Source organism: Rhamphochromis sp. 'chilingali', assembly GCF_963969265.1.
Source record: "Rhamphochromis sp. 'chilingali' genome assembly, chromosome: 12".
Taxonomy (NCBI): domain Eukaryota; kingdom Metazoa; phylum Chordata; class Actinopteri; order Cichliformes; family Cichlidae; genus Rhamphochromis; species Rhamphochromis sp. 'chilingali'.
This window is the reverse complement of record NC_137939.1, coordinates 28667261-28739349: the sequence shown is the minus strand read 5'-3', so window position 1 is coordinate 28739349 and position 72089 is coordinate 28667261. Positions and strand designations below refer to the sequence as shown.

Sequence of the window (72089 nt, the reverse complement as noted above, 5' to 3'; positions counted from 1 at the left end):
AGACATTTTAGAAATGATTCTCACATGAAATGATTTATTTGACTGACTTGCAGTGAGAACAGTACTTCCAAATTGCACCAATATGTTTGTTGGTACCTCTGCTATAGTCTGCAGCACTTTAAACATCTCTGGTTGTTTTAAAACTTGTCATTTTGCTTGATTTTAGATGTTATTAATCCACTCCAGTGTTGCAGCTGAACAGATGATCTGTTTTCAGTTTCTTTGCAATTAAAAACCTCTGTCTTTTTCTTGATGTTGCTCTTGCAAACTGAGTAAAGAGGTAATGCTATTTTTTTAAGTAAAAAATATTTTCTTTAAAAGAGGTTGGAGAAATGTATGAAAGTCAAGAAGCTCAAGATATTATATATGCCAGAGTCTAATAAAACGGAGAAATATGATTTTGAAGTTTGTACAATGTTTTCTTTTTTATCAGTCAGCCTTTAAACCTTTAAACCTGCCAATCGAGTGGTTTAAAAACCTGTTAACAGTCTGTTAGTTCTGAAAGCGTCCATGTTCGCTGATACATGTGACTGATAAATGAATTCTGCTTTATGTGTGTGACTCTAGTAACAACCCCACATGCCTGTTTTTATTGATAAAAAATAAAATCTTTGCCACAACAGTGTTCACTTCATATTCAAAATGTGAAATATTATATAAGTTGTATACTGATGCTTTAAGATCCAATCTTAAGCAGTAAATAAGAACATATTGAGGGTTACTAGATATAGAATAGTAGATATAGAATAATAGAATAGTAAAGAATAGTTCATTGCCTGGGCCACTTTTTTTTAACATGAATAAATAACTCTAACTTTTGAAGTTCTCTGAACTAATGAGGTTTTACAGTGATGAGCAGATAATCCATAGGTAAGTTTAAATTAACTATTCATTAGCTTTCTAACAGCCTGATATTCTGAGGCTTTGTAATATAAACACTGTAATAAAGGTTGCGAGCTTGAGTGCTACAGAACATCAGAGCTGATAATAAATTACGCCTGTAGTGTTCCCCCAACACAGGACGGCTCTGTTTAAAAAGTCCCAACCTCTGATCAATCAAGACTTTATTCGCCACATGCAGGTTGCCCTGCAGTGAAATGGGACACCCCCCCCCCCCCCCCCCCCCCCCCCCCCCCCACACACACACACAACATATATCACATGGGGTTACAGGTCGGAGATCGGTAGCGTTACAGAAAAAAACACTGAAATATACACTACAATGGGAAAGTACAAGAGGAAAAAAAGAGACCTCTACTTGTGCTGGGCTCCTGGGAGGACAGCATGAGAACAGGAAACGAAAAAACTCCTCTGCACAAAAAGAAGCACATGAATGTCCACAGCACAACATTATGGAAGACGTGACAAGCCACAGGGTTGGGTAGGGGGTGAGGAATAGTTCGAAGCAACGCAGCAGCCATCCTGCCCAGCGCTACCATTCCAGCGCGGGCTCAGACCCGCCATGTTCCCCAAGAGGGAGCAAGCATCGAAGGCGTTTGGAAAGGCAGGGGGATGAGTGTGTCTGCGATCCTGTGGGACTTGAACAGTAAGTAGTATAGAGCCTGATGGAGCCCAACATTTACTACCTCTGTTGTCCAGTCGTCTACCCTGACTCGTCTGTTAAGAAAAGAAAAAGCCAGTAACACCTGTGCACTTGGTAATTAACTGGGCCCAGTTTAGTGGCCTGAACAGCAGGCCCTGAGGTTCTGTAACTTTTAAAAGGCTCCAGTAACCTGTAGGAGCTATTTAAACTGAGGATGAATATTCAGGGTTTGCTGTTTCACAAATGATTAAAAGGAGAATGTCTACAATTTAGACTTTGGTGGATATTACAGGATATTTTATTAAAGCAGTTTGGCATGAGCAGAGCAGAAGCAGAGTCAAATAATAATAAATAATAAGCTGTTTGCATCATGGTGTTTCATATCCATGTTTTTAATCACAAGCTGGAGAATAATACTCAGACGAGACCCAGACACGGACAATGTCAAGGACTGGAGACTAGTTCGTGACATCGGTCATTCGACCATGGTTCTTCTTAGAAAGAAAATAACGACAACAACAGTGTTTAAGGGTTTCAGCACCTTTGTGTTTTTTGCATTTGACAGTGTTGTGATGGCTGCCTTTACAGCAAAACAGCACTCCTGCTTCCCAAGCTCTTCAAATAGCTGCACAAGCTGTCAAATTGTATTGTTTTGGTTTCAAAGAGACATGAAGCGTTCTTTCCAAAGTCTCACCTGCATCACCCCATTGTGTTCAGAGTGAAGGTAGGGCAGGTAGGTGATCTTTCCGATCCTTTTTGGATTTCCAGTGAGCAGTGGATAGGCAGCAGGTGAGTAGTAGCAGATTGCAGACCAGCTTCAGACAATCTGAGGAAGTAACAGGTTAGCGTGGGGAGTGATCCAAAGCACTGGTGACAGGAGACACAAGGAGCAAAACACTTAGCACAGAAAGTTACGAGGAGTTTAAAGCAAGCATAGAGGCCGATTTAGCAGTACAGAACATCTGACGACCTGGCGAACGTCTGAGGAGGTCCTAAATACATCCAGGGTGACTGCTGCAGATGACCAGGACTATGACAGATGTCACTTTGAGACAGATGCCCTCGATCCGTGTGACAATGATTGAAAAGATTTTAAGGTGCCAAATCTATAAAGTTCTAATCTCAACAGGTTTGTCCAATAAGAAAAGATAGTTTCATAAGAAACTAAATTCACTTCCAGCGCTATTTTATTGAACAGGAAGCGTTTTCACAGGGTTACACATCCATAAGATAGGGGGTGTTTGCCGTGTGATGGAGTGATACTGTGGTTTAGTCTCAGGTCATACTGCTCATTGAACAAAAAACACACAAATCAGGTGTTAAAATGCTAAACCTTGGGTTTTACCTCCACTGAGAAGTGAGGAGCAGCAGTTTTGAAAACTGAGCTGAATGTTAGCGGGAACGAACATCTCCAAAAACGTTGGAGCAGTTTTACACATGGAGTCTGTCTTGTTAGACTGACCAGAAGATTAGATCATTAATTTCTAGACTAGAAAATATTCATTAATATGAATTAATAATTAATTAAATGTTTAATAATAAAATTAACTGATATTTATTTAATTATTTATATATACTTTAATTGATGCCATATTTAATTAATACTTCATGATGTATTTATTTAATTCATTTTGGCACACATGGCCCTCTGTATTTGTCAGCCTGGCTAAAGCTCTGAAAACAAAGCCGGGGTTATTCCCATCTTATCTTTTTCAAGATATGTATTTACGAGTTACACCAGGGAGTCAAGTACTTGTGATTTGTGGATTTCTTTGTTAGTATCCAGATGTATGTAACACTAATAACACAACAGCTGACCTCTGAGAGCAGAGTTGAGGTGGCTGCTCTGCACTGTGTTGGCACATGAAGAAGATAACACTGGAGGGATTACATCCATACACTCAGTTACAGCACTTTCAAAAAGACATCTCCTATAATGTATTCCCCGCTGCAGTGTAATTCATTATTGTAAATTTAAAGTTATTAAGAAGTGATTATGCAAAAGACGGTTTTCAGGAAACACTGTTAAATATTCAGTTTCTATCAGAACGAGAGCCAGAGTGTGATCGGAGAGGTGGGTGGGCTAATTTACACTTTGAGAGAGGCCAAGTGAGTCACAGTATGTTCAACACTGAGGCTGTCATTTTCAGCATCTACGTGTAACTATTTTATCTGAACTGTTCACTAAATTAGATAAAAGACAGATGGAAGAGTAAAAGAGTTCCTCTGTGTCCACTGTGAGTGTCCATCATTGAACAGCGCGGCGGCTGACCACACCAGCTGTCTGCCACTTACAGTGTAGTTTTGACCTTAATAGGTCACATGACAGGGTGAGGCAAGGTCTCACAGTGTTTTCACCTGAAACCTCAGGTGATCATTACAGACGCCTTTTTCACTCCTTGGCTCAAGTGACGAGGCTCGTGATTAATAGTGGGCCAACAATCCTCTTAAGAGACAACCCCCACTAGGGTTTTTTTTTTTTTATTTAATTTGTATTTACATTTTTTTAATCATCTATAAGAAGATGTACATTGAAAAAAATGTGTGAATAATTTCATTTTTTAACTTATTAAATGCATCTAAGACTAAATCAGTCAGTGAATGTATTACAGCTCTGAGACTTCAGCCCTAGGATGTCAACATCATGATAGTGCTGCTTTGCTGGGACCTCAGCAGCTCATTAAGATCCACTTAGTGCTGACGTCACTAAGCTGCTTACTGCTGCAGGTGAATGGAGGAAGGAACTGAAAAAGATTTGTTTACACTGATGTAGGACTCAAGTCTAGCAGGCAACATCATGAGCACTGTTTTATTGTAGATAGTAAATTACCTGACTGATTACTGACAATCCGGATTTTGGATTTTGTGGGCTGCCATGGAGTGCAGTGGCAAGGTAACTGCTGCTTGATTCATACAGGATGAAGACTTTGTTTGTTGAAAAAAGAAATAGGTCAGGAATACAATTAAAAGGCTCCAGTGTTTAATCCATTATGTGGCAGCACGTTTTCACAGCAGACACCATGTCATAGTGAGTGAAACAATAACTTCAGATATAAAAATTAGGATGTTTTAATGGTGTGTTTGACCTAAATTCAGCAGCACAGTCAGGACTTCTACTCCTTTTCTTACAGCTGTAAGCAGTGCTTCCATTTTCTTATTACACCGTGAGATAGTAGCAACAGAAGATAAATTTAGTCTTTGTCTTACAAATGTTTTGCATAAACACTGTTTTACAACAAGTGATTCAAAATTTATGTAAAATAATAAAGTTTGATCAGTCTTAAACTGTCAGTAAAGAAGTAAAATTGATGCATTAATATGTGGATTAGTAGTTTTTTAAGATGGTCTGCGTTTAAGGATTTAAGTACTTTTATACAGCATGCCATGCAATTTTGTGTAAAGTTGTGTTACACATCATAGGATCTGTGTACATTCGTACTATATATGCTGATGTATTTGACTGTACAGCAGAAGCAGCACTCCTGACATGACAGGGATTAGACTTTAATTTTATTACAGGCTTAGCTATAATAATAGTTAGCTTAGAAGCTATAGCCCTGCAAATGAAAGAGCAAGCACACAAATAAATATAAACTATATAAAACAAACTTTATTATAATTACTATTATTATTAATTTCTTTCCTTCACCCTGTCACATACACAATGATACAATGCTTTCATCTACACTGATAACACTTTGAAAACAAGTCAAGAAACACAGGATGTCATATTGTTAAATGGAAGGTAAAAGTATCAGCCTACAGATGGATGAGATCAGTGAAAACAAATCAAAGTGAAAAGAACAGGGCACCACTGAAGTCACTGGTTGGTGGGAGACATTACTGGCCTTCTGGTGGTCATTTTGTAGGACTATGGCAGCACTCACCCAGTTCCTGCTTGCAGAAAGAGGCAGATACCAGTACTGCTGATGGGTTTTTACCTTCTATGAACATGTCCAGCTCCCCTGTATGCTCTTGAGTCTGTTCAGGGAGACACAGCAAACCTTGTTTGCCTTGTTTGTACCATCCTGGAGGAGGTGAACTGCCTGTTCAACCTCTGTGGGGTCCAGGTTTCCTCATGCTACCAGTGGTTGCACTGACCCTAGGCAAATGTAAAACTAATCAAAAATAGTCAGAGAATATGAAGAGGGACAGATGTATTCATATTTTGGGAGTTGTCTCAGTGCTGCCCCTCTAGTGCACCTGTTGTTAATTTCATTAAAACCAAAGTAGCTGAACCTGATTAACCACCCCCTCTGCTACTTAACTAACCAGATCAATAGATATATTTACACATGCCAATCGATGCATCAGGGATTAATCCATCAACGATAAACATCCTGCATCCATCCATTCAAAGTTTACACAATATTTCAATTAGAACTACAGTGCAATTCTTCTGCATTTCTTCTAATAATCCAAAATAACCTCTTTGTTCACCTAAAAAGTCTTGAAGCCATGTCTGAGTGTCAGCATCTAACTGCAATACTTCAGTCCTCCATGAAACACTTCTGTCACTCTGATGTGCTCTCTGGGGTTTGATCAGCTCACTAAGTTTGTCCATTTTGTTAAATATACACCTCACATTCCTGATGATGCTTGCTGAAACAGCTCGATTGAAATCTCATTGTTTGCTATGAAGTTCCTCCAGGATTACGATCCTCATTCTGGGTACCACAACAGTCAGAGCAATCAGCTGTTGCTGATTTCTGTTTCCAAGAGAGTACGGGAAAACGAGTAGCAGCCTGGTAAAACCTGACTTAACCAGTCAAGGTAGTGCAGGTTTTCTTCTAAATGGAAGATTGATGCTTTGATCCCTTGCTCCTGGGCAAGATACTGTACACCATGTTTCCACAATCCATCCATCAGTGAGTGTGTGAATCTTAGACAAAGCAAAGGCATATATTGAAAATGCTGTGCTGATGCATGAACGAGTTTTGCAGCTAGAGAAATAAAGTGCTACATAACTACAAAATATCAAAAGAAAATGTAACTTTTGCATGAATCAAAATGATCGAGAGAAATGAATGTTATCAAGTGATAAAGTTAATAGAATAAAAAATAGCTTCAAGAGAGCTCCAAATTTGATCTTTTTACCCACACACAGTTTTAGGAGGGTTGTAACATGATTAAAAAGGGATTTTTCCTCTTCCAACAGTAATTATCAATCTTCTCTTTCTGTCTTATAACAATAGGTGACGCCCCAGCTGATGATCACAGTAGGGACAGCTGTGATTGGCTCGCTTCAGTTTGGCTACAATACTGGCGTCATCAATGCTCCTCAAAATGTGAGAGTTTCATTGTCTGAATGAAGAATGTAAAGGAGGAAAAAATATACATATTTGAAAATGTGTGAGAACAAATGGAATTAGAATAGCGATACAGTAGTTAGTTTCACTGATGAAGATCAACTCTTTTTTTTTCAGTTAAGGTTTTGAAGCTGAATCCATGTGGTATATTTACTGTTTTCACATGTATTAATTTATGTGGCTTAAACATTCCCATCTCAAACAAACGCGTCAGTGTTAAATGCTGTTAACACATAGTGAAAAGCTCCGATGACTTAAAAGAACATTTTTATGAAATCACAATGCCAGTTGCACTCCACACGATGACTTCAACAGGGTTAGCAGTTGTCCTCTGAGACCCACCACCCTGCAAGTAGATAGCCAGTGGTCACTCCAGCCTCTGCAACTCCGCTGCCTTTAAGCTGTGGCATATCATAGGCCCTGGCCTGCACAGAGAGACAAAATAACACCTCCACTATATAATTCATAGCACAAAACCCATCCATCCCAAATATATCCGGTTTCATCACATTACATACCTGCACAGAGAGACAAAATAACACAGCAGTGTTTGTAGTGTGGGCTATAAGTAGACCAGTGTATCAGTGCAATCAATTACACCTGCCTAGTAGTCCAACCACATTACAGCCATTGGCTCACCAGAAATGTGACACACACACACACACACACACACACTCCCAACCCAGTGCAACTTCACACAATAATATGGAGATGAATTAAAACAGGCACATTAGTGTACCATGCTACACTCTGGGTCTCTCCTGAATGACTGAACTTCTCACCTTATCTCTAACGCTGATTGCAGAAAACTAATTTTTACTGTGTTTATCTGCAATCCGATTCTATCGGTCATTACCCAGAGCTTGATGCCATCTGTGAGAGTAGGGACATAGAGTGACCGGTAAATTGACAGCTTTACTCAGCGCTCTTCATCTCAACAGACCAGAAAAGCACTCAAATCTGCAGTGGTGTGGAATCTCATTACCTCCCCCCTTACATGTGACCAAGAACCAGAAATACTTAAACTTCTCCACATGAGCCAACAACTTCCCGACCCTGAGTGGGCATTCTACCCTTTTCCTGCTGAGAACCATGGAGTCACATTTGGAGGTGCTGATTCTCTTTCCCGCTGCTTCAAGCCACTACCTGGTTAAGGCAAGAGAACCATGTCATCTACAAAAAGCAGCCACAAGATCCTGTAGAAGGCGTCTACCAAAGTAGAAGCCTGCTGCCACTTGGCTCCACCTACAAATTCTACCCATAAAAATTCTGAACAAAGTGGTGACAAAGACTCACTGTAAACAAGTCAGACTGAATTCAATCCCAATCATATAGCACCAAAACACAACAGTTGCCCCAAGGTGCTTCATATTGTAAGGTGAAGACCCTACATTAATACAGAGAAAACTGCAATGGTCAGTAAACCCACTTTGAGCAAGCACTTGGCAACAGTGGGAAGGAAAAACGCTCTCTAACAGGAAGAATTCTACAACTGTGCAAGAGAGACAGATAATAAATATAACTAAGGATTAAATGAAGAAGAAGAAGTATTCCTTCCATACCACTGATTTTACTGTACCACTGATCCTCGGTTGAAGTCCGCGGTGCCTATACTATACAGTGTGAGTAGAGCACCCCTCCTGAGTTACCTGACATTTAGCCAGAACTGCTTTAACCTCCTAGAACCCTGCGTCCACATATTTGGACATCACATTTTGGGTTATTTAGACCAAAATACTCAATTTTGCTCTACAATGGCCTGATATCCACTTGCAAGGACATTATACTGCCACTGTTCTATCGAAATTTTAAACGAATATCCTCATTTGTGGCTCTCATTTTTCTTAGAAACAAAAATCAGGTAAAAAAAAAAAAATCTGGTAATTCTTTGTTTTTACATTTATCGGGCCCCAATATGCCCAAATATCAAAAAGAAATTAAAAATGCATGCTGTGGAAGACTTTGGGTCTTAGGAGGTTAAGGCTGAAGAAAAATCATCTTTAAATTGTCACTGGGTCCCAGTGTTTGTGAGTTTCTTTGTATTTTGTTATTCATTTGTGTTCTTCATTTCAGCTTATCTAGCTAAATTCTGCCACACCTAGGTTACAGTTCATGGTTTTTCAGGTTCCCCTTGTGGCTCACCCCTGTGTTTTAGTCTCCCTTATTGGTTAGTGTATCTAATCTGTCATGTCATGTCTGCGTCTTTTTATGGTTCCTGTTTTACTTTGAGGGGGTCTTGGGGTCCATGTTCATTGTTTTAGTTTCACTTCCACTGTGGCATCATTAGGTTCATTCTTGTCAGCTGTTTTTCCATGTGCCTCCATTTCCCCTAATAACCTTATGTGTGTGTTTAAGTCCTCTGTCTTCCTTTGTTCTGTATCTGTGTTCTGCGTTACCTCCATCATGTCACAGTTCTCATAGTCATTATCTTGTTTCAGTCATAGTAAAAGTCATGGTTTTCCCAGTGTGTGTTTAGATTTTCCCTCATTTTGTTTGTTGTGTTTTATGTTTGTGAGTTTCAACCCCAAAATAAAGGCTCGCTTTTTGTTCAAGTTTAGTTTTGGCTCCTCGTCTGCGTCTGCACCTAGTCCTCCTCACACACTCCACACGGTCTGCCTTTGCAGGCCGTGACATGAATGTAGCTACATACATGCGCATGAGGTATCATGTTCACCAAGTTAGAATGGTATCAGAAGGATAATGACTGACTGTATTACTCTTACATATGACCTGTTGATGAAAGTTCTGGAGAGAAAGTTAAAGACCACCCAAGTCATGAAGTCTGAAAGAGTTGGAAATATTAGACTCTGGAAATTAAATGACAACGCAGTGTATCCAATATTTGTCTTCGTATTTCACCCTGAGCGTAAAGTATTAAATCACCAAGGGTCACTAAGCAAAAGTTGGGATTAAAGTGCTGTTGTGTACATAAGAGCTACTTCACTTTACTTTAATCTGTCTTTATGTGTCTTACAATAAGACTGTTACTGCGTACTGTTTTATGTTTTAGATCATTGAGAGCTTCTACAATGAGACATGGAGCAGCAGGTTTTCAGAGCCCATCCCTCAGACCACTCTAACAGCTCTGTGGTCTCTCTCTGTGGCCATCTTCTCTGTGGGAGGGATGTTTGGCTCCTTTTCTGTCGGTCTCTTTGTTAACCGCTTTGGCAGGTATGACTCTCTCCGTTGCTAACAAGATCTATATACATCCATATTTTTTTTAAAATTAAATTTAAAAATTAAATTTTTTTAAAAGTTTTCTTATTAAAGAGCATTTATGGTAAATTATTTTTTAAAGGAGGAACTCCATGCTCATGGCCAATGTGCTTGCATTCATTTCTGCAATATTTATGGGATTCTCCAAATTGGCTGCTTCCTTTGAGATGCTCGTTATTGGACGTTTAATTGTGGGTGTCTATTCTGGCCTGTCCACTGGTTTTGTGCCCATGTACATTGAGGAAATCTCACCCACATCTCTCCGGGGAGCATTAGGAACGCTGCATCAGCTTGGTGTAGTGATCGGCATTCTCATGGCACAGGTGAGAGCCTTACATTTTTAACCACAAATACTCCCACCATTTACCAGTTTGAGTAACAGTTGATTAATAATGCGTATAATCACTTTCATAAGTTCCTAGATAATGACATATTTTTTGTGATTTTTGCCTCTGTACACTCTGCACACCACCACAGGAGAGTCCAGTGTTACAGGGCTATACTCTGCTCACATTCAGCTAAATGCTGTAAAAATATTCATTATCCACGTGCATTGTTTCGCAGTGTAGACCGCAAAAGCCACCCAAGTGTTATTCAAGGCAAAGAAACTGTATTCGCTATGACCAAGAGAGTCACCTGATTTCAATCCAATAGATTGTGCTTTCTAGTTAATGAAGACAAAATGAAGGCACAGATGCCAACAAACAAGGCAGCTGCAGTGAAGGCCTGGCAACGCATTGACAACACTGCAGTTTCTACAGGATAAGACACAACTATACTGTAGATAATTTTAGTAACTTCCAGGTAAACAGTAGAACAGCACCACCAAGGTTGGAGATGGGACAATACTGGAAGAGCATATGGGAGAAGGACGCAACACATAGCAGCAATGCTCAGTGGCTAGTGGATCTAAGAGAAGACCACAGCAACCTCCCTGAACAGGGTCCAGTAACCATCACACTGGCAGACACCCAAGATTCTCCAATATGAAGAGTCAGACAGCACCAGGCCCCGACATAGTTCGCGCCTACTGGCTGAAGAAGCTGACTGCACTCCACAAGCGTCTGGCTGCAGAAATGAACCAGCTGCTAGTGGATGAGAGACACCCAGAATGGCTAACCGAAGGCCGGACAGTCCTGATCCTCAAATACCCCCAGAAGAAACCAGTCCCATCCAATTACCAGCCAATAATCTGCCTCAGTACCACATGGGGGTTCTTGTCAGGCATCATAGTGGCTAAGCTGGATAGGCACATGGGTCAATACATTAGCAGGGCAGAGAAAGGAATTGGTAAGAATACCAGAGGCACAAAATACCAGCTACTGGTAGACCGAGCAGTCAGCCAAGACTGCAAGACTGACCAACCTATGCACTGCCAGGATTGATTACAAGAAGCCCTATGACTCGATGCCCCATACCTGGATCCTGGAACTATACAAGATCAACAGGACCCTAAAAGCCTTCATCAGGAACTCAGTGGACAAGCAGAAGAAGACAGCTGTAGTGATAGACGTAGAGATACCAAATGACAGCAAGATTAAGAAGAAGGAACACAAGAAGCTTGAGAAGTACCAAGGGCTCAGAGAAGAGCTGGAGAAGATGTGGTCCCAGTGGTAATCAGAGCACTACATGCAGTCACTCCCGAGCTCGGCGAGTGGCTCCAGCAGATCCCAGGAACAACACTGGAGATCTCTATCCAGAAGAGCACAGACCCAGAAACAGCTAAGATACTGTGCAGGACCCTCAAGCTCCCCGGCCTCTCGTAGAGGACCCGAGTTTGAAGGATAGACCGCCCGCAGGGACGAGAGGGGAATTTAATTTTTAAAAAATATATAAATGCTGACACTTCAAGCATTTGATGTCGTTACTAATTTACTGTTGTGTATATTCCAAGTCTGAAAGGGGCTTTCAAATAAGGAGTCTATTGTATACATTGTTTAGATTTTTGGGCTTGAATCCATCATGGGGAATGCATCCCTATGGCCCCTCCTACTGGGTTTTACTCTGCTACCATCTGTGCTGCAATGTGTCCTGTTGCCTCTCTGTCCTGAGAGCCCCCGATACCTCCTCATCAACTGCAACGAGGAGAACAAAGCCTGCGGCGGTAAGATGAACACACTGTCATGAGAGACGACGAAAAAATCAAATGCAATCAAACAGGAACATTTGGGGATTATAGATTACAGTACAAAGAGGCAGGCATGTTCTCAAATGTCCTGACTCCCAATGTCTAAAACTAAAAATTGCTATTCATTAGAATAAACACAGAAGAATACACACATAGACACTCAAATACACAATAGAGACTCATTGTAAACAACACCTATATCTCAAGTTACACAAATAAATCTTCTTTTATCCACACAATTTCTGCCAAAACCATCTAATATACTGCTAGACAGTTGTAACATAACATCATAGAAATAACTACTGTCTTCCAGTCCTAATTAAACTACGGGGTACTGATGACGTGAGTGAGGAAATGGAGGAGATGAAGGAGGAGAGCCAGCAGATGATGAAGGAAAAGAAGGTGACCATCCCTGAACTTTTCCGCTCCCCCATGTACCGCCAGCCCATCTTTGTTGCCATCATGCTGCAGCTGTCACAGCAACTGTCTGGTATCAATGCTGTAAGTCAAATGAGCAAAAGAGAACTTGTGCATTCTATTGTAGTGAATGCCATCGAGTATAAAACAAAGGGTATAAGATAAAATGTTTTACATCTCTTAAGCTACATAGATTACAAATGACCTAAACAATAACTTTAACGACCATTAAGTAATGAGATCCTATTTAGTAACATGAACTACTGCTACTACTACTGTACTACTACTACTACTAAAATGATTAGTCATAACTCATGTTCTTGAAATCATTAACAGTGCATTCGAGTTGAAGTGCAAGGTGTAGAGAAGAAATTCATGCACAGAAAGATATAAAGTTCAAGTATCGCACCTGTGTCTTGTGTCTGTCATCTTCTGTAGGTGTTCTACTACTCAACTATGATCTTTGAGCGAGCAGGCGTGTCCCAGCCTGTCTATGCAACTATCGGCACAGGAGTGGTCAACACTGCATTCACAGTTGTTTCTGTAAGTTGCAAAAGAACAAGTTGAAACAAAAAAATAAGCTCTATGTATATATACATATATAAATCCTATATATATCCTAGGAACAGCTAAAATACTGCACAAGCTCCCAGGCCTCTGGTAGAGGACCCAGGCCTTAAGGATAGACTGCCTACAGGGACGAGAGGGGAATTTTATATTCCAGAATGAGAGAATCTCGGTCGGAGGGTAGGCGGCTAACAGAGGTGTGCAACAGTATCATTAGAAAACAGGTCCTGTATGAATAAGATACATAACTGTACATAACTGAGGATCTATAAACTGCCAAACAAAATACCAGAGGTCAAAAGAATAAATAGCCTGTCCTCCAAAGACCTATCCAGGGTACAGTCCCAGCTGCATGGGAACAATAGTACAAGAGCAGACCCATGAAGAGCTAATACTGAGCAATGTTGGAAAAACACACAGGAGGAAGGAATTCTCGTGGAAGACCTAAACCAATACCAGGTGGATAGCTGGGAAAAATGATTAAGGAAGAGAAAAGATTTTGGTATACCGCGGTGTTCTTTTTAGCCTCCAGAGCTGTAAACTGGCTACATTTATTAAATGTATCATTTATACTAAGGAAGGCTGAGTACCTAAACATGTAACACACTGAGCAGGAAAGTGCAGCCAGCTAGTTGGTTATGAACTAAGCTAAGCTGACAAATCCCTAAAGTCACAGTGAATGAATACTGTGAATATTAGATAGATTCAACAGAGAGTGTGCTTTGAATAAGGCACATGAAGATTAAACTATAATAATAACAATAATAATAAAAATACATGTTATTTAAAGGCGCCATCCTCCTGCAAGTCCACCACCCGCAGGAGGCGCCATAGGGGGTCGTGTGCATTGTGTGGTGGGCAGCGGCCAGGAGTGGAGGCCCTGGTGGACTGATCCAAGACTGGCATTTGGGACATGGAATGTCACCTCTCTGGTGGGGAAGGAGCCTGAGTTAGTCCATGAGGTTGAATGTTCCTGGCTAGATATAGTCAGGCTCACCTCAACGCATGGCTTGGGCTCTGGAACCAGTCCCCTGGTATTTTAATATCTCCTTGGCTTACTGCCTGTATGTTGGGGTTCCTCCCGGTGGATGAGAGGGTTTGTTCCCTGCACCTTTGGGTCGGGGAACAGGTCCTGACTGTCATCTGCGCTTATGCGCTGAGTGGCAGCTCAGAGTACCCAGCCTTTTTAGAGTCCCTGGGTGGGGTGCTGGAAGATGCTCCGCCTGTTGTCCTAATGGGGGACTTCAATGCTCACGTGGGTAACGACAGCGAGAACTGGAGGGGCGTGATCTGAACCCAAGTGATGTTTTGTTATTGCACTTCTGTGCAAACCACAGTTTGGCCATAACGAACACCATGTTCGAACATAAGAGTGTCCAAAGTGCACGTGGCACCAGGACGCTCTAGGCTGCAGGTTGATGATCGATTCTGTAATCATATCACCAGAGCTGCGGCCATATGTTCTCGACACTCGGGTAAAGAGAGGGGCTGATCTGTCAACTGAACACCACCTGGTGGTGAGTTGGATTAGACGACGGGGGAGAACACTGGACAGACCCGGTGCACCTAAACGTATAGTGAGGGTGTGCTGTGAACGCCTAGCAGGCTGTGCTAACTGTGCTGTGGCCGCAAGGTGGTTGGTGCCTGTCGTTGTAACCCCTGAACCAAATGGTGGACACCAGAGGTGAAGGGAGCCACGAGGCTGACGAAGGAGTCCTATTGGGCTTGGCTAGCCCAATAGGACAAGTGGAATGTGGCTCCGGCAGTGGCTGAAGCAAATACTCAGGTGTGGGAGGAGTTCGAAGAGGCCATGGAAAAAGACTTTCAGACTGCCTCGAAGAGATCCTGGCAAACCGTCAGGCGACTCAGGAGGCTGTATGCGGTACTGCGTATAGTGCTGGTGGAGCGCTACTGACTTCGACTGCGAAAATTGTTGGGCGGTGGAAGGACCTCCTCAATCCCACTGACATGTCTTACAAGGAGGAAGCAGAGTCTGGGGATGAGGGAGGTGACCTGCCAATTTTGGGGGGTGAGGTCACTGAGGCAGTTAAACAACTCCTTAGTGGCAGAGCCCCTGGTGTGCATGAGGTCCGCCCTGAGTTCCTGAAGGCTCTGAATGTTGTAGGGCTGTCCTGGCTGACACGCCCCTGCAATGTTGTGTAGAGGTCAGGGGCAGTACCCCTGGACTGCAGACCGGGGTGGTGGTCCCCATTTTTAAGAAGGGAAGAAGGGAACTGGAGATCAACAGATGGATTGGTGCTGCGGCTGCAGTGATGCAGATGCTGTACCGGTCTGTTGTGGTGAAGAGAGAGCTGAGCGTAAAAGCGAAGCCCTCAATTTACCGGTCGATCTACGCCCCTACCCTCACCTATGGTCAGGAGCTGTGGGTAGTGACCGAAAGAATGATATCGCGGATACAAGCAGCGGAAATGAGCTTATTCTGAAGGGTGGCTGACTTCTCCCTTAGGGATAGGGTGAGAAGTTCAGTCACCAGAGAGGGGCCCAGAGTAGAGCCGCTGCTCCTCCACATTGAAAGAAGCCAGTTGAGGTGGTTCAGGCATCTGACAAGGATGCCTCCTGGGCAATGTTTCCTCTAATTTAACTAACTCCCTGAGCGGTCCCTTGGACCACTGTGAGCAACATTAGACGTGTGCACTGTGGACACGCCGCATCGAATCCATCCAAGTTACATGGTTTATTAAAATAATCAAATTACAGCATTTACATTTATGTTAGACTACTTTTAATTAACTGCTTTAGTCCACTTACAATGAGAATTAAAAAAAAATCTTGTTCATGACCTGTGTAGTATGTTAACACTATTACAAGTAAAAATAACTTGAACTCCAATTTTGAAAACAAAACTTTCTTTCTTTCTTTCTTTCTTTCTTTCTTTCTTTCTTTCTTTCTTTCTTTTTTTATAAAGCTCTGACTTGTATTATGAGTCTGTGGTCTGGGAGAGAGTCCTGTAGCTCTCTGTCTGCAAAATACAGTATATTCAATTCAATTCAATTTTATTTATATAGCGCCAAATCACAACAAACGTCGCCTCAAGGCGCTTCATAGATACAGATATAATGAGCAATGCTGGGCAATTAATTATATAGTTACTTCTTCAAAAAAGTAACTGAGTTATGCAAACAACAAAGTTTTTTGCAGCAGTTTACCTAAAAATGCAGCCAAGGCGTTTTTTTAAAATAAACATTTTAAACTATTTACAGAACAATCAGCTGTTCTGCATCAAATTTGATGCCACACAAATTATTTGTGTCACTCCAAAAATAATTTCTGTCCACTATGAGATAAAGGAGAACATCAAAAGCCTGATACCTGCAGGCCTGACAACAGGAGATGTATCACTCCTGTAACACCTGTAACATTCAGTAGTCGCCGTATTGTTCTGACACACACAACAAAACTATTTACTACACTACACACTAACTGCACAAGATTTTCCCTAAATGTCGCAAATCTCTCACATCTCAAAACACCGCAGTCACTCCTAAAACTTCCCCCTCCCTAAACAACTATGTGCCATGTTGCCATAACATTTTCTGATTGGTCGACATGGTACATTTTACGACCAATAGGAAAGGGTGGGGGTTTTTCTTGGATTTGGCTTTGACCGTTTCTTCCCGCAGTAAATATAAACAATGATAGTATTCAGGAAGAAAACCAAACATTGCATATATTTTTATCTTTGGTTTTACGTGGCCTATCAACACAATTTAAAAACTGGTATAAAGTCAACACATTTTCCGTCAATTGTTCTGTCTGTCCTGCTCACATCTCCAATAGTTGTACACGTTGTCATTTACGTGGCTTCACTCCACATCAGCCACGCCGCTTTGCTAGCTAAAGCACCGGTGTCGGCACATAAGGACGCTGTCATAGACGAAGTTGATTAGCTGCCTATATACGAATGTGAATCGCATAATTGGCTGGACTATGGGATAAGGTGACATCGTTCTAATCCCATACTGGAGCAGCCAGTCACTCACTGACTAACACTGCAAAACAGAATTGTTAAAGTATTCATTTTAATTTCAATTCAGGTTAGATTTTCTGTGCGCAGAGACCGTGCCACCAGTGCGCAATTATGCATGCGCGCAGCTTAGAGGGAACATTGCTCCTGGGCGCCTCCTGGGTGCGGTGTTCCAGGCATGTCTCACCGGGACGGGACCCGGTGCACACCCAAGACACACTGGAGAGATTATATCTCTCGGCTGGCCAGGGAACACCTTAGTGCAGCGGTCCCCAACCTTTTTTGCGCCACGGACCGGTTTATGCCCGACAATATTTTCATGGACCGGCCTTTAAGGTGTCGCGGATAAATACAACAAAATAAAACTAGTACCGGTACCGAAAAAAAAGAAAATTTATTCATAACACACGTGAAAAGACCCAGGAAAACAGAGTAAATGATAAAAACGATAACAAAATAACGCTGAAAACCGATAAAAACCCTGAAAACTATACATTTCATACCTGAGCCTCAACTCTCGCGGCCCGGTACCAAACGACTCACGGACCGGTACCGGTCTGAGGCCCGGGGGTTGGGGACCGCTGCCTTAGTGTTCCACCGGACAAGCTAGAGGAGGTGGCTGGGGTTGAGGGAGGTCTGGGCTTCTCTACTTAGGCTGCTGCCCCGCTACCAAGCCCCGGATAAGTGGAAGAAGATTAATGGATGGATGGATGGATGGATTGATGGATGGATAATATGAAATAAGATGTTATCTAAAAGTTTCAATGAAATGGGCTACACAGATAAACAACACAAAACACCACTGTGCATTGCAACAGGAACAGGAAGTGACACTGTGTCGCAGAGAGAGCCAACACCAAGTGAAACTACCCAATGAATAAGAGAAAGGAAATCTGATTTTATTAAATGAAATATGGCATCACAGAAGTTCTGGCACAATCTTGTGCTTTTAATGTGTAACATTATAACATATAATGGAGTCATTATATGCTGGAGTCAGTGTCCGATGACCTCGAGTCACTGAGCGCAGCACAGGCATGACATGTCCTATCTGTGGTTTGGTGAATTAAGGTTTGCGTGAAGCCCAAGTCCACTTGTGGCTCTCGTGAACCCCCTTGGCATCTTACTAGAACGCTATATATTCCTCTCAGCAACACAGAATACTGGACTGAACGTAGCATCTCAAGCTGGTGCTGGTTCACCACCACCTGCTCTGCTGCATAGAGGCTAGCTCTGCTACCATCTTTGCCAGTGCCTGGACTGGCTGCGTGGGTTGTGGGTACATCATGTTGCACTGAGTTTTATGAGTTTTAAGTTTTATTCCATATATTTTGGGGGATTTTTTAAGTACTGTTGAACAGTAGATGATTATATTACTGTTTTTATGATGGTTTCCTTTGGGCATTTTAAATATTAAATTTTTTATTAATGGATTACAGTTATGATCCATTGATATTACCTCCACTGTGAATACTGGTATTATGTTTGGTTTATGTTGTCATTTTGTAACATCTGTATGTCTTGTAGTTGTTTGTGGTGGAGCGTATGGGCAGGAGACCCCTTCACCTCATTGGTCTGATGGGAATGGCCGTTTCAGCAGTTTTTCTAACCGTGGCCATGGCATTGTTGGTAAGTGTTTGTGGTCACCATTACTGAAAGCAGGCCTTTTGAATTAAAGGGTAGGAGTGCTACAATGTTACTGTAGATCAGGGGTCCCCAATCCCATACCACGAGGGCCGGTGTCCCTGCAGGTTTTAGATGTGTCCCTGATCCATCACAGCTGATTTAAAGGCTAAATTACCTCCTCAACATGTCTTGAAGTTCTCCAGAGGCCTGGTAATTAACTAACCATGTGATTCAGGTGTGTTGACCCAGGGTGAGATCTAAAACCTGCAGGGACACCGGCCCTCGTGGACTGGGATTGGGGACCCCTGCTGTAGATCAAGAGTAATAAAAATCTGACCATGTAAAAAAAATAGACCATGAAACTGATCATTTTCTGTGATATGCTTTGCTCTAAGGACCAGCTAAAGTGGATGTCTTACATTAGCATTGTGGCCATCTTCAGTTTTGTAGCCTTTTTTGAAATTGGCCCTGGCCCCATCCCATGGTTTATTGTGGCTGAACTCTTCAGCCAAGGGCCCCGTCCTGCTGCCATTGCAGTTGCTGGTTTCTCCAATTGGTCTGCCAACTTCTTAGTGGGGATGTGCTTCCAGTACATTGAGGTAAGACAGCTTTTATTTAAAATTTTGTTTGTTTGTTTTGGGGCTCCTATTTTCAGTTGTACAACTGAGTGCTTTTGCTCCATGGATTAGACAACAACAGATTCAGTTGGCTACAGGTATAATCCGGTGAACATAAAAACTCTGTAAATATGCACTCTAACAACAGAAGATCCAATCAGAATTCATAATTCAGTTTGAATTGACTGCCCTTAAAAGACAAAGAGCCAATTTTTTTTTTTTAAATAAATTTGGTATTCAAGCAATACACTCTCAGCACCGGTCTAGGAAAGTCCTGTTCTGTGAGTGTCTTGCGGACCATTTGTATTTCAATTTCTATAGCTCCAATTCATACACACACACACACACACACACACACACACACACATATATACATATATATATATATATATATATATATATATATATATATATATATATATATAAAATGTATAATGTAATTATTAGCTTGTTGTCTGCAACAACAACAGAATTGAGCCTTTCCCTTTAATCCAGCAACTCTGTGGCCCCTACGTCTTCATCATCTTCACCATCTTGCTGCTCGGCTTCTTCGTCTTCACCTACTTCAAGGTTCCAGAAACTAAGGGCTGCACTTTTGATGAGATTGCAGCGGGCTTCCGCCAGACAGCAGGTCAGGGATCTGACAAGTACTCAGCCCCGGAAGAATTCAACACCCTGAGGGGGGATGACCCTGATCTTTGAAAGTTTGTTCATGTAGGGACGACTGTTGTCCATGTTTTAGATATTTCATCCATTAATGTTAGAGCCAGTAATCCACAGTGTAGGGGCTTTCACACAGAGTTACCATGGGCTTGATCTGTAGCACAGCAAACTGTTGGTCACTAGTAAAAATGACATCCCAGTAGGCATTCAAAATGAACCAAGTGTCATTTTGTAACAGAAAAAAGCCGGGTTAAGTATATGGAATCACTATATAGAACCCTCTCCTTATTTATTACGGGAAATAGAGTTTTGAACCTTTTTTTTCTTTTTGCCCACACGTCTCTTTCAGTTTTGGAGTTAATGATATAAAACATTAGATGGACTGTTTCATGTTTGATAGGTGACAGAAAATCTTGGTTGTGTGCTTTTTTATATACATTTGATTTTGTTTAATAATTAAGACTTTAGTCAAACGTAATATGTTAGAACTACAAATGTGTTTACATGTGTGTCAAACAGAGAAAATGAAACTTAACAAAGTTTAATAATTGATTTTTTTTGTCTTTCTGAGTTATTAAATTAATACCTATAAAATGGCACTGGATGTGATGTGACATACATGAAGCTTGACTTCTGCATTGTGTGGCCTCACTGCAAATGCATGTTAGTGTTTCGTCTCCCTGTACGCTCCCGATGTTCCCACTCTGCCTGCAGAATATCTTTGGAGAGTCTCCAATGCTTTTAAATGTTTTTCCTTCAATTCAAGTAAAAAGCATAGACGAAGAATCTTGTTGAAAAGAAGTTAGTCTTCTTAGCCTTTGGTTTATATTGAAAAATGGATTTTACCCTCAACTATAATCTCTGGGAAACCTATCCAATTATTTTGGTGCCTAAATCTAACCACACACATGTTGTTCAGCTCCATGATGACAAAGCTCTAACTATTCCAAACATTAATACTTTAATTAAACATTCAAAAAATAGAAGTGCTAGATCTCCATCACTCATTTTCCAATTCAGTCTTATTTATACAGTGCCAAATCACAGCAACAGTGATCTCAAGCCATTTTGTATCCTAAGGTAAAGACCCTTTATTAATACAGCCAGATGGCCACCTCTGTTCAAGCACCTTTGCAATAGTGGAAAGAAAATCTTCCTTTAAACTAGAAGAAACCTTTAGCTGAACCAGGGTTCAGGGACAGGGTGTCTGTCTCCCGAATCCAAACTGGAAGCTCGTTCCACAGAAGAGGGGGCTGAAAGCTTAAGACTCTGCCTCCCGTTCTGCTTTCAAATATTTAAATAATATCATTAAATATACCATACTAACGTTACAGGACCAAAACTTGTGTTTCAGTTTCTCTCCTCTATGTTAAGTACATTGCTCCCTTTATTTAGAAAATAGACATAACAGTGAAAACACCACTATTCTCATGCTAACACACGTTAGCATGTTGGACACACTGAGTGTGAAAGTCAAGCATGCTGTAGAGGTATTTTACAGTTGTCAGAGAAAACACTGCAAACATCAATGCGTGTGGGAAGGAAACTATTTACTGAGACCACTAATCTACATAAACACATTAAACATCTTTTTCAGCAACATTATCTTACCCATATCGTATATTTAGACATTCAAATAATATATTTGGCCCATTTAAATGTGTTTATTTTATTATAAGTGAACAAATAGACCTCAAGCATGAACTGTGAAAATGCCTGAATATAGGCCTTTTGTGTTAACCAAAGTCAAGTCACTGTCATTTATATAACATTACGTGTATAATTACATGGTTCACATGCTGCTCCAAGGCAGAGCTGAGCTCTCTGGAGCTGCACGGCTCCCCCTGCTGGTCCTTAGAGCTTCTAGGGGCAGGGGGCCAACCACAGCAGAAGTATACCTGATGGGACCTGTAGTTCTTTTGATGGGCCTGGACACGGTGATTAGAAACACTCATACTTGTTGAACAGGTTCAGTTAATGAAATACTGGGAGTACCCGGAATGGGTAGACTGTACAATTCACATTCATCTCTCATTATGACCACAGGGTATGTATCTGTACATGTCTGCATTATACCCAACTCCTCAGCAAGTGGGCAAACGAAAACCAATTATTTTGTCCTTTTCTATCATGCTCAGCATCCTCATGCAAGGGCGATGTTGGTTTGTCTGTTTGGATTTGTTGAAAGCGTTACATTCAGTGTGTGTCACCTGTATGCAGTTTTTGATACGGGCGACACGGGCGGTTGCCCGGAGCGGCATCGTGGTGGGGGGCGGCATCACGGGCATCGGCAAAAAAAATAAATAAAAAAATGCTCGTACTCATGCTGCCCCGACGTCAGCCAGCACATATTGGGAATGGTACAGGCACCAATCGGTTTTCTATTGCCCATTTGCTGGCAGTAAGGGCGCCCTCCGTTTGCGAGGTGCCTGCTGCTTGCGGCACAGGGAGGAGAGGGCGGGGCGGCGGGGGATTCTCTGACTGGCTGGAGCAGCGTCTAATAACCAACTCGCAAAGTAAACAAAATAAAAACAAAACAACAAACACGAAAACACCAGACATCATGATACAGACTTATAATTTGCTCGGTGCGCCTGCTCGCTGCTTAAGTCAAAGTAAACTTTATTGTCATCTCCGCTACATACAGTCCAGTATATAGAGAGACAAGACGACGAGGCTCCAATTACAGCAAGAAAACAATAAATATAAGAAGAGTAAGAAAATAAATATACACTTTAGGACTCGGGGTAAAGGGATCAATAACAATTTAAAATTTATAATTTACAGTTTGATGATTTAAGGTCTCACACACAACCCGTTGAAAGGGGAGGGGGGGGGGGGGGGGGGGCTGCTTTCAAATAGAGCACATTTCATTCATAATGATGTAAATCCAAGCCCATTATGTATTCATGATTTGAATCCTGGGTTGTGTGAAATCCCAGAAATGCACCCTAGACAAAGTGAATCTGTGAACTAAGGTGTAGGTGTGTTAGGTTATGTTGTGGTGATCCTCGAGTTGGGGGATGGCTGTTCATGGAGTGTAAAATTAAAACCAATGGAAGATGGACAGGAAAAGTTCAAAGCCATCAGGTGCTCAGTTTAGAAAAAATAGAAAAGGAGGAGAAACGAGCAAAAGATACAGGTAAGCAGATGTGTCATTGGATTATGGCAGCTCATCCTGAAACAATCAGTCAGAATACTTTATTAATCCCTAAGGAAATTATGTGGGTTACAGTTGCACCAAGAAGAATTGGTAAAAATAGCAACAGTTACAGAATAAACTCCAAAAAAATACCTTATGTTACAGATTTTAATATTAATTAGTCATTGTTAATTGTTGATTTGTCCTGTTCTCATTGTATGACGAATTATGATGGCTTTTTGGTAGCTGTTTGCATACCATGCATATCTGTCTCTCTTCATATGTGTATGTTTCTCTGGTGAAATACAGTATGGTTCCGACAACAGTTTTATGTTAATGTACAATCCTTAATAAGTTGTGTGTGTGTGTGTGTGGGGGGGGGGGGGGCGCCAGAGGGAGTGTTCGCCCGGGGCGCCAAACAGGCTAGGACCGCCACTGCCTGTATGTTACTGACCAGTCAACATTTATATTTGCAATAGATTTTGAGTAATCACTAAAAATGGAACGTAGATTTAGAAACTACACTGCAAGCTAGTGCTGATTATTCTGACACCCATTCTAACATGTCATAAAAGCTTATACAGATACAAGAACCCAGAAAACTAACTTAAACTGGACTTTTAAATAAAAAAAAAAAAAAACTCACTGGAAAATACATTTTGCAAAATGATAGAAATTTTAAACTTTAATTGCTTCTTCCATTACTAATATTTTTTGCAGAAATACAAACTATACTTTAAACGTGTCTTCTGCTTGGCTCAACATGATGTAGGTGATCTGGTCAATAAGCTGTGACATGTACATTTACACGTTGAATTACTCAATATGTGGAAAATCCCCACATGCCACTTGGCTGCTGGAGTGTCATGTACTGTATGACCTGGACTTTGAACTTGACGTTAGCACTAGCACCTAATAAAGCCACTTGTCACTACAGACCAGCGTCGATGCCCAGCTCCATACCTCCCACCCACACAGTTACTGGACAAGTTACGTAAGTGAAGGAAAAGTATTTAATAAGTATTATTAATCATGTACATAAGGCAGCAGGTGCTTTAAGTGTGACTCTTGTCATGACATCAAGTTCATCATAAGGTGTAAGATTTGCACACATCTTACATATATTTGATCACTACACTAGGTTCTCACCTATAATAACACATTAATGCTCATTCTTACATGTAGGCCATCTGAACTCTTTGTAAGAGTAAAAGTGAAATGTTCACAATTCATGTTCTGAGGTCATCGTTTGGAGGTTTAGTTGTTTAGCACAAGTTTCCCTTTGAACAAATGATCAGCTCCACATACGTAAAAACAAAACAGGTTAATCTGCCTGACAGTGACATTACTCATCAGGAGCCAACATGACCGCACAATTTCATTGATCATTGTTTCCTATTCACTCAAAGGTTTGAAAAATCAATAAAAACATCTTTACAGTTTGATATTCATACTCTGTAACGTTAATGGCATTTTTTTTTTTTTTTTAAAAACTCAACTGTTCTTAGTGTTTTCTTTTTTTTTCTTAAAAAAAAAAAAAGACTTTATTCAGACAGTTTCTTCACTGTGAAGCTCTGGAGGAGCGTCGAGCAGCTCAAACATGTCATCGATGACTTGCCACAGGCAGTTCTCCAGAGGGAAGTCATTGTCCACCAAATTGACGAGGAAGTAATTGTCATGGATATATTTAATTATCATCCGAGAAGGAGACTCGTCTTCATAGAGTTTGCCCCACTGCTCAATCCACAAGGCAAACGCCTCATCCTGAGAAGATATGAGAACATCTGGGTCAACACAACATGCCAGAGCTTTTACATCACACTGCACTCTGTCTTTAAAGTTAAAGATTATACAAAAATACAGAGAAAACAAACAATCAGATAAGCCCGTATGAGCGAGCAGCTAGTGACAGTGGGAAGGAAAAACTCTCTTTTAACAGGAAGAAACCTCCAGCAGTACCAGCAGCAAGGAGGGGCGGGGCCATCTGCTGCGACCGCTTGGAGCTGGTTCCAGAGCTCCGCCTCCTACTCTACCATTAAACGCAGTCATACTTTATTATTACCCCTTTAAACCTTAAATATTTCAGTCATTTAAAAACACGACACAAGGTTTAACATTCCCCAAACTGTGGACAGAAAGAAGACAGTGTCTCACCTTCCAGTACATGAAACTAACTGGGTCCACTACAGTCGGCTGAACAATCTCCCTTCCGGCGAAGATCCCCCAAGTCACAGCATTTGGTTGCATTTCAGGGGCGTTGGTCAGGTTACGGCCCTGCATGCAAAATGTTCACCATGACCAATGTTTACACACACACACACACACAACCATGGAGTGACTGATGCTTTGTGAACAAACTTACATTCACATTAACAATGTGATAATTCACACGGGGCTCGTACTTCTTCAGTACTTTAAGAAGAGCGGTCACATTTTCACTGGAGGTGAAAAACTCCAGATAGGCCTGTCGGTTGAATAACATCCATATTAACAATAGCAGACTCTGAGTATCCCATCTGAAGGTACTGAAAATACTGTTAGTGTTTGTACCTTCTGGAAGACATAGCCCCCTGGAGGTCCCCAGCCCACAATGGGGTCTGTGGAGGGTTTGCCATTGATGTTGGGCTGAGAATTGATGGTGAGGACTCCTCGCCTGTTCACTTTCTCCAGTTCATCCTTCAGAAGGTTGGTCTCTGGGGCCAGAGGCTCGTCATTCCAAGGCAAACACATCACCTACAGCAGAAGAGAAAGCCTTAGCCTGCTGTTACTGCTGCTATATACAGAAGACTTGCTGTGGAAGAACGAGTGGCTACGTGGGGTATGGTTAAAAACAAAAACCTGTTCTCAGAGTGAGTGTCAGTGTTTCCAGTGCACTCAGGACAGGATTCATTTAAACAGAGTAACAATGGCACACCAGCCAACCACAAGGTTAGTTTTCACACTTGACTTATCTAATTTAGCTGGAACATACAGTAGACAACAGCTTTGTATACTTAAACCAAGGACAGATATAGGAAATCTGTGGTGCCACAGGCTGGGAAAGCTACGAGTGACCGAGCTCCGTGGTTCATCCTGGATACCTTGTGTCCGCAGCGATTTGGCTGAGCTGTAATGTAGCAGGTAAAGACTTCGAAGACGCTCTCCTCATTTTGTAGCTCTTCACCCCACATTTGCAGCAGTGCATCTTTAGATGATTTGCTCTTCAGGTAGAACAGGTAATAGTCATTCAACTCCCCAAAAGCTGGAGACGAGGAATTTCCCCTGAGGACGAAAACAAGACTCTGAGCTAAAGTTCAATAAAAGCTGAACGAGGTTCCAGAAAGTGATTAGATTAAAAAAAAAACAAGAAACAATAATAATACAATTTAACGCGTGTGCACATTTCATAGTGTCAATGTGAGCGCTCGAGCAGAGTAGGAAACAACCAGTCCATCTGAAGAATGAGTCACATATTTAACCTCCTAGGACCTGGCGTCCACATATGTAGGAATCACATTTTTGGTTGTCTAGACCAAAATACTAAATTTTGCTCTACAAGGGCCTGATATCCACTTACAAGGACATTATACTGCCTCTGTTCTATTGAAATTTTAAACAAGTATCCTCATATGTGGATCTCATTTCTTAGAAACAAAATCAGGTTTAAAAAAGTTAACTCTTTGTTTTTACATTCATCAGGTCCCAATCAGCCCAAATATCAAAGATAAATTAAAAATGCATGCTATGAAAGCGTTTGTGTCTTAGGAGGTTAAAGGAGAAATGCATAAACAAGCAAGCAACAGGGTCTTCTGATGGTGAGCTTTTGAGCAACAGCGAGCCTAAAACCTGCATCATACTTCCCACGTCTGCCAGGGTCCACTCAGCTCAGAGTGATGGCAGTTTTCTTGTTAACACACAGTGAATACAATGGTCATGAGGACATCAGTGTGTTTGCCGGTTTAATACCGAAAAAGAAAAACTGCAGCTACAAGAACACACATTAGAAAACTTATCACATAGAACAGCTGTTAATGTAACTCCAGTATGCACTTAACAGAGTCAAAGGCTGGAGATGAAGGATGATCCCTGTGGACAACAGCACGACTCACAACTCGTATGCAAGTTCTTACATACACTTATGCAATAATTTGCATAAATTGAGGCATTCAACAAGAACAGCCCTCATTTAATGTCTGAAATGCAACAACGAGGACATCGTGATAAATGAACCCTACCATCTGCCATTGGGGAAGTCGTCCCAGTCCTGGGTTCTGTAGATGTAGCTCTTAGGCCTGGAAGCCCAGAAGATGGGTCGAACATCTTCTACCTTCCGTTTGGGATGGGCGCTCACTGCCCAGGGCAGAGGCCGCCTGGCACAGAAACACACTGTCAGCCTCTACAGCACTCTCTCAGGGCAGGAAAAGAAATAAAGGCCTGCTCTACAAAAGACACTGCTCAGTGAAATGAAGCAAATACTTTGGTCACTACTTTGATCACACATGAGTTCTTGATGAACGAAGCATTCAAGCTGAAATACTTTACTCATGTAACACTGTAATGTAATGATAATAAAATTGTCAGTGGAGATGTAATAATCAACCTTTTAAGCAGATTCAAAATTACACCTAAATTGGAGTTAGAACTTACAGTTTGATTCAACACAGTGTTAGCATGTCAACATGTGTCACGAAAGTTGGTGTGAGGCAGTAATGTTTATGGGAATCTCCTCCCAGACTTTGAAAAAGGCATCAGTGAGCTCCTGAACAGTTAATACAACCATCGGCAGATCTGCAACTTGAGCAAATCTCACTGTGGAATCAAATTCCACCCAAGATGACTGGTATAATATCCTATTAGAGCGATTAGAACATGCTGGTAGGTATTACAGGTACTGCGCTGCAGTGGTTTGTATCATATCTATCTAATAGACTCAGATTTGTTCATGTAAATGGAGAGTCCTCTTCACACACTGAGGTTAATTATGGTGTTCCACAGGGTTCAGTGCTAGGACCAATTCTGTTTATATACATGCTTCCCTTAGGCAGTACTATCAGAAGACATAGCATACATTTTCACTGCTATGCTGATGACACCCAGCTCTATCTGTCCATGAAGCCAGATGACACACACCAATTAGTTAAACTGCAGGAATGTCTTAAAGACATAAAGACCTGGATGGCTGCTAACTTTCTGCTTCTTAATTCAGATAAAACTGAGGTTATTGTACTCGGCCCTGAAAATCTTAGAAATATGGTATCTAACCAGATTCTTACTCTGGATGGCATTACCTTGGCCTCCAGTAACACTGTGAGGAACCTTGGGAGTCATTTTTGACCAGGATATGTCCTTCAATGCACATATTAAAAAAATATGTAAGACTGCGTTCTTCCATTTGCGCAACATCTCTAAAATTAGAAATATCCTGTCTCAGAGTGACGCTGAAAAACTAGTTCATGCATTTATTAGTTCCAGGCTGGACTACTGTAATTCATTATTATCAGGAAGTCCTAAAAACTCCCTGAAAGCCTTCAGCTAATCCAAAATGCTGCAGCAAGAGTCCTGACAGGGACTAGAAAGAGAGAGCATATTTCTCCTGTATTGGCTTCCCTTCATTGGCTCCCTGTTAAATCCAGAATTGAATTCAAAATCCTGCTCCTCACATACAAGGTCTTAAATAATCAGGCCCCATCTTATCTTAATGACCTTGTAGTACCATATCACCCTATTAGAGCACTTCGCTCTGCAGAACTACTTGTTGTTCCTAGAGTATTTAAAAGTAGAATGGGAGGCAGAGCCTTCAGTTTTCAGGCCCCTCTTCTGTGGAACCAGCTTCCAGTTTGGATTCAGGAGACAGACACTATCTCTACTTTCAAGATTAGGCTTAAAACTTGCCTTTTTGCTAAAGCATATAGATAGGGAGGATTCAGGGTCACCTGGCCCAGCCCTTAGTTATGCTGCAATAGACGTAGGCTGCCGGGGATTTCCATGATGCATTGAGTGTTTCCTTTCCAGTCACCTTTCTCACTCACTATGTGTTAATAGACCTCTCTGCACTGAATCATATCTGTTATTAATCCCCGTCTGTCTTCCACAGCATGTCTTTATCCTGTCTTCCTTCTCTCACCCCAACCAATCACAGCAGATGGCCGCCCCTCCCTGAGCCTGGTTCTGCCAGAGGTTTCTTCTTGTTAAAAGGGAGTTTTTCCGTCCCACTGTCGCCAAAGTGCTTGCTCATAGGGGGTCATATGATTGTTGGGTTTTCTCTGTTGTATTATTGTAGGGTCTACCTTACAATATAAAGCGCCTTGAGGCGACTGTTGCTGTGATTTGGTGCTATATAAATAAAACTGAATTGAATTGGTGAACACTGAGGAACCCAGCATGCCATAATCATCATTTTACGTGACTGGAGGCCTCTCACATAAATCATCACTTTAAACAGATGACATCATCTTACACGGTGCAAACCCCGTCTCGGCAATTCTCAACACACCAACTCGATTTGGGAAACTCTCAGGACACAAAATTAATTTTAGTATATTATTATTATTTATTTATTATATTACAGGCCCAAACGTGTCATATCGCATAGACGAGGATCTGTCTGACAGAGGTGAAGTATGGCTGCGAGTCGAAAAGGCAAGATAGTAATGTGCTTTGGGGAGTCTATCGCCATATCCTCTCATTATACCCACATGGTCAGGGTTTGATTTCCAGTCTTTAAAGTAGTAAATGCAGCATCATTCCAGACTCCTTACAAGCACGTGTCAAACTCCAGGCCGAAATCATTTTATACAGATTTATTATTAGTGTTATGCATGGTGATATGAGGTGCTAATAACACAGAAACTACAGATCCCATAATGCAGCGCTGCAGCCTCCTTGCCGAACGCTAGGCTAACTGGGAACATTCCTGCCGTCAATCAAGTCAAACTTCTGTTATTACAAAGCTAGCCACTCACAATGGCGAAGCGAAAAGTCGATTCTGAAAGCAGAGCCTTTCAGCACCGGTGGGAGGCTGAATATATGTTTACAGACATTGCTGGTAACCCCGTGTGTCTTATTAGTGGAGCTAATATGCTGTAATTAAAGAATTTAATTTAAGACGGCACTATGACAAAAAACATCAGGATTAGCTGAAAAACCTAAATGCAGAAACTACAGAAGGTAGAAGAGCTAAAGAAGAATCTAACATTTCACCAGAGAAAAATCACAAAGTGAAGCTGTTGTGAAAGCAAGTTTTATTGTAGCAGAGGAGATAGCCAAATCAGCCCGGCCATTTATGACTCTGAAGAGCTGCATGATGAAGCTGTGCGACGTCATGTGTCCAGACAAAACGCAGATTTTGGCAAATGTGAGCCTGAGCAGAAACGTATGTCAAAGTGTAACCGACATTAGGGCTGGGCCATATTATACCGTTCACGGTAATACCGGTATAATGTTAGGCAACGATAGGAAAATGAAATATCGCGATAGAATATGAGTAAAACGCGCATGCGCAGTGCCTTTGTTTTCATACGCACATGGCCGATTGTTGAGTGAAACAGATGAACCAGAATTGGTTTGTAAAAATGGTGCAACTTCAGTGATGTGGAACTGGTTTGGTGTTTGTCCACAAAGCACATTTTTTTGCAGAACATGCAAGCGGCCGTCGGACTAAGATGCCCTTAAATCTGGGAGTAATCTGGGTCCTAAACTCCATCTTTTTCAGGTCAAACGAACACTGCAGCATCACTAAGAGTTAAAAACTGTCTAAATTCTTTCATCTTTAATAAAACGATCAGCATTGCTGCTTTACCAGGTGTAACTATGAAGTTTAACTTCCAGGCATCCATGAAAACAAAATGTATTACATTTAACGGAGTTAGAAGCTAGCGGAAGTTAGCTCGCTAGTTACCTAAGCATGATATTGCATGTTCTGACTGAGAGATTTCTGAAAAAAATCAAACGTACAGCTCTGCTATCACTTCCAACATAAATGAAGACAGGAAACTAAACAGCAGTGACGTTTGTAGGGTTACTGAAGTTGGGCTAGCTGGTATATAATGATGTGCTACGTGATCGCTAGCGACACAGCTATGTTAGCATAACATAAACAGTGAAGCTGGAGGACGAACACTAACACTTTTCCACTTATAAAAGTTAACGTTAAGGTTCCTCATGGTTAGAGACAAATGCAATCGCATGGCAGGATGCTGTAAAAGGACCAATCTTCAGTCAGGAGAACAACTGAGATAATCCATCCACAATACGAGGTTAGTCATTAATATACTGCAACAACATGGGAATAGAGCCGCTGCCAGAGAATTCAACATTAATGAATCAATGGTACAGAAGTGGAGGAAGCAAGAAGAATGAGTTTAATAAAGTTTGATTTATCTGACTGCTTTGTTTCGCTTAATGTGCCTTATAATCCCGTGCACCTTATGGTCCGAAAAATACGTACTGCACACTGCAGTTTAATGTTGCAAAGCACCTCTTTTTAACTTCAGTGGATATTATACATGGTTATGCTCAGGATATGTCAGCCCATTTCTACTGGAAATGCCTTTTGGTTAAACTTTCAGCAAGGAATTTGCATTTGCACTGTTACATTTTTATAAAGCTTTAATGTACATAAAAACCAGCTTCTTGTTTAAGTGAAAATAAATGGAAGGTTGTCTTTTTGCGCTAGTAATGTTGTGGAGTTGTATTTTGTCACGCATCAATTATATCGTCAGTTATATCGTTATCGCAAATTTTCAAATATATATCGTGATAAATATTTTTGGCCATATCGCCCTGCTCTAACCGACATGAAACTGCCCCGGGACAAACAACAGATCGAGCGCCGGTGTTGTCGTCAGGATGCGAGTAAAGATGCAGGAGAACTGTATCGGCGAGTTAACAGCATACTGCATCACACACCAGGAAAGGCTGTGTGGTAAAGTCCTAAAAATGGAGCATGTAATGATCACCGTAACGCAAACCGTAAATTTTATCTGAGCTAAAAGTTTAAATCACCGTCAATTTCAGTCTTTTATGTGGGAAATAGATTCAGAGTTTGCTGACATTCCTCATCATACAGAGGTCCGTTGGCTGAGTTGGGGAAAAGTTCTCAATAGAGTTTTTGAGCTCAGCAAGGAAATCTGTCAGTTCATGGACATGTATGATGTGGTGAAGGCATTTCAAGTGAAGCTGTCACAAATGCACCAGTGCAACCTGCCCCACTTTCCCTGTTGCCAAGTAATGTTGAACCAAGTCAGCGGACTTTGCTGATAAACTGAGCGCACTGCGCACGCCCGGCGCTTTGGTGACTTTGAAGCACAAAAAGAGAATTTTGAGCTGCTTCGCAACTCATTTACGTGGAAACTGCACCTGTGCAGATTCAGATGGAGCTGCAGTGTAATGATACACTCAAGGCAAAGTACGACACTGGATGGCCCGCACAGTTTATTAGTTCCATTCCTGAAGCAATGCCCCAGCTCCATCTACATGCGGCTCCAACCTTGTATATGCTTTCATTTATTTTTTCTGTGGTTTTTGGCAGCATGTTCATATTTCTAACTTAGAATCGGAGTTAATATTGTGTGGAGATGGTTGACGAAACTACATTTTCTTATTAAACTCGACTGAATCTCACTTTTGCTCAAAGCACTGGTGTTTGATTGACTGACCTGGGGTCTTCTATCCACAGGCCCAGCTGTCGAAGCACCTCCATGGTCGCAACTTCACGGTTCAGCGTGTAAAAGTGGACACCTGGCACCTTGCCACTATCCAGCAGCACACGGCACATCTCCACTGCTTGCTGTATCCCATAATTACGGATAGCAGCATCGTTGTCTTTGATAGGCTCGATGACTTGGGTGATCTCCTCTGGGACCTCAAGCTTGGAGAGCTTGACAAGCTGACGCAGAGACTGGTAACCCTGAACAACATGAACACACGAAAGTTGAGATCCACTCCTGTGCAGCTCTAACAGAACGTACTGTTATCCAGCAGCTTTACGTGTGGTCAGGACGCACTGCTGTCACTGTGAGACTGCTAATGCTACAATGTCTGTCTGAAACATTAGCTCCATCGAGTCGTCTTTCCCTGTGTGGAAGGCAAAAGGGAAATCTGGACCATGACGAGTACATTTAACACTCTTTAGTATCACTGCAACCAGCTACCCCTTTGACTGCTCCATGGTTCAGATGACGAAAGAGGAAAGCACAATCACAGGGAGTGTAAAGAGTAACAGAACACAACACTATCACTTCAAAGAGGAGAAAATTGCTTTGAAGATAAAGATAAGAGGATTCCTGTTCCTAGAAGAACTTAGTTACCTGAATGGGGAAGATTCCTGGTAAGATGGGACATGTGATGCCAATGGCTCTGCAATCATCCAGGAACTTGAGGAAAGTGTCGGGCCTGAAGAACAGCTGGGTGATGACAAAGTCTGCTCCAGCATCCACTTTCTCCTTCAGGTGCCTGAGATCAGCTTCATAGCTCTCTGCTTCAGGGTGGCCTGTGGGGTAGCCTGGACACACACATATTTAAATTAGCGACAATCCACTCAAACTGCATCCTGCTGACCTCGACGGTGAGAACATACCAGCGACGCAGATGTCAAAGTAGTCATCAAACTCTGAGCGGATATGTTTGACAAGGTCGATGGCATAGTTGAAACCATCCTCCTCTTTCTCCCAATCTTCTCCTATTGGGTCTGTGAAGATATTTGGCACATGCCTAAGGTTTAAAAACATGCACAGCTGGATGAGACAGGTCGCATCCTTGTACAACAAACTAGATGAGCTTTGAGCGCCGATTAAAACAAAGAGGGAGATCCATTAGTTTGTATGAATCGGGGAAAGTGCAGCTGAATCGAGGACGTGTTACGGTGAAGGAACGTCTCCACAGATTGGGAAGCATTAGCAGTGGGAATGCATCGATTTTAATTGCCAAAGAAAAACTCGTCCGTCAGCGATCAGATTGTTGACATTCAGCCATCAGCTGATTCAGATGTAGCGTGTGACATCACTCGCTGCATGTAGCATGCCTGCTAACGCAGCATTTAAGTGCTTTTATGGTTGTGACCGATGATTTTAACAAAGTGTCACAGAACATTACAAACAGGACATAAACTGTCCGCCTCTGCAGAGCACTGCTCGTGCATGCGGCGCTGTGTTAACAGTCCATTGTAATGTCTTGATGGATGTTCAGTCATCCAGGTAAAGAAATCCCAAAAGTTGATTCTGTTCATCTGGACGTTTTCAGTGGGAGAAACGTGTCGTCACTCATCCAGGTGACTTCTTCAGTCTCAGCTGACTGCAGGTTTCCAACCTTATAAACATAATGATCATTTGCCTGAACTGAAACTAGCACCACTGAAGGAACAATGGGCCGGGAGGTCAGTTCCTTAATCATAATTATGCAAATTCTCATGAGCATTGATCAGCAACCATCAGGCCAGGACTCTGCAGTCTATTTACACCTACAGGCCAGAGGACACTCTTTCAATGATGAGGATGAACACATCCTGGACAGGGAGGAATGCTGGTTTGAGGGCGGAGTCAAGGAGGCCATTTACGTGAAAAGGGAAAGACCATCTCTGAATGGAGGAGGGGGTCTAAGGGTACATCTGTCACCATCTTACAATGCTGTGATAGCTGCCATTCACCAACTCTGTGAATCATACTCATGACCACTGATCAGTGGCTGTTGATCAATGGTCATGAGAATTTGCATAATAATGATTAAGGGACTGACCTCACAGCCCATTGTTCCTTCAGTGGGCTGGTTTTAGTCATTATGCAAATGTACTGTTTATAAGATTGGGGAAACCTTCAGCTGAGACTGAAGAAGTCACCTGGATGAGTGATGAAACGTTTCTCCCACTGAAAACGTCCAGATGAACAGAATCAGTGTTTGGAGAGTCCACTGTAACCCACGCCAGTGTGGAGAACACAGTCCACTGTTACACCGAGCAACTTCACGTCACCTGACATTTGTCTTTACTACATTTTTTAAGCCATTCGAAATCATGCTGCTTGTTGATTTTCAAATATTTTTCTTGCTTGCAGTAAGACCAAAGTAAAGGAAAAAGTAGGTCTGACATTGTGTTTCTAATTCTCGTCTCAGAAGCTGAATGATCTGGAATATTTCAGAGCACAAACGCTGCAGCAGGATGTCTCCATCAGGTTTTACATTTGCAGTTTATTAGGAGTTTTTTTTTTCTTTTTTTCCCTTTTAAATAAATGGTACATCCTGAGAGATTTAGTACATCACAGGCTGTACAGAAAAATGGATGATTCCATTAATAATGCATTTAATTTACGAGTACGAGTGTTGTTGGCGTGCTGCTGTGTGAAGACATGATAAAAATACTCGACAGCCAGTGCTACCCTTCAGTGGGTACGCCTCTCTAAATCCCACATCCTCTTGTTCTCGAGTTATTGCATTCACAGGATGACAATGCCCCATCAACCTTTATGGCTGCTGAGCTGCTGCAGCCCAGGAAGTACAGCGGATCATCTAATGACTGAAAGGTTGATGGTTTGATCCCTGGCTCATACTAACCCCAAGCTGCTCTCCGGTTTATCTGTTGGAGAGTAAGTGTTAAACAGAAGAGTGCTGGTATGGCTACCATCAGCATTACCTCCTCTTAGTGCCATGATATTCTTCAGGCCCAGGTGCTTTGCTTTTGCCAAGTAGCCCGTGATTTTCTCTTTGCTTTGATTGCAGCAGGTTAGGTGGAGGATGCTCTCCAGGCCACAATAGTTGACAGCTGTGCTAGCAATCATCATGGATGAAGTTTCCTTGTCTGAACCCGGGTCGCCTGCTGGGTGCCAGGTAATGTCGATGAACAGGGGCCCACCAGAGCCCATACGGTCAAACCTGTAGAAAAAACACAAAGGCACACTCAAACCAGGGGTGGGAGTGAGGTAGTAAAGATGAACACATACATAACAACTACAATCTGGACTTGAGAGCTGGGAGCCAAACTGGGACACGTTTTCCCAGATGGGCTCAGTAAGGTGTTTTCAGTTTTGCAGATAAGATCATAGTGTGTACAGTGTTATGTTTCATGAAGCTTTTATTGTCACACATTTGAGGACGTCTGCTGTGGAAAATTCATATCAATGTTTGTACTTTTTTGGTGGATTGTTAATTAGTCTGTGTTGGTCTGCGTGTTGGGTTTATTAGTCTACCAAGAACTGGATGTGCTCCAGACAGTGAAGAACACTGTTTTGTGTCTTAGAGTTCCCTGGATACATATCAGAGAGATCACATACTTCATAACAGAACAGCTGTCAAATTGCAACCTTCTGTTGATTTTGCTCATAAAAAGGATTTTTGTGATTAAGTTAAAGAAGGCGTGAAAAGGTCCCAATCGCGAAATCGGTCAATTTTATAAGCATTAGAATAAACATCCTGAGATAGTGGATGCTGCCTGTGGACCAAAACATGAGTTAAAATAAATAAATAAATAAATAAAAGCAGGACTGACCGCCATCATGACTTTTCGGGATATGTTACTGCCAGAGTCTGTCACTTCTACTGGATCCCCCCCCCTACACACACACACTATCATCTCTCCTGTTGCTATACATAGCCCTACTAGCACACTCCTGCCTTTCCTTGTCCCTCTTCAGTTCCCATCTGCACCACCAACAGCCCCACCAGCGGTCGCTGTTAACCCAGGGACGTCTCATTCTTGATGCGTCCCGTTTAAGTTCACATACCGTGATATGAGGTTAACAGCCCCACTGGCTGTGCGTGGAGGGAAGAACTCCAACGAGAACCAGCGGTCTCCGGACTCCATCCTTCTGCGCATCTTGTCCCGCAATCTGTCCGACCGGTACGCATCCAGCACCGGCGTGGAGCACCGGGAGCTCTCCTTGGAGCTGTCCCCGCCACTGTTGCTGGCCCCGCTGGAGTCGCTCTTGCACTGGCAGGTGCCATCCCCTCGCTGAACCTGGTTCACCATGACTGTAACTTACACTGGGAAGAAGAACAGATACGGCGGTGTGTTCAGATTTAATGTTGCCTGCATGAGAAAACGTGTTAAAGCACAACTTTAGCTAAATGTTCTCCACGAAACTTTTCCACATCCCGCATATAACAGCTGTTTCGGACTTACCACTATAGCAGGCAGCACGGCACTCACACACTCCTACCTCTGACCCTTTACATCACGGGTTAATTATGGTCTGACTGAATGGTGACCGACGGCTGTGATAACGTCGATTGCTTAACAGCGACGCGAGCGGCTCGTTATAGCTCTTGCGCGCACGCGCTGCTTAAGCTAGCTGTCCGGGCTCAGCACGTGCTCAGGCTGCATTCACACGTAAACGCAGAATCGACACATCGAGTCAACCGAGTGCGCCTAACGCCATCGTGCTGGACTGATTTACACTGGTGCAATGTGCAGATAGTTTATACCACCTCCTCGGTCCTGCTGCCTTTATGCCCCTGAGCTCCCATTCGTCCACAGCCACAAAAATAAGCACTGCTACAGCTGCTGCGAACTTTACGCTAAACTGCTTCCTCTTTGGAGTTTTCCAACAGTTTGCATCCTTTACAGTTGCAATACTGCCCCCTTCTGTTCTTAGTGCTCATTCTCCAAATGGTCTGCAACACAAAGCGCTCTTCTGAATCAGAATTCTGCTACACGATTTGGTCTTTCGTGTAATTATCAGCTTTATGTTGATCTTTCCAGATTCTGCTGCCTCCTTTCGATTGATCCCATCCTCCTCCTCCTCTGACGCACAAACTCTCCACATGCCCTTCTTCACTACATCCGAACTTTCAGAGGTCTTCCTCTGTCCCTCCTGCCTGGCAGCTGTCACGTATCCTCTCTGCACGTGTCCAAACAATCTCAGCCTTGCATCTCTAACGTTGTCTCCACTGGCAGCTAAGGAGAAGAGGCTGAGGAAGAATCAGTAAGGGCCAGCTCGTCAGTTAAGGACTGAGTGAGACACGGGTGGAGTGGAGGATTTACCCAGAGGACAGGTGCATTATTACAAATGATCCCACTGCATAAACTAGAATGTGTGACACCTGACCGTGGGCTGTGTGGAAGCACACCAAACATCATTTCCTATCCCGAGCCCTCTGTCCTATGTGCTTAAACGCGCGTGTTATTTATGGTCCTGTCACATCATCAGCTGTGGCATGTAGGCTCAGACACGGAGAAGCTCATAATCGCTGTGTACTGAGAAAAGACGTACATACCTGCAGAGACGCCACAAGAACCCGAAACACACTTCCTCCTGCTGGGCTTCAATACAACACGGGAGGCCTGTGACCCTTTACTGGGATCAGTGAATCTCCTTTTATTACCACGTTAACGTCCCCACAGTGCCGTTGGGACTGCGGCCACTCCTGCTGCACCTCTCCATGGCTGATGGGCTCAGCCTATCAGGCCTGGTTGTTGCTGGTACTGCTGTCCACGGTGCAGCAGCAGCCACCCGACAGCTAAAGTGGCGCTTAATTGGACACATACAAACAAACAAATGTGTGTGTGCTTTTTTTCAGGTTCTGCCGTTAATAATCTTATAAATCGCCCTGGTGTGTTTCATTGTAATATTCTCCTCCCGAATAATATCCGTGTCTGCGCCTCTCTGTCGTAAAACTGACGCTGCGTGTCTTCTTAAACCCGAGCGGGAGTTTTTAAAAAGGCTCCCGCTGTCGTGTTAGTAACAGCAGATGACGCCATTATAGATTAGAGTCACAGGAGAGCCACAGCAGGCAACCAAGACACTTTTAAAGTGAGCCTATGAAGCTGCAGCGTTTAGTTTAAATCTGTGCCGTTCGACTCTGAAGTCTGTCGCAAATCCATCACACGGCTACCACAGACGAACAGTCGCAAAACGTTCATATTCAGTATGGCCAGTTCTGTGTACTGTCTGTTACAGAGCAGACATCAAATATCCGAGGTTGGCACTTTAAGAGGAACTGTCACTTTCTAATTTTCTACGGGAAGCAAACGCAACATTGTCCTCACGCGAGACTTGCGTTGTTGCGTTTACTTGTCATCGGAAATCCGCAACTCAAACTTACTTGGAACGTTATTTGTTATGAATACATTTTAAAAATGTAAAACGTTAGAATTCAGCTATATTCAGATATGTTCGGTTATTTTCTCCGTTTTTTGTTTTACATTGTTTATTCTACTGTATTTTCAAAGTCGTCTAAAACAACCTTTACTTTTTATGACAGCCCCTGAATACAGCATGACACAACAACGAAAATGGCGTGCTGTGGAAGATGTTTTTGTTGCCAGTGTTGTTGTAGAGAGGGAGAGACACGGACCCCAGAAGAGCTGGTAAAGAAAGACGTGATAACAAGCACAGGAAGCATCATCTGCTTATGTTGTGTTTACTTTGGGGTTCTTAGGATTTCCTCTGAGCTATTCTAAGCGCTTTATTCTGGCTGAGCTGCTCCACCCCGCTGCTCACTATGTTCTCTTGTCTTGGTTCTTTTGCAGGAAAGCGAGGAATACTTATTAATGCACATTATGAATGTATAGTCGTTAAGTCAGCTGTAATATTGCTGCTTACAGAAGAGAGAGCTTCCCGTTTTTCCGTGTGACGATATAGTCCGTGGACCAAACTCCATTTATAATTTCCTCAGATTAAGCAATCTTCTTATTTTAATCAATTTAATCTCTGCCTCATTTCATATGGTTTTAATCTTTCAGTAGGTGTGGGAAGCTATTGTGCAATGCGGCGTGTTTGTCGCGTGGAAAATAACCTCTTTCTATTTATTTCCCCACATTTTGAATGTTGTGATTACACCAAGCAAAGGCGTAGTCTTACAGGACCTCCGAGAAGTATACTGCGAAGGCAGTATGGACATAGCCCGGCTTTATTTGCGTTAGTTAAACATGTAACCTGGAGTTTGTGCATTGAATTGAACGCTGCTCTTAAGTAAAGCTGTGTAATTCTAACGGGACAGCTTGACATGAAAGCTCTGAAACTTTCAACTACATACATTTAAAAAGTAAAGGTTACTAATCGCTGTAGTTTGTAACCACAGCAGAGTAAATGGAGTTTATTGATGGACTAGGAGACCTACTGTGGAGACAATTACCTTCCAACTGTAACTGTTCTAGTTCCACAATGTAAAACAGATTTAGATCAGATTACAACCAAATATAAAAACTTTCATTGATTTTCTGTATTGACAGTTTAATATATGCAAATTCCAGCAACAGTGCTGCTTATGTCTTCATTTTGTGGTTTCACTGAGGCACAGCTTCACATGTTGCACATATAAAACATATTCCATGTCTAAGAATCTGTGAACAAACTGTTGCTTCTCGCTGGTTTTAAACCATAAGTCTGAGCATCACTTCCTACAGGAACTAAGTGTGTCCAGTGTTGGATGCTTTGGATGGTGGTGCAGGAGTCAAGTACTAATTCCACACTCATTTCTTTGTTTATTTCCTCTATTTATTTGTTATTTATTATTTTTTCCAACATGCAGGCGCACACATTTAGCTGAACTTTTAGTAGGAAGCTTAATTTGTGGTCAAATATCCTTGTGTGTATATGTAAATACATACATAATTATTATTGTTATTTGTTTGTTTGTGTGTTTGTTTGTTTACCCCCCAGACAATCCTTGGGGAAATCCCAGACGAGGAACAGATTCTACCCAGGAAAGACTATGAGGTGAGACTTGCTGGAGAAAGCCTTCAAAGAGATATTATATTATGTGTTTAGAGCAGAAATGCCAGAGCAGATTAATTTTTTTCAGTACTGGACACAATCGATGTGTGAGGCAGGAAATAGTCACACAGTGTTTTGTGTCCACAGAGCTTGGATTATGACCGCTGCATCAGTGAGCCTTATGTGGAGGTCCTGGAGGGGATGGACAACAAGGTAAGACAGGTTAAATGTGTCATCTGCTCCTGTGTGGATGACGCCTGTGCAAAGGCTGTCACCGATGCACGTTTATTGTTTTACATCACATGATGAGATCACTGATAGTAGGACTTGTGCCAGCAGCTGATCTGTTAAACTGTATGTGATCTGTATTAAAGTTGATGTTCCACAAAGCTCTGTGTTTTTAATCTTGATCAGTGTTACTAATCAGCTTTTCATATTTGATTGCACAGACACACAGAAACCACTCTATTATAAATATTGAGCTAGCTCAAATATTTTAATATTAATTTGAACAAACCTCCTTTTAAAAATGTTTCCTATTTTCTAAAAGTTGTGAATGATTCATTATCAGATTAAGGAAACATTTTCTATGCAGTGTTATGTTAGAACAGGTCACGTGGGATCTGTCCACTTTATTGGGGCAGATCTCAAAATCCAAAGAAATATGACTGTAACAGTAGTTTGAATCTAGAAGTCACGTGGATCGTTGATGGATTTAAACTTAGACAGCATCACGATCTTTTAGCCTCCATTTAATCAAAGTTTCTGTAACATGTCACGGTCACTGCAGTGATAATAACAGTGTTCCAGGAATTAGGAAACACAGCAGAGAACAGCACTCACCTACAGCTGGGAGGAGGTCAGGGATGAAAGCAGCAGGGCCGTTAGGATACTGTCAGACAGTACTGCTACACATGGCCACAAGAATATCAATGAAGACTCTGAAGAATTACTGTGAATTATTTGTCAGCATTACGTTTCCATTTATCCAGTCATAGAGATATTGATGCGACTGCCCTGGAGTGCCACTGTTATGCCACCATACCTGCAAACGTTCTAGAGCTACGTCATTGTCACCAAGCTTTATTCTTCGGCCCTACATTCGATGTATGAGGCATATACAGATGGCAGCATTTGTATACAGATCATTGAAAGTCCTGCGGGCTGTACTACGAAGCACGATTAGCATGGTTAGCTAAAGTTAGAGGGGTTTTCTGTATCACTACAGTGGCTCTCTTTTTACCTGCTAAACCACTATAGTAGCTTATGCTGAACACAGCCTGGTGACAGGGAGGTTCTGTTCCACGTCTCCATCACTTTTATTTACAGCATTTTTAATCCTGTATAGATTCAATGCTGGGGGAATACATTTAGTATGTGGAGCTTGTGAACTCTCACTAAAACCACAGAATAAAGCACAAACTGTGCGACTGGGAACGTGTGTGTATTATTCATCCAACGCAGAAATGTTTTTAGACTCTTTTTAGTCTCTTATATATGAGAGAAAAAAACTGTTTTTTATTTTCTTGTCTGCCAACAGAAAGCCAAAAAATATGAGGCGGTGCACTGGATGATGGTGTTTGCGATCGGGGTCACAGTGGGCCTGGTAAGGTGCATTCTGGGTCTTCTTTTTGTTTTGCTGGATTTCAGCTGCTCAATAAGAAACGTTGCTCTCTTTCAGCTGGGCCTGTTTGTGGATTTTTTCGTACGCCTCTTCAACAAACTAAAGTTTACTGTGGTTGGTGATTGTATCCTTTAACATGACTCTGTACGTGGAGGATGGGCAGATACCAAAGCAGCTAAATATTGGGCAGAAATGTTGTGCCTTAGAAGATCCTCGCACAGAAGGAGAGCGTTCGTAAAGTTGCACAAAATATTGCATTATTTCCTTCAGAGATTGCTGACAGCAGGTGCGCATTTTTATGCCCTTTTTCTTTTGTGTTTGTTTGAACATTGTCCAGAGTTGGTCCAAACAAATGTCAGGTCTATCTTTTTGTTCTAGAAAGAATTCAGAGTGCGTTCATATGATGCAGATGCTGTAATAATAGTGTGAAGTAATGTTTGGTTCATCCTGTGCTGTATATGTGTGTTTTCATGCCTGGGTTTGATCCCTTCGCTAGTATCTGTCATATGGTTTCTATTTACTGCCTGACTCTTCATCTAAAGAGTGTTACTGTGTGTAACCACACTTTGTTTGTTGATGTGGTGATTCTACTTTAACTGAAGCCTCCAGCTATAGAGAAGTGCAGTGACAAAGGCTGTCTGTCTTTGTCCTTGCTGGAGCTCCTGGCGTTCAACATGACCTTCGTCTTCATTGCCAGTGTACTCGTCCTCATCGAGGTAAACATCTCAGCTGCAGCTGACAAACTCAGGAAAGAACTCCTGCTTTAACAGTTAAAGTGTGCAAATTCTGCGGTCCTTGCATTTGAGACCTGTCTACCTGCATCTCTACCTGTCCAAGTTTGTTAACTGGTTGTAGCATGTTGTTTCATTCTGGTATGTTTGTGATAGTAGATTACACACTGACCTGCAGTATCGTGTTTTCAGCCTGTGGCTGCAGGATCAGGGATTCCAGAAATCAAAAGTTACTTGAACGGAGTGAAGATTCCTGGAATTGTTCGACTACGAACTTTTCTCTGCAAGGCTGCTGGAGTCCTGTTCAGTGTAGCTGGAGGTAAAGTGCGTTTGACTCCCTGACATTTACTGTACGGGGCGATCGTGGCTCAAGAGTTGGGAGTTCGCCTTGTAATCGGAAGGTTGCCGGTTCGAGCCCCGGCTCGGACAGTCTCGGTCGTTGTGTCCTTGGGCAAGACACTTCACCCGTTGCCTACTGGTGGTGGTCAGAGGGCCCGGTGGCGCCAGTGTTCGGCAGCCTCGCCTCTGTCAGTGCGCCCCAGGGTGGCTGTGGCTACAATGTAGCTTGCCATCACCAGTGTGTGAATGTGTGTGTGAATGGGTGGATGACTGGATATGTAAAGCGCTTTGGGGTCCTTAGGGACTAGTAAAGCGCTATATAAATACAGGCCATTTACCATTTACCATTTACCCAATAATAATATTATCAACAACCCAGGGTAGATGCACACACACAACCTCCTCCTCCTCCTCCCTGGCTACTACTGTTGTTTCCTTCCTGGAGGCGCAGGGTAGACTCTGTGTAGAGTTTTCATGTTCTTGGGCTTGTTTCTGAAAGTTGTGTAAAATATGGACGTCACAGATGCCCTGCGGTATTCCCTGCGTGATACTTGTTAAGCATCTACTTTTGTAACCTGCAGACACCACAGGCAGTCCTGTACTCTGACAGCAAAGCACTTTATTGGAATATTTTGTGTTGTGATCATAATGACTTCATATGGGAGGTGCAGAATTGGGAGCAAACATAGAAGAAATATCTTTGTGCTCCCGGTGGTGTTTTAGGTTAACTAAGGCAAAACAAGATCACTAATGAGGTTTTATACTTTGAGTCAAGCAGTGTCAGCTTCTGCTAACTTTAGAGCAAAATGATGTTGATGATGAATGATGAGCCAGGGTCAGAAGGCTGATGGACTGACTCTGTGTGCTCAGGTCTCTTTGTGGGGAAGGAAGGTCCAATGATCCACAGTGGAGCCATCGTGGGAGCCGGCCTTCCTCAAGTACCCCAAAGCTTATTCTAGTTTGCTTAGTTCTAGTTGTTGTTGTTGTTTTGTGAAAAATTTTGGACACTAAAAATAGCACTGGTGTTATTCTTGTGATTTGTCTGGTCGTACTTGTGGATATCAGACCTTTTCTCTCTCCATCAGTTTCAGAGCATTACTTTCAGGAAGATCAAATTTGACTTTCCCTACTTCCGCAGCGACAGGTATGTGACAGTAACGATCCTGAGTCAAACTAAAGTTGGAATATGGTGTAAATGTAAATAAAAACAGAATACTAGGATTTGCTCAGTGCTGTGTGATACACAGCAGACCTTGATATCCTGAAAACCTCAGGGACCTGCTGGGGACCTACAGATGTAAATCTTTACTGATCTGTGCTGCATAATTGCCCAAAGTTAAACCAGACTCTTAAACTGGACCCTGACACTGACTGGGAGCCAGTATAACTGCTTTTGCAAGGGTGTGACATAAGTTTATTTAGAAGCCTTGTAAGTGACGAACTTGCAGATTGTGGTCCGTGGCTCAGCTGCAGGAGGCGTGGAGCAGTGGACGCATCGTTGGAAGAAGCTGACCGACACAGCTTCATTCAAGGAGAGTCTGTTGAGAAAAAAGAACAAGGGATTAATAATCTGGATAAGATGAAACATGGGAATGATTTCTAATACAGAGCATGGTGTGAATTCACAGCTGCACTCTTGTCCTCCTTACTAATCCTCTGCAATTCCTGATTCACTGACTTTGCTCCATCCGTCCTCTCTCTTCATTCCTGAGCCCCTCACAGCACTCCTACCATCTTCTCAACACACTCTCTCCACTTGTTAGTAGATTTCAGTTGTTATTGTTAACCACACTAACCTGCTGTGCATCCTTTCCTTTCCAGCTCATTTTCTCTTTGTAGACAATCAGTACAAGTCCTTTTGTCCTTCGTTATCATCCAGCCTCGCATCCACATCCTAACCTCGCCTGTGCTCCCGGCTGCTTTGTTCATCTTTCTGCCTAGGCCACATTTTCTTTGACTATTTCCTCATCTTTCTCTTCTGACTTCTTCACTCACCTCTTTTCACTCTCAGTTTGTTTATGCAAACCACTTTGCATGTAATCATTAGTTACTACTAAGCTTTGACTCTTTTCCCCTGCTCGTCTTGGGCCCTGTCTCCTTCCCTTCACCCCCAGCTGGTCGCTGCCCCTCCCTGAGCCTGGTTCTGCTGGAGGTTTCTTCCTGTTAAACAGGAAAAACTTAACAGGAGGCCAAGTGCTTGCTCACAGGGGATCTTCTGAGTGTTGCGTTATTATACTTTCTTTACTGTACAATATAAAATGCTTTGAAGCAACTGTTTTTGTGATTTGGCACTAAATAAAACAGCATTCAACACCACCCCTTTAATTTCCAGCTTCAGGCTCATGATCCTGTATGACGCTGTCTTCACCTTCGCATTATTTATGTGTCCTCTCTTAAAGATTATCCCTACTCTGGTATAACAGAGACTCTCCAATATTATCGACCAGCTCTCTCTCTGTACTATACAAAGTCTATTTTTAGTTGTTCAAAGAGTTTGAATAATCTCCAAAGCAACGAATTTTCTTGTAATTTGTAGTTTACACAATGTTCCAACTTTTTGGCACAAACACTGTTACTGCCTCCTAGCAGTGTAGTATGTGTGACATGTGACTGACAGTTTTCTTACCTGTTCTTTAGGGACAAGCGAGACTTTGTGTCAGCTGGTGCTGCTGCTGGAGTAGCTGCTGCCTTTGGTGCGCCAATCGGTGGCACCCTCTTCAGTCTGGAGGAGGGCTCGTCATTCTGGAACCAAGCCCTTACATGGAAAGTGGTAGGTCACCCTTTATAGTTACTTCACCACAATTTCTTTGATAAAGATGCACGGATACCTCTTTGGATATCATATTTAGGAGTTACACTGAAATGCTATAAAATAAAAATTCATTCTATTCTTCTATTTCTATTTTACCTGCTTCATTTGTCATCAAATAACAAGAAAACAAGCTTTACTTGCTCGTCAGTCAATTGTAAAATTGAGCTCTGAAAATGTGCAAAAACGTCTTTAAACCTAAACAGTTGATGGTTTTGACCTAAAGCTGAAAGTTTGCACGACAGATTAATGTTTGCTTTGGATCAGAAGTACACCAAGAGGATAAAAGTACATGAAATTTGATCCTGTCATTTTTCCCTTATTTGCAACAACAATCCATCTGCTTTATAGATATAGCCAGGTAGACCAGGACACAGTGCACCATCCAATCTCTCTGACCTTTACTGACCAATGAGTGTGATTAAATGTTCCTCTTGTCTATCTACTGTTTTAGCTCTTCTGTTCCATGTCGGCCACTTTTACTCTCAACTTCTTCCGTTCGGGAATCAACTTCAGCAAGTGGGGCTCCTTCCAGCTGCCTGGCCTCCTGAACTTTGGAGAGTTCAAGGTTAAGAGTTTCTTATCTTGTTATTCCATGTGGTACAAAATGTATCTTCAAAGATTATATATAGTATTTTATTTTTTATATAAAGTATGATGCTGAAATAACAGACTTTAGGTCTACACAGTGACTCATTGTATTGATTGACTCATTGATTTGATTTTGAGGACGGCTCCAAAAGCAACATGCCAACCCTGTGGGTAGGGAAACACTGATCTGGGGTGACTAAACTTTACCATATGGTACTTTTTTATGTGGTTTCTTCCTTTAAAAAGAGAGTTTTTCTTGTCGCCAAATGCTGTTCACAGGGGCTCACGATTGTTGGATTGTAGGGCTTTACCTTACCGTATAAAGTGCCTTGAGGCACCTGTTTTTGTGAGTAGGTGATATGTAAATAAAACTGACACAAATGAAGTTAAAACATCTGAATCTCAACTAATCTGTTCTGACATGTTTACATATGGATTTAAAAAACAGAGTCTGTGGGGTCACCATTAGCCCAACTGTTCCACCATCTCACCTCATATCTGCTCCTCACATCATCGTTACTGCCTCTTCCTGTCTGTGATATCTCTTGCAACCGACCCAGTTAATACCCGCTGTGCAGAGCTTTCCAGTACTCGATAACAAAGTTGATGTTGAACTGATGTGACAGCTGCTGACATGACTAAAGATCTGCAGGTCATGCACCACTCAATTTATGTAACCTGGCAGCTGTGTTGAAGACGCGAGTGTCGGATTTCGCAGGTCTTTAGCCCAATTTTAATGATGTGTCAGTATAGATGTGCAGAGATTGACAGATTCTACAGAGGGAGATGTTGCAACACTTTGCAAAGATTAGACTTTGTAGAACAAAACTTGGAAAAAGAAGCTTGGTGATTCGTTTGCTTCCAGTTTTGACTTTTCCTTCTGTACCCACATGATGGCACCGGTTCTGACATAAACGGTAGTAACCAGACCGAAAAGCAGCGCACATTTCGGTGCTTTATTTCGGTGCTTTTTTTTTCCTGAGCTGTGATACACTTTAGATTCTAGCCAATCGTTTTACGTTTCCGAGGATAGTAGGCGGGGCCAGGTACGTACGTTCTGTTAGAGCAGAGCTACAGATTAAAAATGCCCAAGGCAAAGCGGTCAAAAGTCTGGCTGTACTTCACAGCAAAAGATGCAAACTCAGCAGCAACAAGAGCTTTAAGGTGATACTGTGATACTGTCAAAAGAGGTAACACCTCAAATCCGATGAAACACCTGGTGACGCATAGCGGGGTTTTTTAAAGCCGAGAAATGCACCGTATTTGATAGCTTGCTACGAGACCTCACACCAAGCACATCTACTGCGGGTGGGTTGCCTGTTATCGGACCCGGATTTAGCAACATCCCCCAAAAACACGGGTCAGTGTAGCAGAAATGATGAGGATGATGATGCAGCAGCAGCCGTTCTTCTCTGCGTGAGTAGCTTAATGTTGTTCGTGTGTAATTTACGTTGAGTAGGCTAACCACGTTATTACATGAATGCATGTAAGGTGAACTAGCAAACACCGTCGTAGTTACATGCAGCTGTCTTCTTGTTTGATGGCAGATACTCCCTTCACCCTGGCCAATAAGGCTAAAATGACCAAAGAAAAAGTGGAAAACAGTTAAACATGAGAGGTTTTTGGACAAAGTTTGTGTTTTTTCCATTGTTTAAGCACTGCTTCCAGCCAAGAGTGATACCATATATGCCCCATAGCTGCAGAAAAGGCTAACATTGTTATCTTTTTACAAAAAACAGCTGAACATGAGAGGTTTTTGGACCATTCTTTAAGCACCGTTTAAGCACCGGCACCGTTTCAAACGCACCGGTTTGGCACCGGTATCGGATAAAACCTAAACGATACCCATCCCTAAATATCAGCCTGATGTAAATATTATTATGGTTTTATTCCTCTTGCTGACCAGTGTCCAGATGGAGACAAGAACTGCCACCTGTGGACAGCTGTGGATCTTGCCTTCTTTGTCCTGATGGGTGTGGTGGGCGGCCTTCTGGGGGCGCTCTTTAACTGCATGAACAAGAACCTGGCCAAGTATCGCATAAGACACATTCATCCTAAGGCCAAGTTTATCAGGTGAACTGTTTGACCATCTTTGATCCCATCTGTGCTTTTCATGTTCATCAGACTGTGACACTAGGACGCGAGCAGTTTGGTGTAAGACAAACATGAACTGAAGTGAAAGGTTTTTAAAGTGATCAACTGATAATGCATAAATGTGTGAACAGCATCTACAATTCAATTTTATTTATATAGCACCAAATCACAACAAGAGTCTCAAGCTGCTTTATATTGTAAGGCAGACCCGACAATAATAATGTTATCTCAGAGCCAAGCTGCTGTTCACAGTTGGAACAAACATAACAGGGAACGTTCAGAGCAGGACAAACGTTAGAAAGGCAAAGGCTTTATTACAAACAATTCCTCAGTAAATTCCTGAAATCTGTGTATAACAAGCTGGTAGATGTGTGGTTGGTCAACACCCAGAATATTACCTGAACGTTCCTGTGTTACATCATAGCATAAATAAGCATACCACTGTCATTTTGTTGCATGGAGTATAAAGCTGCATGCAAAGGAATGGAAGAAGTCTCACATACTGACATCTGTAGAGAAACAAACAAGGAAGCCTAGAATGGGCCATAAAGCCTAGATACGAGACCTGTGTGGCGCACACACACTGTTCCCTGTGTGCCTGCACGGTTCCTCTCCAGGTATTCCAGTTTTCTCTCACAGTCCATGCAGCATGTGTAATAGAGTCATTGTTCAGTCTAATTTGACCATGCATCAGTAAGTGGATCGAATAAAACTCTGTATGAATGTATGATTAGATGTAAAGAGGACAAGATAATATATCGTCTGAAGCACTTGGTCACATGGTCAGTAAGACTAGAAAAGTGCTTTATAAGTACCAGTACAATGATCTCCATGGTAACATATACAAAAACCTGGAAAGTAGAGCAGGGCGATATGACCAAAAATATTTATCACGATATATACATTTGAAAATTTGCGATAACGATATAACTGATGATATAATTGATGTGAGACAAAATACTTTACAACTCCACAACTTTATTAGTGCAAAAAAACCCATCAATGTATTTTCACTTAAACAAGCAGCTGTTTTTATGTGCATTAAAGTTATATAAAAATTAACAGTGCAAATGCAAATTCCTTGCTGACAGTTTAACCAAAAGGCATTTCCAGTGGAAACTGGCCGATATAGCCTCAGCATAACCATGTATAATATCCACAAAACTTAAAAAGAGGTTATACACACACAATACAGTAATATTATGTTGAAGCGCAGTGCGTATCACTCTGCGAGGCTCCTGCCTACGATAGTCGTAATGCTCCGACAATCCATCAAGCGGTGCGGCTTCGTAGCTTAGCAAAGTTGTACTAAAACATTTGACAGATTTTCGAGCACCGTGTGCCACATAAAATCGTTTCGAGGTCAGTAAACACAACCAGAATTCATACATAAGGCACACGGGATTATAAGGGGCACTGTTGATTTTCAGAAAAATCAAAGGATTGATTTTAAGTGTGCCGTATTTTCCAAAAAAAGGTAATAACGACGGCCCGCTAGCATGCGCTACCAAAAATAGTGCTTTGTTGTGTATCTGATGGACGAAATCTAAACCAGTTCTACACCACTGGAGTTGCAGCATTTTTTAAAACCAATTCTGGTTCATCCGTTTCATTTAACGATCCGCTTTTGCCCTTCACATTCTCCGTCGCCGCCATGCTTTTTCCGCCATGTGCGTATGAAAACAAAGGCACTGCGCATGCATGTTTTTACGGAGCCCCGCAGGGGACATGGGAGAAAAAAAAAATTAAGACGGACTTTTGCGAGATCTCGCAAAAGTTTTAGCCACATTCTTCGGATGCCGGCTCGAAGCCGACCGGGAGGTCGAGGCACGATGTGCGGTGTTCCTCCCGGCTGTAGTAGGTCTCGACGCTAACGGGAGGTTGAAGGCCAAAGAATGCAGCTAAAACTTTTGCAAGATCTCGCAAAACTTTTGCGAGATCCCGAGTTTGTTTTGCGAGATCTCACAAAAGTCCATCGTAATTTTTTTTTCTCCCATGTCCCCTGCGGGGCTCCGTACGTTTTACCCATATTCTATTGCGGTATTTCTTTTTCTTATCGTAGCCCAATATTATACCGGTATTACCGTGAACGGTATGATATGGCCCAGCCCTACTGGAAAGTCACAAACCGCTCTGTTCATTATGGAAAGTAACTGAGTTGTGTTTAGAAACTCCTTCTGGTGATCCATGTTATGTATCAGGACCAGGAACATGCAGAACGGGTCTGTAAACATTTGGACCAAAGATTTCACTGTTGTTTCACTGCCACAGTGGTTAGAGTGACACTGCCCTCAAAGCTGTGATACATCCACATTTTCCACTGGAAAATACATTTCTGTTCTCAGTAGAAGCTGGCACAGATATGTCAGACTCAAACGAGATTCGTCTCCTTTACAAACAGCACTGTTAGTAATGAATGAGCTCCCGTCCCAGTTTTCTATCATTTGTTTAAATAGATTCTTCCCTAAAATCTGCGCACTGAGAGAAAGATGATGTATTCTGCTGAATAAATTAACGAGGCGCTCCTTTTAATTGATAATTTTCCAATCAGTTACTGTAATTGTGTTTCTTTTTATAAAGGTGCAAACTGTCGTTAAATATGTGCCTAACTTTGTTAACCAGAGGATAATAAACGATTGTTCTAATGTTCCAGAGTTTTAGAGAGTCTGCTGGTTACCATGGTGACAACAATTGTGATTTTTGCGGCTTCCATGCTGGGTGAATGTCGTGACCTGTCCACTCCCACAGCTCACAACACCACGGTAAGAATTTTAATAATCTTTGCATTACTCAACAAAAACACCACAGGTGTGTTTTCACTGGTCTAAACGTTAAACGTATGTTATGATTACTGTGATATTTTAGCTTCAAATACTCTTTAAGATATATTTGTGTGAAAAACAATCTGTCAGCCCACTTTCAGGCCTTTTTTTTCCTCAGATTGAAATCTGTCACACCATTTGAATGGGAATAATTCAGAAACTATTAATGACAAAAGCCTGACATTTCCATGAGCCTTTCTTACCATTAAAATGAACCAGGATCTGTAATCTGGGGCCGATGTATCAAAAAGACACTGGCTAATTAAAATATCAAAACTAATTCAAGAAGTCTTGCAAAGTTAGCATTAAACTACATGACAGTTTTTATTTAATATTGTACTGACGTCTTAATGGTGCATAGTTAAATTTACTTTACATTTCAATGTTCTTGCTGGATTGAGCAAATATGAAAAGTTGTACCACAAAAATAAGACTGTCCTGTTCAAACAGAGCAGGATTCTTGAGTTTTCAGATGCTTTGCTAACAGAAAATACTTTAGTTCAATATGTTTTCCTTTTTCATTCCATCTGTAATCATCAAAGTTTCAGAATATTTTCTGCTCAAATATTTACTTAAATATTTATGAACATGTACCGTGAATACCATCTTCAATTCATTGGCCAACATGGTAAATGGACTGGTTCTTGTGGCACTGGTCTACTGTGCTGGAGCATGTAAGTGCTTTCTATCCAAAAGTCTCACACATTCATCAGAGAGTATCTTGGCCCAGGATATTTGGCATGCAGACAGGGATCAAACCTCTGATTAGTAGGTGACCTGCTCTACCTCCTGAGCTGATGCCACCCCCAGCACAGCTGCTTGCTGTTGGCTAGAGAGAAGCCTCAAACCATCAGACGGCCTTTTCAGCTTTAGACTGAGACTCACACACGCATCAAGAGAAGTTCCCAAACCATATGACACCAACCTCATTGAGGCCAGATATGGTACTTACAGCTATTTCTCCCTGAAAGAGTCCTTGTAGTTAAGCTTACAGTTCCCTGTGAGGATCGTGCTGGAAGAAGCAAACAAATGCAAACATCCAAAGTACCGAGAACTTGTAGATCAGTGCCGGTGGAGAGGCTGAGTACATGTGAGTGAGTGACTATAAGTCCATAGAAGCGGGATCCCGAGGTTTTCCTGCCTGCTCCCTGTGTACGACCTACGACCTTTCTTGGACTACAAGTGTTTCTACCATTAAAATAAATGAGGATCTGCAATTTGGCACAGATGCATCACAAAATATGAGTATTGGCCCACTAAAATATGGAAATTATTTCAAGCTGTCTGGTAAAGACCCATACAGTATTAAACTTCACATTTTAATCAGTGATGATGTCTGAATGATATATAAGCTTATTAATTTTTTATTTATATGTTTAAACTTTAAATCATAAAAGTTTTATACAAATCAGGTGGTCAAGCAGAACATCTCCTAAAAATGTGCTGATTTATGACAGAACGATATATTAAAAATGACAACACAGCATTTCATCTGTTATTAGACTCAGTTGGCTTCTGTCAAAATGTAAAAGAACCCACCCACCACTTTAACCACACTCCACATCTTGTGTTAACATATGGCATAGAAACTGAACATTTAACAGTGTTTCCTGAAAACCCTCTCCTGTCTGATCATTTCCTGATAACATTTACATTTACAATAATTGATTACACAGCAGTGGGGAGTAGACTTTATCACAGTAGATGTCTTTCTGAAAGCGCTGTGACTAAGTTTAAGAATATAATCCACCCACTGTTATCATCTTCAATGCCCTGTACCAACACAGAGCAGAGCAGCTACCTGAACGCTAGTCCAACAGAGGTCGATCATCTTGTTAATAATTTTACCTCCTCACTACGTACGACTCTGGATACTGGAGCTCCGGTGAAAAATAGAGCCTCACTATGTGACCATGTTAACCTGTGACGTATGTTTTTTAGCTGGCTGGCAGTGAGGACATCAACTCAACCATTCGACAGTTCTTCTGCTCAAACAAGACCTACAATGACATGGCAACACTGTTCTTCAACCCACAGGAGGCAGCCATCCACCAGCTCTTCCATCAGGATGGTTAGATGAGTTCACACATGATTCATTCCATGCATTACTCATGTACCCCGTACAGTGAAGTGGCATTTTAGGCCATTTTTCAAAAATCAAGTTCAATTCTATCAATAAACTGGTTTCTAACTCTCCCCCTCAGGTACCTTCAGCCCTGTGACTCTGTCAGTGTTCTTCTTCTTATACTTCCTGCTGGCCTGTTGGACATATGGTGTGTCTGTCCCCAGTGGCCTTTTTGTCCCCTCACTGCTGTGTGGGGCAGCTTTTGGACGCTTGGTTGCCAACGTGCTCAAAGTGTAAGAACTAATTAGAATATGCTTTTTCTCACTTTTTCTCTGTCACAGCCTTGTGTTGAGCTGAACTGAGAGCAGTCACTGTTGATACAAGCACTTTTTTCTGCTCAAGTGTTTTCTATCTAAGGCTACGTTCACACTGCAGGTGAAAGCACATCAAATCTGACTTTTTTGACCCTATGCGACCCATATCCGATCATGGTATGACAATGTGAACAGCACAAATCCGATATTTCAAATCCAATCTGGGTCACTTTCATATGTGGTACTGAATCCGATACATATCTGATGTTTTAGAAAGCGACTGCTGTTTGAATGGTCATGTCGCATTATATCCGTCTTTTACGTCACTGACACAAGACAGACGCCAATTATCAGCGCCGGAGAAGACAAACGAGAAAGCATGGCGGCCATTGTTAAAGCACGGCTCTCTGTTTTCTCAGTGTCCTTCTTTCTCTAATTAATTTGTCAAAATTCTGTCGGTTACGACTGTGCAGAAATTGATAGACTGCTGCAACAACACCTACTCACTCTGTAGCCGCCATTTTTACTTCCGTAAACAGAGCGCGTTGTCTGTGACGTCTTCTTTTGCGCATGCGGCCGCTTTGAGGGCCGTGAACCGTTCACACTAGAGCGCGTTTGCTGTCACATTTTATTTGTAGTGTGAACAAGCAGAGAAAAAAAAATCGGATTTGATCAAAAAATCGGAATTGAGCATTAAGACCTGCAGTGTGAACGTAGCCTAACATTCACATCTATGGGTGGATGCACCAGAGAGCACCTTGGGGTTAGTGTATGGCCCAAGGATATTTAGCAGGTGTGATATTTAGGTATCAAACCGCCCAGCTTCCAGTTAGTTGGTGCCCCTACACTTTATATTACACCCCAGCCTAAGACAGCCAGAGAATACCATAGAAGTAACTCCTTGTTCCTCACTCCCAGTGCTGCGGCAAGATTTGCACTCCAAACATTTTGGTGTATTTTCCACTTACAAAAGGTCAGGGTGGGTACAGCTGAAACTCACAGTGTTCTCAGGGGAATTACCCCAAAAATAAACAAAAGCAATGCAGGACTCTTACATCCTTCGCTAACAGAAACAGGAGAAATGTGTTTACCTGGGCTATTTGTAGAGAACTGACAGTACATACAAAGCTGCTAATCCAGCTCTTCTAGATTCAGACATTTCTTGATTCAGAAACACGACACAATCTGTCTGGGAGTCAGGAAGAAGGTGGAGCCAAACTGGTCTGGATGGGTATCAATTAAAAGGTGGTGCATCCAATCTCCAACAAGCTGCCACCTGCAGCTTACATGATAGAAAAGACTGAACAAAATGAACAGACATTATCGACCTTATCAGAGTAAAAACAAAGCAAACTGAGTCGTAACACTTTCAGTTGTCACATTCTCTCATAGTGGTTATACTGGTTCTTAATGAGTCTGTCCTCTGTTAGGAAACTGGGAATGGACATCTACTCAGGAACCTTTGCTCTCATTGGAGCTGCTGCCTTCCTTGGAGGTGTGGTCAGAATGACCATCAGCCTCACTGTCATCCTCATTGAATCCACCAATGAAATCACATACGGGCTGCCCATCATGATTACGCTAATGGTACACAACCATGTGTTTTTGCACTTTGCACTGTTCGCCACTGTGACCTGAGTTCATGTGCAAATTCTTTTGTGTTGACTGTCAGGTTGCCAAGTGGACTGGTGATTTCTTCAACAAGGGCATCTATGATATACACATCCAGCTGAGAGGAGTGCCTCTGCTCGAGTGGGAGACTGAGGTAGAGATGGACAGGTAAGAATTGTTGTTGGCAACAAAAAAGGACAGTTGGCCCTTGTGGTGGATGAACTGTGTTGTCAGCATTGTCAGTAGGCGTTGGTATCCCTCCTTAGCCCAGAGCAGTTCAACTCTCCAGATCAATGCAGCTGCCAACCTCAAGTATCTATTCGTTTTTTTTCTTCTGTTGCCTACATCATTGAACTTCTACAGCCTTATGTTCCTAGCAGGTCTCTGAGGTCATGTGATCAGGGTCTTCTTGTCATTCATCATACAAAGCTGAGAACTAAGGGAGACAGCTTTTGCCACTGTGGCTCCCAGACTGTGGAACTCTGTCCCACTGAGCATAAGATCTCTGGACTCAGTAGCTTCTTTCAAAAAACAACTAAATCACACTTTTTAGAATTGCATTTTGCTAACTGTTGTCTGTTTGTTTTATGCTTTGTTATCCTTGTGTGAAGCACAAGAAAGGTCTAGAAAGGTGCTATATAAATAAAGTTTTACTTACTTACTTGCTTACACAAAGCACAGGTCTGATACTTCATTGTTCCATTCAATGCTCGTCTGGGGCCGGATTGTGGAGCTAGCACCCTAAAAGCAAGAATGCCCAGAGCTCCAGCTTATCTGCGGGAACCACAATCTCATTCTTTCGATCGCTACCCAGAGCTTGTGACCACAGGTCATGTAGGGATGTAAATCGATCAGAAAAGCTTTACTTTTATGCTTCGCTCTTTATTTACCAAGACGAATCGGTACTGTAGACGCAGCATCAACCCATGTGTTAATCTGCCTCTCTTCTCACTTGTGAAAAACACCCTGTTATGACCCGGCTTGAAAGCCGCAACATAAATATGGAGACGAACACCAGAATTTCAACAAGAATAGTTTTTTCTAAAATTACATGGCAAGTTGGCTAAAGTAGCTGGCACCACCAAGGCAAAGACTAGTGATCCTCCCTGAAAGCCTGCCTCAGGTATGCCTTTATCCACACCTGACTAGGTGTGGTCAATTAGCAACAGCTGAACACTCTTGCACTGTCACTGCAAAGAGATTAGGGACTGCAGAGGGGCGTAACACACCCTGAGACCCCGAGACACAATGCTCGGACCTTTATGGCGCCTCCTGCAGGTGGTGGGTCTACAGAAGAGAGACGGGCTGAGTCCGGCCAAACCCCATGGGCTAAAGCCCACCCACCAGGCACTCTCCATCGAGCTACCTCCCCAGGCCTGACTCGAGGGTGTGGCCCCAGTAATCCTGTCCCGGGGAGGGTACAAAACGAGCCTCCTCAACCTAGCATCACTGGAGCACACAAACCCCTCCACCATGGTGGGCAGCTGAAGGGTTAAGGTGGAAATTGAAAAATGAGGTGGTTTATGACAAGACTTTATATTGCAGAGCTGATCTGTCAGGGGATTTGATGTTGCCTTTCATCGGTGAATACACGCCTCAAACGGTTTAGATGCTTGAGATTTTTGCAAATAGTTGAAAAAAATGTAGGTGAAAAATGAATTTAGTCCATTTTGGTGAAAGGCTGAAGCAGTGTCAAAGCTTCCTCGATGCACTTCATCAAAAAGACAAAGCTGTCAGTCTCAGCATTAGCATGAGAGGCTCTGTCTTGTTTTCTGCCTTTACAGATTCTAGGAACCCCATGATAGGGGCAGGGATAGCTCAGTAGGTAAAGTGGTCGCCCCATGATCGGAAGGTCGGCGGTTCGAATCCACTTAACGGCTACCCTGAGGTACCCCTGAGCAAGGTACCGTCCCTACACACTGCTCCCCGGGCGCCTGCTTAGTGGGCTGCCCACTGCTTCACAGAGTGAATGGGTCAAATGCAGAGAAAAACAAGTAATTTCCCCATGGGGATCAATAAAGTATCCATTATTATTATTATTATTATTATTATTATTATTATAAGCCTGCAGTGTGAGGGTGAGGTTAAAAACCCAAACTGTGTGATTCGAGCATGGTCGCTCTTCCTGTGGACTCAGGTTGTCTTTATCTCTCATTTCTTCAAGGCTGACAGCCAGTGATATCATGGAGACCAACTTGACTTACGTGTACCCCCACACCCGAGTCCAGTCTCTAGTCAGCATTCTGCGCACCACGGTCTACCATGCCTTCCCCGTAGTTACTGAAAACCGTCAGAATGAGAGGGATTTCATGAAGGGCAACATCCTGATCAGCAACAATATCCACTTCAAGGTATGTCCTGCTCTTTTACAGAGCTCAAGCTCAAGCTTCCCGTCCAAATGGAGGTGATTAAGGCTCCCCCCACCAGGGGCAGCAGTGACTTTGAAACATTTCTTTAGTGACACTGTAGCCCCTCCAGCAATGTCCTTCAGGTTGCTTCTGCTTTTTTCTTCGTTTTTTCTAATTCCTCATTGCTCGTCCCATAATATAGTTTTGATACAGACACGTCATCGATTTAACAAAGAGCATGCAGACTTTTACAGCAGTCAGTAATTTGTATAATTCTGAAAAGAATGTGGATTTGTTTCCCTTCCAAGATTAAGAATTAAACAACAGTAGAAACTATGATTGATTTGGTCAGCTCTATTTTGCCGTGTCATTCATGCAAATTGATCCTCACAGTGTAAACCTTTGGTGTATCAGTCTGTCCAGTAAGGAAGCAGAAACCAACATGCATCAGTTTCATCTGCTTGGGTGCAAATGAAAGTGTGAACATGAAGAGAACGGGGAGCCACCGGTGGTCTCCACATATGTATGTGCAGCCTGAGTGTGTCTGCAGTGCACTTGTTGTCACTTGTGAAGCAGATCAAATGGATTCATACGGTTTGTGCTTCCTAACAGGTCAGACTGTGATGATCGAGTTTTCTGTCACTGGTTCTATCATTTCGATGGTCTGTGTTGAAGTAGTGTTTAACAAAACCTAGAGGCAGCAGGAAATGTTACTGAGCTAAATAAAGTATAAAAACCAAAGTAACATCAGCTACCGAGCTTGTATTTTTGTCTCCAGGGAGAATCAGTGGGTTTGAAAGTGCGAGCCCATAGGTTTGGCTCTGTAGTGAGCAAAGCTTTGCAATATGTTGATGTGCAGATAATTATTTAAGAATTTCATGTTTCTTTATTTTTGGATGAAATCATTGTTGTGGTTTTTGAAGGCTGTGTTTTCTTCTAACCCTTGACTGTTACATGTAGAAATCCAGTGTTGTGTCACGTGCGGGCGAACAGCGACGGCGCTGCCAGTCCATGAAGTCGTACCCATCGAGCGAGCTGAGGAATGTTTGCGATGAGCAAAGTGCTGCAGTCGAACCTTCAGAAGAGGGAGAAGACCTGCTGCAGCAGATGTTAGAGAGGAGGTAGGCCAGATAAACACATCCAGACAGTCTCTGAAGTTTTACCTCTAAATTTGATCTCAGTGGATTTTAAATCAAACAATCAAGTTGTGATTAAAGTGCAGACATCAAGCTCTAATTCAGGATGTCTGATAACAATACGGCAGTAACTATTAATACTTAGACATTTATAGTTTCAGAGGGCCAGAAGTAATTAGACAGCTGACTGACGAGCACTCGGCCTAGTGTAGCATAGCAATAACAGAGTTCAGGGTCACCTGATCCAGCCCTAACTATGTGTTTTATGAAAAAGGAACGTTTTTAGACTAATCTTAAAAGTACAGACAGTGTCTGTGTCCCAAATAAAAACTGGGAGATCCACAGACGAGGGGCTTGAAAGCTGAAACCTGGATAAAATGGGGCCTAATTATTTAAGGTTTTGTATTTGGTAAATGGACCGAAAACACAAACATTTATACCGGAGTTGGTCAGGCTTAGCATCTTGCCCAAGGTATGTATTTGTCATGCAGACTGGTGCAGCCAGGGAATCAAACCACCTCCCGATTAGGAGATGACCCGCTGAGCTACAGCTACAGCCACCCCTTGAGAGGAAAGATTTAAAATTCAGAGAAGTTTGAATGTTACAGATTTGATTACAATCTCTTGTCATCATCAGTGTCAGAGGTTTGTTTTTTGTTTTTTGAAGTTTGTCCGAAATAATTCTTTAGACCAAGAGGAGGCAGTATAACCAAGGGGACCCAGAAGCAGCGCTCAGGAGCAGGGGTGGGAACTCCAGGGGCCGCTGTCCTGCAGGTTTTAGATGTGTCAGCTGATTTAACCCTCTCAGGCTCAAATTAAGTTTTTGTTGCTAATGCACAAAAGAATACCTGCAGTGGTACTTCTGAGTAAAAAAAACCTCATAAAATATGTATGTGGGGTAATCAGGTTGTTAGCTTTTAACTGTTGCAAATCTGCAACGCCTGCCTTGAGAGGGTTAAATGGCTAAATTACCTCCTCAACATGTCCTGAAGTTCTCCAGAGGCCTGGTAATGAACTGAACATTTGATTCAGGTGTGTTGAACCAGGGTGATACCCAAAACCTGCAGGACACCGGCCCTCAAGTCCTGGAGTTCCCACCCCTGCTCCAGACAGATGACAAATGACCAGAGAAGCTGATGTCGAATGGCGTAGTATAATGAGTTGAACTGCTAATATTTACCACAAGTTTTTGAATTTACTCCTGATGCTGTCAGTGCACATAGTAACTACAAGTATTTGTAACACTGCCTTTCATTCTGTCTGTGTTTTCTTTGTGGTGCATAATAACTGCAAATAAATCTGGCACTCCTGTGATTTCTGTGCTGCAGGCATGCTCCCTACCCTAACCTGTACCCAGACCAGTCTCCCAGTGAGGAGTGGACCATGGAGGAGCGCTTCAGGCCGCTAACCTTTCACGGTCTCATCCTTCGCTCCCAGCTGGTTAACCTGCTCATACGAGGGGTGTGCTACGCCGAGAACCAGTCGGTCAGTCATTGACACACATGTGTAGATAATAAATGAGATGACTTTTTCTTATACGAGCAGTTTCTCTGTACCCTCTGACGCAGAGCACCAATCAGCCTAGGTTGTCGTATGCAGAGATGACTGAAGATTACCCACGCTACCCTGACATCCATGACCTCGACCTCACCCTGCTCAGCCCTCGCATGATAGTGGTACGTTCGATTTACCCGACTGAGACAGAAAATAATCAAGCAGAAAACTCAGATTCATTAACAGGCCGTCCTTTCCGTGTACCCAGGATGTCACCCCCTACATGAACCCGTGTCCCTACACTGTTTCACCCAATGCCCGCATCTCCCAGGTGTTTAACCTCTTCAGGACTATGGGCCTGCGACACTTACCCGTGGTTAATGCTGTTGGAGAAGTAAGTGATTTGGGCTTTCATGCCTCTAGTAAACGTGTGAGGAAGCCACAGAGTTGTTGTGTTATGTTGTCCTCACCAACTCAACTCTTTTTTTTTTTTTGTTTTTTAGATTGTGGGAATAATCACACGACACAATTTAACCCACGAGTTCCTGATGGCCAAACTGCGACAGCACTACATCACCATTTGACCCAGCTGCCTCCCCTCAAACCTCCTCCATCCCTGATAGCGTTCTGACACACACACATGCACATACATCCTCTGTACAGTAGGGGGCGTCGTTATCCAGGTAACGAAACCTTTCAGCTGTCAATCACTGCAGTCTTTTTGGTCTTCTTCAGTCCAACCTCCAGTGTGCTAACACACACACACACACACACACACACACACACACACACACACACACACACACACACACACACACACACACACACAATAAACCATAAACCACAGATATCGATGCTGATTATTCAAGAACACTTGCTGTGCATTCAAGCTGTGAGCCGCAGAGAGTCATCCTGCCATCTGATGAAACAGCTGCAGAATGATTGATAGCATTAAAAGCATTACACACGTTAATGCGAGATTCTCACTAGTATTCCGATAATTCTCAAGGACATTATGTGTTCCCAGAGGAGGAACAGGTCCATGCACGTCCACCTTCCTACAAATATTTAACTCTAGAAGTGACGGCAAGGATTTTTCTGTCATATATAAACATGAAGCAGCTTGTTTATCCAGTGAGAATGCACCATTAACCCTGTCGTCAGTACATTTGGTGAACATTGTATCATCTTAATTTGTCTTTTGTTTTGCTGAGCTTCCAACGTGTCTCCACTAGTTAAAGAGTTGATACTAAAAAGAAAGAAAAACTCAAAGACCCTACAGTACTAGAGGGAGAACCCCAGCAGTCAGCAGCAGCAATGGTAAGAAGGAAGAGCCCCCTTTAAACGGGAGAGATCTTCGTGTGGTTTGAGGGGGAAACCAACTGAACAGCTCTTAGACAGAAGGAAGATCTGCATCTTATAATAAATTCAAACTAGCATGTCCGTCTCACTCTAATCATCTAAAAGCAGCAGTGGCTTCAGTGCGTTGCTGATTGTTTTTCTCGCAGTTTGACGCACAGGACACAAACTTCCAAAATGAAATGTCATCTACTGAGGATTCCCGAATGGCTTCATGACTGAATGTTGCTTTTGATGTTTTGATTTTGCTTTATCACTATAGCACTTTTATTTTTGTCTGTATATTATTTGAATCTTTGTGATGAACTGGATATGTGCACTAAAAGCAGGCGGATGTCCCCACGGTCTGACACTAACCCAGAGCTCAGCAGTAACGTTGTGACCTTGTTGCACATGCCGTACTGTAACATTTGTAACCACTTGAGCTGTCTGTAAATCCATGTTTGTGTTCACAGAGTTCAGTGTTGGACTTGTGAGGGCTGTGATGATCAGGTTTCACTGACCAACGTGTTATGTCATTTAAATATTTTTTAATGCAGAGCCATATTTTAGAAAAACAAATGTCTATTATGTATTTTGTTTCTCATACTATTACTTTTTTCAACAATATGTTTCTAATCTGATTTTCCGGTACATCATTTCACTGTCATTCCTAAAAGGGACTAAAGATGTGAGTAAAGGCAAGTCAAAGAGATGAAATTCCTTTATGTGTATGGTTATTTTATTATTGGCAAGCACAACAGCACACGTGTACGTCAAACATTTCTTATTTTAGTGTAGCCTCTGCGCTGTGGTTTATTTTTATACAGTTTTATCTTTATGATTTACTGACTCTAGTCTGAATCGCTCACTGATGGGCCGAGGCTGCCCTGGATCGTGGTCACATACTAGAGAACGCGCGATGTAAAACCATTCTTATGTTGCCCTCTGTTCTATGACTTAAATAAAGATCCTTGTTTTGTGTGTTTGTGTTTGTTTTGGTTTAAATAAGATGTACGGTCCGTCCTTTCTGAAAGCATTGGGGCGGTGTGTAAAACAGAATGTAGTGATTAGCAATAAAGGCATCGTTTATTCAAAACAGAATAAAATCAGAGTTTAAAGTGAGGAAATGTACCATGATGGCAGCAACATGTCTCACTGGACGTTTACTGCCGTGAAGCATCTTCTCTTGTTTTCATTTTTATAGTTCATCTTGTTTCACATTGTGCCAGCTGTCTTTAATTGGTGAAAGATCTGCATTGCAGCCAGGCAATTTCAACACTTTTTTTACTATTGTACTACGAAGCCATGCTGTTATAATAGATGCAGTGTTCCATGTAGTTCAGTTCAATTCTATTTATATGCCACCAAATCACAACAACAGTTGCCTCAGGAAGCTTTATGTTGTGAAGTAAAGACCCAACAATCAAACATCCCCCTTGGAGCAAGCACTTGGCAACAGTGGGAAAGAAAAACTGTTTCAGCATGAGAAAACCTCCAATATGCAGACAGTTTATGGAAGTGAACTTTATGCTATGGACAACAATGCAAAGTGGGGATGAAAGGTGGTTTTACAGTAACATTTGTAGTGCAGAGAACTAACATGGTCCATATAGAGCTTTGTATTTTGCCTGAGAAGCAGTTCTTAAACGGTACCGTTGTTTTTGTTGTAAAATATGCGTGGTTTCTTAATTTCGTGTTCATTTTGGGATCTAAATGGGTAAATCATTTTATTCAGTAATCACAGAAGCTGCACTTTACACAAGAGGGCTTGGAGGGAATCTGGAGGCAACCACTCCAGTGCTGCATGGGCTGTTTTTGTGGGGGGATTATACATCTGTGGGGCAGCTTGGAGGGATGAGGGAGGTGCCTGGTGTTATATATTTCTCCTAGTTCAGTGTTTTATTAGGAGGAGATCTTATTTCAAGTTGTTCACATTTATTTTTGGTTTTGTTTTACTGTATGACATTGATTGTGGCACAATTTATTTTGATAACCCTTATTTTGTATGGCAGTGGAAATCAATCAGAGACATACATTTACATGACTAATTATATAAGATTTCTCTCCAGGGCGCTGGACCTGGGGTGAAACACTCCATGCATAGTCAGGAGCTTCCTGGTCATTATATCAGTGGGTTCTATCTCTTCCTTTGGCCAGCTTATTATCCCAGCAGGTTACCTGATCAGGTGTTGATAGCCCGGATCTTGTTCTTACCGTTCAGCTGACTCCTCAGGACTTGCCTGACCCTCTGCAGGTACTTGGTGGTTGCAGCTTTTCTAGCAGCCTCTTCATGGTTCCCATTTGCCTGTGGGATCCCCAGGTACCTGGAGCTGTCCTCTGTGTCTGCAATGTTGCCTTCTGGTAGTTCAGTCCCTCAGTTCTGACTACCTTCCCTCTCTTTGTTACCATCCAACTACACTTCTCCAGTCCGAACAACATTCCGATGTCCTTGCTGTAGATCCTGGTGGTGTGGATCAGTGACTCTCGTTCATTCTTGGCATACAGCTTGATGTCATCCATGTATCCGTAGAGTGTCTTGTCAATGATCTGAGGGGGTTCGGGCCTATGCAGAACAGCATAATTTGCGCTTTGGCACAGTACTACTGTTTGCTCTTGACTGAGTAACTTTGTTGGCATGTTTGTATGTCTCCATTTTGGCCAAAGTTATAATGTTATACCATAACGATGCACACATCCTATCCTGTTTCTCGTTATGATGCTTCAGCACTAAAGTAATCCAGTGGCAGTTGTCAGTATTGCACTGCTACAAACCATAACTGTGGATAGTTAGCAGTTAGCCAAACGTCATTTCCCAAACAGATACAGTTTAAAAAGGCATTTATGTTGCTATTGTGGTGTAACATGTATGTGTCATTATGGTTTGTTGTTTGTAACACTGTCATCCTAGATCAGCCGAGGCTGATGGCTAACCTCTGAGTCCAATTCTGAGGTTTTTACCTGGTAAAACTTTTTTCATCATGGAGATTTCAAATAAAATCACTAGCAAATAATAAAAACATAATATGTCAGTCTCTTCGATGCTATAATGACGATGTGACACTTTATACTCTAACAGACCCTTCACACTTGAACATGATGATGAGAGGTGATGGTATTTATGAGAGGCTCTTTCCATCTGACCTGAGCTGATTGAATACAATCCTGTCATTTACCTCCAGCCATTAAAAAGCGTCACCCGTAACCAGCAGGGTAATCAAAGGATGGCTTATGTAACAGACTTTTTAATAGGAGAAATACAGATTATTATGATGGATTATTAAAATAAGACTAGAAAAATCCTCGTACTGCATGAAAAATGTAGCCAGACTGCTAATGGTGATGATGTGGCTGTAAGCTCTTGTAGAAGAAGAAATCTGGTGCTATGCATCATGTTTGCTTTAACAGATTATTCTGTTTTACATAGATACGGAAAGTGGACTAAAAGAGCATCTTAACCAAATAAATCACTAAATCTGACAGGCTTTCACCATGTAATGACTTGATTCATAAGAACTTCTCCATGAGTGACATTTAATAATTGTTACATTCAAAGATTATTTTAATGTCCTAATTCATGTTAGACCCTGGGTTTCTACATTAAGTGTTGCTGATGTTATCAGGTTATTTTATATTGGAAAATATGTTGAAAAACATATTCTGATTAATTTTAGTGTTTATTAAATGTTGTGTGAAATAACTAGGCAGCTTAGAGCAGATGAAACTGTTTAGTATCATGGTGCAGAAACAATAACTCGTGCTGCTGTCCTCTCAGGGTGAATCACAGACCATGTGTCATGGCTGAAGAATTTCTAGCAGCCTGAGACGGTGCGTAGCACAATTACGAGCTTTGCTTTTGACAACATAAATAAGGCAAAACAAGGAGGGAGAATCACAGCTGACACTACACGTAGCACTGGCAGTCAGGGAGCGTCTGCAGAGGAGAGGCAGGATTAGTGTGGACAGGAAGAGTTGGCTAAGGTTACGGCAGCTAGTGACTCTTACGGACTTCTGAGAACCGGGGAAGAATTTCCTGTAGGAGACTTGTGAGGATGACTTGGCAGGAGCCGTGGAGAGCTGGGAGGCAAACCCTGCCCATCAATCCACCTGGTGATGAAAGAAGAGGGAAAAACATCCAGTCTGCCCCGATCCTGACACCAAACTAGTCTCATATTGGTTTCTTGAACACCACAATGAGGTCATCACATCCAAAAGCCAGTGTGGAGTCTATGCCACAGATAAAGCAGCTCTAAAGGCTGAAAGAAAAACTTCAGACACAGAAATATAGATAGAGTATAACAACAAAAACCTAAACCCATTACCAAGGCAACAACTTTTATTTATCTATTCTACTTATTGCGGTCAGGCAGGAAGTCTCCCCCGTCTTTGTTTCTACCTTCAGATCCATGTATTTTTTTCTCTTTCTGTTTGCTCAGCTGCATGTTTTTCTTATTTTTATCAATCTAGTCTTTCCAGAGTTAAACATGGCTTCTCTCTCTGTACTCAGTGAGCTGTGAACTGCATCTGGACATACAGCACCAGTTATGATAACTTTACTTACAATACTAGTTGTTGACAGTGTTACAGTATATCAGATAAACACTTCTGTGTTTACATCATTCACTCTCATCTCATTAGTGCTGCCGTTCTAACAGGTGTCTTTGTTGGCTCACTTTCATACATGACTATTTTTTTTCCATCTTTCGTCCTTTTCGTATATGTATTATCCTCCTCTGCTGCCCTCCCCTCTTCCACACTCATGTCAGCCACACTCACTTGTCCTGAGGTGTGGAAGGTGGCTGAGATCGTTAGGGGAAATGACTCTTGTGCTGCATTCCAGCTCTGATAATAAAACTGCCACAAGGGGGGACAGCGTGATGACTGCAACACTGCAGTGATTAGAGCGAACACGCTCTCTGTCTGACTCGTTTGCTGCTTCTTTCAGTTGCTCTGTGTCAGTCGGTTGGTTTTTCCTGCCTTGCTTATATAAGCTTTTTAATGATGTCAAAAGAGAAGCATCACTTTCTGAAATATCACAGTAGCTGAAACTTGCATAATTTGACCACTAATACGTCTCACAAAGGCTTTCAAAGAGCAGGTCAATCATTTCATTTCTTCAAGAACAGAGGCAGCAGCCATTTAGCCTGCTTGTATTATATTCATATTTATGTAACATGTAGTTCAGAGTTTAAATGTGTCATTTCAGGTTGTGTTTACCTGTTATAAATACAACTGTGCCTTTCAGATGCACATTAGTTACTAAAGTAGCATGCACACACTAGCAGTGGCGTGTTCATCCAAGACTGCGAAACGAACTTTGTTGAGTGTGATGACAGTTAGTCCCTAAGAACCCACAGTCTGGAATGTCCAGAGTGATGGGTGACCCGTGCTCGCGCACTGGAATTAACCACGCCATCACGCAGTCATCATGTCAAGCTTTGTTCACTGTGGCTTAAAACAGCAGCTTTACCACACATACAACATTTATTAAACAATAGTTATTAATATCAGCTGATGTTTTATCAAAACACTTTCAAATTTACTTCTGCCTACTCCTTTTCAAACAACTGTATGGAATGATTTTATGAAACGTTGGTGAATGTATATGTTTGAAATAAAAAAGAACTGAACTGCACTGAAATTTGCAGTCAGCTTCAAGTCTCTGTTTGTTAAGTCCAGTTACGCACACACCTCACCAGTGGCTCACAGTTCTCATACATGTCTGCCACCAACCTCACATACTTCTTATCAGAGGTGGCAAAAGTACACGCTTTCTTTACTTAAGTAGAAGTACAGATACCCGTGTTTAAAAAATCTCCAGTAAATGTTGAAGTACTGAAGAAACAGAGAGTGAAAAAGTACCAGCTCTGAAATGTACTCATTATTATTATATTCTATTATATTCTATAGTCTACATATTATTCAAATCTAAATTCTGAGTCCCGTGTGGACTTTTATGTTTTTAAATATGTGTGAATATGCTAAATGATTGCATTGTAAACATTACTGGAATCTGCTCCAGTGCTCTAGATCTCAGAATGGTAGCAAGAGAAGGTCTTGAAAATCTCTACGTGCCTGTATGGGAATATGACCCAGAGCAAGGTGAGATTCCTGATGAACAGTCACAATGTTACACAATGCACACTGTTTCATGGAATATCACTAATCATTTCCCAAATGACTTTAAGTGCACCTATTTATTTTTCTGCCAGGAGAGCCAAGGGCATCTATTACTCATTACACAATAACACGCCCAGTTTCACCAAACTTCACAAAGCGGTAAAGTTTGGGCAAATGCAGAAGCTTCATAAAGATCTGGGAAAGAGAAAAAACAAAACAACAGTGTGAACATTACTATGAAATCATGATAATAAATCATTTTTACAAACTTTAATATCGTGTGCACTTTCCTGAATGCTGTACAGTCCTGCGTTTTACGTCTGCGTCTCTAAACCTGAACTCTAAAAGAGACACAAGCATACTTGATTTTAATTTCTAGTAATGTGATATTTTATTTGTTAAAACTTTGTGATGAAAACATCATGTAAACAGTGTCTGCCTGAGGTAATGCTATCTGGGTTACATGCGGGCAGTGTCAAAGTAGGAAGTGGGAGTGGCTGAAACAGAGACAATGTAAAAATAATCACACAGCTCGAGGAATGATGGAGGCGCCACACAAGTCGAGCAGAACAGTCCTGTTTGCACTGGAGTAAATGAAATACTACATACACAATCCTGTCATCAGGGGCTGTGTCACTGGAGCTCGTCACACAATTGTCTGATAATTTTGATACAGCATCAACTGTATCAGCATCAACGAGTCTGTGTGTTACATGTATGCACTCACAGACATACTGTAAATCTGAATATTAGACTTAATGGCGCATGTTTATGATTGAAACAAGGAGAGTTACATACATTTATACAGCGGTGACGGTTCCAGGGATTCCAAGGGAGGGTCCGGGGCAGGGGATACACGCTCCTCTTCCTACAGCCCGTGACAAGAAACACACTTGCACTCATCCAGGTTGGGTCTAAGGGAAACAGGCAAAGGTCCAGGAACATCTGTACATGGAGACAGAGGCAGCCTTTGGGGGAGAAGAACCAGGAAACACAAGGAGGTACGCTAGAGACAGCCGGGGCTACACTTACAAAGGTAAGTACAACGATCCAGTGAGGAGCCACGATCCACTGAGGTCTTGACTATTGTCTGGATCATTCAGCAGTGATGAGCAGCAGGTGAACAGTGCGTGGGTGTGGGGATCAGTAGGAAACTGGGGCCCCGATGCCGCCCTGGCGGAGTAGGTGAAAAACAGCACACCAGAGAAAGCAATGGAGGACCATGAGAGTTAGTGAGTGTGACCAGATTGTTGTGTTGTCTTCTTTTCTTTGTATGTTGTAACCAGTCCATTAGGAACTGTTGGAGTCCTGGAAGCCGGAGGTAATGCCATCAATATCTGTCAGCACGCAATAGGAGGTCAGCAGTAGGGTGTGTGTGTGTGTGTGTGTGTGTGTGTGTGTGTGTGTGTGTGTGTGTGTGTGTGTGTGTGTGTGTGTGTGTGCAGGGAGGGGGGGGGGGGGGTTAGAGGTTTAATGACATTGTAAAAAGCTCTTTTTCTCATTTTTGTCAAATCTGTGTCTTACATGCAAATGTAACAGACTCTGAGTGTGTTTTGTTGCCTTGAGGAAACACTAAATGGAAAGAAGGAGCTCTGTGTACCACTGTTATATGGGGCTTTATAAAACACACTTTTGTTTTCTTTCATCTTTTTATATTTTCCACATATGAATGTATTTCCACTGTACGTGTAGTAAGACACTCAAATGCAAATTGTCTTGTTCTTTGGCTATTTCCAGAGCGAGCTGACTGAGCCAGCTTCTGATTTGGTTTCTCCTCCAATGCTACTGGTATAAAACCAGTCTTTGCTACTTCCACCTTCGTAACATTTATAGACTTTGCCCTTTTCCTGCTCTGGTCACCTCTCACTTGGATTACTGTAATGTCATTCTCTCTGTCTAAATGGAACACTACTGACCATATTACACTATTCCCATCCAGCTTCACTGGCTCCCAATTCCTCAGATTTCTCAATAAAAGATTCTGCTTCTTACTTTCAAAGTCCTTAATGATTTGGCACCTCCCTATCAGTCAGACCACCTTCAGCCTTACACCTCTTGACATGCTTTATGCTCAGCATCATCCTGAGTGCTCCTAGCTTCAAACCAAACATCATGGCGACACCTTCATCAGTTTGATAATTTTACAAAGTTCAAGTCTCAACTCAGAATCCATCTCCTTTGTTCAGCATGTCAGCTATACCCATCCTGCTTTACGATTGGATTATTTCTGGATTTCAAATCTCTTTTATTATTATTATTATTATGATGCTTCCTTCAATCTGAAACATCGTGCTTTGAAAATTCAAAAGGTTCAACGGGTCTATCGATTACTTAATAATAAGCTCAAATGGTATGCTAATAATCTTTATAAAAGATTTAATTTAAATATAGCTTATAACAAAGTTCTATCTCTCTACAGGTGAAAAGAAAAAAGATAACAATAATAATGAAATCTGTTAACTGATAGAAATCCAGAGTTAATTAGAGGCCACGATAAAGTTTCCAGCAGCTGCTACAGTGAAGCATTTTAATAACTCAATAAAGTAAATCTACAACACCAATCTATATAAAGGCCTGGTGTAGTTAAATCAGACTGTTAGGGAAATATTTAAACTGCATGTAACACCTGATTTTTTATGTGAACAGTAAGAAAGACCGGTAGTGACAAAAAGTACGTCCTTGCTGTATTTAGGCCATTTGTGTTAAAAATAACATGAACTAATGCTAAATATATGCATTCCCACTCCTGTTGTGTGAAAATAGCCTTATCTGTTCAAAGGTTGCACTAGAGAGGTCACATTTACAACATGTGTATGCTAGTCTTTCCAGAGCCAGAGGGAAGGGGAAGGTATGAGGTGTCATGTGCATCTGGGATCAGTTTAGGACAGAAATATACAAGGATTGTTCACTGAAGGTTAGAACAGAATTTGCTATAATTTCAGAAAGGTGTGCCTACTGACAATGAATTACAGTTAGTTTTTAGGTTTTTTTAAAGCAGACTAACAAAGTGCACGTGTATGGAGCTACCAGGAAGTCAGCAGGAGGCTTTCTTACACATACTGCAAAGACTGCAGCATCTGAGTCCCTCAGAGAAGAGGGGCATAAAGATGATGTATATTTGATCAAGTTGAAATATTTGAGCTGTCATTTTGTCATCCGATATTGACTCATAAATGAATCCATGAATAGCCACAGTGAGCCAGGTATCACAGCTCACTAACTGAGGACACATGGCCTCCACATGCATTTAGATTTTGCATGTTCTTTCTTTTATTGTCATGCTTAACTTATATGCGCATCTTGAAAAAGAAAACATGGTTCATAGTAGGTGGGTTGTTCCTTTGTTTAGGATTGATGCTAACGTGGCATCGATTGCACACCAGGAACAACCCCCGAGACCTGCAGCTCTGAGAATGCTCTGATATTGTTGCCTGCCATCACAATTAGGGGCAGCTGTTTCTCAGGAGGTAGAGCAGCTTGGAAGGTTGGTGGTTCAATCCCCAGCTGTTCCAATCTGCATGTTGAAATGTCCTTGGGCAAGATACCAAATCATCCATCAGTGTGAGTTTGATGGTTAGAAAGTGCTTGTATTATAAGAGTGTCTGAATGGGAAAATGTGGCTTATAGACCAAGAATAAAGGTTTTTGACCATATAAAGTAAGAACAAGTCCACAGTGCGGCCATCTGTCCTGCTTTCAACACATCAGCTCAGAGCTGACTGACTTGCTTCGTAATATAGAAGGGTACAGGTCAATTGTAATCAAATTTATTTAAATTACCTCCTGATAGGTGTGTGTGTGTGCATATATATATATATTAGGG

The 72089-nt window shown here is 42.1% G+C and overlaps 4 protein-coding genes across 15 annotated transcripts in view; 3 read left to right on the top strand and 1 right to left on the bottom strand.

Moving 5' to 3' along the window:
• Positions 1-398, top strand: part of LOC308406649 (mitochondrial carrier homolog 1-like) — a 241718-nt gene extending 241320 nt beyond the window's left edge. For all 10 annotated transcript variants that reach the window (XM_080897770.1, XM_080897772.1, XM_080897769.1 and 7 more), the window contains one exon: positions 1-398. This exon is cut by the window's left edge and continues 311 nt beyond it. The gene's annotated coding sequence lies outside the window, so the exon portion shown is untranslated.
• A 4020-nt stretch (positions 399-4418) lies between these two features.
• Positions 4419-20110, top strand: LOC308407188 (solute carrier family 2, facilitated glucose transporter member 1-like; the record flags this gene model as incomplete). Its single annotated transcript, XM_080898706.1, has 10 exons — positions 4419-4436; positions 6739-6831; positions 9863-10023; positions 10151-10391; positions 12010-12172; positions 12510-12697; positions 13052-13156; positions 18693-18794; positions 19187-19390; positions 19904-20110. The coding sequence occupies 10 exons, from the start codon at positions 4419-4421 to the stop codon at positions 20108-20110; spliced, it is 1482 nt and encodes a 493-aa protein (XP_080754832.1).
• Positions 20111-24723: 4613 nt separating this feature from the next.
• Positions 24724-38897, bottom strand: mthfr (methylenetetrahydrofolate reductase (NAD(P)H)). 3 transcript variants are annotated; one of them, XM_080898442.1, is made up of 12 exons: positions 38391-38897; positions 36899-37157; positions 35812-36050; positions 33769-33879; positions 33500-33693; positions 32849-33099; positions 27428-27562; positions 26294-26474; positions 25764-25946; positions 25576-25677; positions 25368-25487; positions 24724-24977 (listed from the first exon to the last, which is right to left on the bottom strand). In XM_080898442.1, exons 2-12 carry the CDS (start codon positions 37141-37143, stop codon positions 24762-24764), a joined length of 1977 nt encoding a protein of 658 aa, XP_080754568.1. In that variant the 5' UTR covers positions 37144-37157; positions 38391-38897; the 3' UTR covers positions 24724-24761. The 3 variants fall into 3 exon arrangements, with proteins under 3 accessions (XP_080754568.1, XP_080754566.1, XP_080754567.1); XM_080898440.1 differs by lacking the exon at positions 38391-38897 and adding an exon at positions 37297-37899; XM_080898441.1 differs by lacking the exon at positions 38391-38897 and adding an exon at positions 37602-37898.
• Positions 38898-39301: 404 nt separating this feature from the next.
• clcn6 (chloride channel 6) lies at positions 39302-61638 on the top strand. The gene is made up of 23 exons (XM_080897807.1): positions 39302-39483; positions 40778-40834; positions 40979-41044; positions 42372-42437; positions 42513-42579; positions 43065-43171; positions 43379-43505; positions 44396-44463; positions 44611-44669; positions 46163-46295; positions 46789-46902; positions 48832-48998; positions 51673-51781; positions 53783-53912; positions 54046-54199; positions 55651-55807; positions 55893-55999; positions 57996-58182; positions 59140-59300; positions 60644-60800; positions 60884-60991; positions 61078-61203; positions 61313-61638. The coding sequence occupies exons 1-23, from the start codon at positions 39409-39411 to the stop codon at positions 61391-61393; spliced, it is 2583 nt and encodes an 860-aa protein (XP_080753933.1). The 5' UTR covers positions 39302-39408; the 3' UTR covers positions 61394-61638.
• The last annotated feature ends 10451 nt before the right edge of the window (positions 61639-72089 follow it).

Bases quoted from the DNA above. Each gene is read 5' to 3' on its own strand.
- mthfr (XM_080898442.1), bottom strand. From the start codon at position 37,143: ATGGTGAACCAGGTTCAGCGAGGGGATGGCACCTGCCAGTGCAAGAGC. The intron at 36,051-36,898 runs GTATGTGAACTT...TTTTTTCTACAG, and splicing joins GCTGTTAACCTCATATCACG to GTTTGACCGTATGGGCTCTG. The intron at 27,563-32,848 runs GTCAGTCAATCA...TTTCTGTGCCAG, and splicing joins CTGTGGATAGAAGACCCCAG to GCGGCCTCTGCCCTGGGCAG.
- clcn6 (XM_080897807.1), top strand. From the start codon at position 39,409: ATGGCGTGCTGTGGAAGATGTTTTTGTTGCCAGTGTTGTTGTAGAGAG. The intron at 42,580-43,064 runs GTATCCTTTAAC...TGAAGCCTCCAG, and splicing joins GTTTACTGTGGTTGGTGATT to CTATAGAGAAGTGCAGTGAC. The intron at 58,183-59,139 runs GTATGTCCTGCT...TGTTACATGTAG, and splicing joins GCAACAATATCCACTTCAAG to AAATCCAGTGTTGTGTCACG.